Source organism: Gossypium hirsutum, chromosome D01 (genome assembly GCF_007990345.1).
Source record: "Gossypium hirsutum isolate 1008001.06 chromosome D01, Gossypium_hirsutum_v2.1, whole genome shotgun sequence".
NCBI classification, from domain to species: Eukaryota; Viridiplantae; Streptophyta; class Magnoliopsida; order Malvales; family Malvaceae; genus Gossypium; species Gossypium hirsutum.
The window spans coordinates 54640860-54712948 of NC_053437.1; the positions used below are offsets into that span (position 1 = coordinate 54640860).

General features: G+C 33.3%; 3 protein-coding genes across 5 annotated transcripts in view; 2 read left to right on the forward strand and 1 right to left on the reverse strand.

Moving 5' to 3' along the window:
- Positions 1-1525, reverse strand: part of LOC107920883 (auxin transporter-like protein 2) — a 4075-nt gene extending 2550 nt beyond the window's left edge. Inside the window, exons 1-4 of the mRNA XM_016850704.2 lie at positions 1106-1525; positions 826-1011; positions 632-744; positions 319-502 (exon numbers count right to left, since the gene is read on the reverse strand). Coding sequence (XP_016706193.2) covers positions 319-502; positions 632-744; positions 826-1011; positions 1106-1264 — 642 coding nt within the window. The 5' untranslated portion in view covers positions 1265-1525. The remainder of the gene's footprint in view (positions 1-318; positions 503-631; positions 745-825; positions 1012-1105) is intronic.
- Positions 1526-28103: 26578 nt separating this feature from the next.
- Positions 28104-30105, forward strand: LOC107921222 (uncharacterized protein At2g29880). The gene is made up of 3 exons (XM_016851102.2): positions 28104-28238; positions 28890-29295; positions 29373-30105. The coding sequence occupies exons 2-3, from the start codon at positions 28890-28892 to the stop codon at positions 29876-29878; spliced, it is 912 nt and encodes a 303-aa protein (XP_016706591.1). The 5' UTR covers positions 28104-28238; the 3' UTR covers positions 29879-30105.
- Positions 30106-30213: 108 nt separating this feature from the next.
- LOC107921221 (thaumatin-like protein 1b) lies at positions 30214-32861 on the forward strand. 3 transcript variants are annotated; one of them, XM_041087431.1, is made up of 4 exons: positions 30214-30688; positions 30768-31461; positions 31944-32047; positions 32168-32861. In XM_041087431.1, exons 1-4 carry the CDS (start codon positions 30628-30630, stop codon positions 32383-32385), a joined length of 1077 nt encoding a protein of 358 aa, XP_040943365.1. In that variant the 5' UTR covers positions 30214-30627; the 3' UTR covers positions 32386-32861. The 3 variants fall into 3 exon arrangements, with proteins under 3 accessions (XP_040943365.1, XP_016706590.2, XP_016706589.2); XM_016851101.2 differs by having other exon boundaries at positions 32160-32380; XM_016851100.2 differs by having other exon boundaries at positions 31944-32380.
- Positions 32862-72089: the final 39228 nt, after the last annotated feature.

A 72089-nucleotide genomic window follows, 5' to 3' on the forward strand; every position in this document is an offset into this window, starting at 1 on the left:
TTTCATTCATCACACAATTATAATAATATGCTTAGTTAAATAAGTTATTAATTTGCAGTTTTCTTTCTTTTCAAGAAATGGGACAGGACAACCAGATTTCCTTTTTGACTAACCCAACATGTTCAACCATTTTAATCTAAACAAATTATATATTCAGGCATGAAGCATCATCTTAATGTCAACAAGCTGAGTTGATTTTGACACATCCTTAAGTACCTACAATTTTCATAGGTTTAGTGAATTCTATAATAGACTAAACAGTGGAAAATGTTAAAACTGAAGCAAATTAAGGGCTAAGTGGTAAGTGAGAGTTTATACCTGGCCATGGAGGAGGGAAGCAATGGTGAGATACCATGCAGTGTAGGTGGTCATTATAAGGCCAAGAAAAGACCAGATTCTGTAATTATGAAATGAAGGAATAAAGACAGTAGTTGCGCAACAAGCCCCAAAGATGTATGTCCAAGTCCTCTTGTCCAGATTATCATTTATGTAATATATGTTACTGCAATAACAAAACAAAAGATACCCAACATTAGGGAATTGATTTGTCAGGGTGCATCACCATGATGATTCCTCTATTATTTTATTATGGACCTAAGAAATTTATATTTGGATACAAAGGAGTAGGTACCTTGCACAAGCAATGAGTTGAATGACAGATCCAAACAGAAGAAAAGTGCAGTTAAATGCCAAACCCACGTTCCTCCAGTGTTTCCCAAGGAGCCCATCAAGAACCTCAAACCACTGCACAATTTAAAACACATATGAGCATTGAAAGATAATAAGTTTTCGATGCCATTTCATCATACACTTGGAGTTAAAAACCTGAATGACATGGTTCCTGAAATCAACTTTCTCTCTTTCTTTCCTTGTTCTATATTCTACATAGAGTATGCTGATCAGATAAGCTGTCCAGCTACCCATCAAACCATAGAACAGCTGAAAGAGAATTCCAGAAAGCATCCCCAGTTGAGAAAATGAGTACGGCAATGTAAGCAACACTTGAGCTACCTGAAAAAAAAAACACTAATTTTAATCTCCATCATCACACAACAAGTGCAGTTACTGAGTGGGAAAAAAGAAGAAGCAAAGATATGGGTGAAACCTGATTAGAAGCACAGCTAAACCAAGCATCATAAACAGACCCACCATGCCAAAAGAGATTAGGAATCTTGCTTTTCATGCCTTTAGGCTTTCCTTCAGTTTCCATCTCCACATAATTCCCAACAATCACAGTCTCCACCACCTTATCACTACTTGCCATTATCTCTCTCCCTTCCTCACACTCTTCCACTTCTGTTTTATTTCCCCTACAGCTTTTCCTCTAATGATAATATGGGTAGTGTTGTTTCAATGCAAGAAAAGGATCGATAGATAACTCAAGCGAAGGTGGTGAAGAAAATAGTATAGATATAGTGGGTATATATATACATACACTTCAAGACATTAAGCGGGGAGGGCTTCTCGAAGGATGAAAAAAAAAACAGCTTTGCTTGAAAGGTATTTTACAGAGGGGGGTTCGAGTTTTGGGTTCGGGAAGTGGGTAAAATCCACTTTTTCGAGCTTAAATTAAAGGGATTTTTTTTAAAAAAATTTTGAGTTTTTTTTGGTTGTTGATTTTAACGAAACCCTCTGGTTTATGATTTTTTTTAATTAAAAATCTGTTTTTTAGTTTGTTATTCAATTAGTCTAATCATAGTTTTGAATTAATTAGAAAGCGTGAGTGTCTTGTCAGCACGAGTGGGTCAGTGGGTAAATTACCACTATAAATATTATAATAATTAGGTTTAATTGTGCTCTCAGTCCCTGTACTCATCCCACATTTGCCATTTTTAATTACCTAACTTTTAATTCTAAGAATTTAGTTCTCGTACTCTTTTGATTTAATAATTAAAATCCAATTGATAACATAATTGAAAAACTTCTAATAAATTGGATCATGTGAAACAATTGCTCATATGATAAATTTAAAGTTACGTGATAGCCATATGAGAAAAAAAAACACTTTCACTTTGCTTACTGAAAAATTCTCAAGAGCCTTACAATCCCAAATTAACATTTTTATTTGCTTGATTGACCTTCCACATATGTAATATTGACTACTTGGAAATTTTTTAAATGCCACATAAGCTAATGTAACAAAAATATTTTGATGGTACTAGTAATTGAACTTCAATTGTTAAATCAAAAGAATAGGAAGACTAAATTCGTTAGATTAAAAGGAAAGGGACTGAATTCTAAATGTGTAAAAAATATAGAGACCAAGAACATAAATAGACCTATTAAATAATCTTAAAAATTACTCAATTAAATGCGTCAATTATGACGACTAAAAACACACACCACAAGAGTAAGTTGATAAAATAATTTGGAGAGGGTTTATTAATGATGGGTTAAAAAAGTAGAAAAACAAGGCACATAGGGAGGGAGACAAAATGAAGTTAAAAAATAAGAAAAGAATGAGGAAAAATTATAACAAAGTAGACCGCATGATTGCACCCAGACGGGCGTGGTCGCTTTACATTACGATGAAAGTCGCTTTTATCACATGGCCTATGGCTCCAATTCCCCGCCCCCCTATACCCCAAACCCCTAAACACATGCACTTCCATTCCTTCTTATTTTTAATATCATTCCTTATGATATTATAAATTTCCCCAATTTCCATATCTGATGATCACATTCGGTTACCATTCAATTTAAATTCGAGCTAATTAGAATTTTTTAATAAGTAGGAATGGCAAAACTCAAACAATCTCATGAACTCTGAATTAATTTGTTTCGAGTTAAATGATTTTTTTTCTTTTAAAAAGTGAATGTGGGGCGAGGCAGAGTGATTTTTTTTTTTTGACAATGGATATGGAGCAATCATGATTATTGCTTGCTCCGTCCCGTCTCGCTCCACTGATGAAATTACTATTTATCACTATTTATATTTACTGAAAAGGTAAAAATGTTATAATGTGTTATAAAAAAAACCATAAGTTTTATACTTAAATATTTTTTTAGTAAATATGTTCAAATATTTACTTGCATTTAAAAAGGTTAAAAATATTAAAGAGAAGTAGCAAAAATTAAATTGAAGTAGAGCGAGATGGGACGAGGATGAATATATTCATATCCATATTGGAACGGAGAGAGCCGGCTGTGGAGCGGTAGTGGGTTTAGTAGCATTCGCCCCCGCTCCACTCCTTTGTCATCCCTATCAATAAGAAAGTAAAACTCTCTTAACATTGTTTTCTTTACATACAAAATTGAAATTCAAAACCTTATTTGAGGACTATCAAATTTCGTATCACTTGATATATGTAAAAATTAAATTTTATTAATCACCGCCTTAAAAAATAATTTTAAAGAAAATTAACATACTCAAATGTTTGATTCTATTATTAATGTTTAATATACGCTCATTGCACTATTGTTGATACACAGTATCAACAGAGATAGAGAAAGATGAGAGAGAGTAGTGTCGAAGAAGACTAATTTACTCATTTTAGGATCAAGAGTTGAAAATGCGACGTAAATGGTTAATGTATCAAAATTTTGAATGAAATTATATTAATCATTGGATTATTCATAGGTAAGCGGAGGGTCTTATCTTACCCAATCATACCACTCATAGAGTGGTATGTAACTTAATCGAGGGTTGAACTGAGTTTAAATTGAAGCAGGAATATATGCAATGTGCGTATAAATGGAGAATACTAGAAAAGATTTCCACTAAATACTTATTAGATCATGTTTCATATGCTATCGAAAATAGCATACTATTTTTTAAATTAATTTCGGTTACTCTTTCTTCGATGCACTTGTATTTTTAATTAAGGTAAATATAACACTTATTTTTCTCATGTTCAACGTAAAATTCACCTTCAATGCTTTCAAGAATGATTATTTAATTAGAAAAGAAATTCATAAACTTTTTTGAGATATATTTACTAAACAAATATGTTTGATTTAAATTAAAATAAATATTTTGAATTTATATTTAGTTTAGTTATATATATTATCTTTAAGATGAATTCATTAAATTATTTTATGTAAAATTAATTAGTTAACTTTATTAAAAAATTTCGATAAAAACACTTATTAAATATAAAAGAAAAACAAATCATTTTGTAATTAACATTACAATTAAATATTTAACTTTACATAAAAGTAAAGTGAATCGAAAACAAAATAATAGACTTACGAATCTTAAATCCAGCAGCAATTTCCACACATACCTTGGCAAAAGCAAGACGTTGCTCAGATGTAGTGATTCCATCCATGTAAGGAGGTTTGCAAAGCGCACTCACAACATAACTAATACCCTTTCGAGTGAAAAGCTCTAATGGAACTCGAGAAAGTTGAATCCAAACAGGCATCCGATCCATATAAAACTCAAGTTTTTTCAAATTAGTCTCCCATCAATGCAAAACAATCGGCTTATTCTGAATGTCCCAAGGGCCATACACTAAGACCTAGTCCCTTGCAACAATTGTAGCAAATTGAAATATTTACAGGTTCTCACCAGCTGCTTGATTGGTGTGTTTTCCCAATTCGAAGGTAGAGTTCATTGCCCTAGGTGTTTCTAACTATTGTCCCTCTCTTGTCTGGTTAGATAATGCTTGCTTTTCTCCTCCAAAGCCTTCTAAGTTTTTTTTAATTTTTGGTGTAGGCACAAGGATTTTTTGTCCACTGTTGAGCAGTTTTGGTAACAGGAGGTTGCTGGTGATCCCATAGTGAGGTTGTTCCTCAAATTGAAGTGGTTGAAACAACTATTAAAAGCCCTCAATTCTGAGCCTTTTAGTTGTAAAACTCAGATTTCTAATAACCCGAAAATTTGGAACAAATGAAGGACTAAATTGAAAGAGATCGCAAGTTGATGGCCTCTATTGAAAGAAACAGGAAAGTTAGAAATTGAATTGGATATATTTGAGGACCAATTTTGGTTCAGTTAAAATGGAACCCGTCGGTTCCTTAGCGGGAGACATAATAATTAGTGATGCACAGTTCTCATAAGGTTGGAAGCAGTGCAAGAATGGCTATAAATAGTTGAAAATGGTTTCCCATGGATGATTTTCTTCCCGACTTTGCTTCATTTACTCTTGTTCATCATATTCTTCAATAACTCAAAGAATGAGGCCATGGAAGGTTCTACATGAAGCAGACTTCATGAGGATTAAGATGGAAAACTAGGGAAACCAGCAAACGGGTAAGGTTCTTAACCCTTCTATGTACGTAAAGGTTAAGAAATGAGGTTATGGATATTCAAAACTGTTCTAAGGGTTCTACGTGTTATGAAAGTTTAAGCTTTTAAAATGAAGTGTAAGTTTAACCAATTGATTTTTTGTTAAATGTTTGGCTTCCAAGAGAATGGAAGCTCTTGCATTTGAGGAAACTAAGTTGTGGAAATGATAAAGTTTCAAATGAGTTTCAAAATCCAAACTTGTTGTTAAGGTCTACTTCATCTATGTATGTCATGTTTCCGTAAGCATAAAATACGATGATATGAGCACACATTGCATGATTGTGGGAAAACCTCAAGGGGTTATATGAAGTTAAGATAAGAATGAGGAGAGAACTCACTAGTTACCGCCTTAGGCGAAGCTCTAGGCCTTGCAGAGGGAACACTGTGGTATTTGAGCATCAAGGTTAGGTGGTGTAAATGAGGTAATAAGAAGAGGATTCGAGTAGTATGAATCATGGAATGATATTTACCGCGACGGCTGTAACGACTGGTCCTTCGGGGCAACACCGTGACGATGGTATATGGCATAAAACCATAAATGAAAGACGCTATGGTAGTCTGGTATAAGGTACGTAGCGTAAGACCATGGATGAAAGACATCGTGGAAGCATGGTACACGGTAAAAGGTATACATTGCAAGACCATAGATGATAGATGCTATGGAAACCAGGTATAATGAGTAAAACCATGGATGAAAAACTACATGGCATTAATTGATAGTACGCCAGGATGGCAGATAGGTGTAAGACCATGGATGAAAGAATTCATGACATTCGCAGATATAGTCTGCTGAGAAAGTAAACACAGAATAGAGATAGTCCGTTGGGACAGTAAACACAGAACAGAGTAAGTTCGTCGGGAGAGTAAACATGAGGTGAGCCTGCAAAGACGTGAAGAATGAGGTAAGAAGGGTATAAAACCATAACTCGGCTACAACATTCCATAAAGCCCGTTAGGGAATAAATGATAAAAGTATTCCAGAACCTCAAGTGTGGAGTATAGGCCTGTACACCAAGTATGAGAACCCTCACAGGGGAAGAAGAGGCAAAGGAAGAAGAGGCCTGTACGCCCTTCACCCAACCTGATCGACTGCATCCGAGTGTTGGGTGTTACGCCTAAGGACAGACATACTTAGACTCTTTCTTTACTTTCCTATGTAACTACATGAGATAAAATTTTCTTTTCTCTTAGACTAAATAATCTCAAGTATCTCATTAAAAATATCTTTACGTACAATGCATGTTTCTCTTTTACATAATAAAACTATGAAGTTCAACGGATACATCATGTTTTTACTAATTACAAAATCAGAGTACTATAACTCATGCGCAGACTTAACTTCGCCATATAACTTTCTGTATGAATTGTACTTTTATAGCCCTTTTTAGCGTAGACTATGGCTTTTTATCCCATTCTTTGGGGAGACTTTCCCCTCTATATGCATATCAGCACGAACCGCCGCTCTACTAGCATAGCCTTGGAATCATCCCTCCGCACAAGATTTTTTACAACTTGAAACAAAAACAACTTATATAAGTTCTTGAGAACTTAGTAAATCTCTATTACTTGTTTCATTACGTTGTAATGTACTCAACACTTTGTGTATTCTTTAGCCTATGTCTTTCCCCGACAGGTACTTTACCCTACCACTTCTTATGGTGTTGTTCGAACATATTTGACTAAGACTTCCTTAAAGTGTACCACGTACATCATTCATTTATTTTTCATTCTCTTATCCATATTGGATCCTTACTCTTTTCGTGTCTATCACATATTTCATTTTGACCCCTTTTCACCCTACTGACCATTTTCCTCTTTTGTTTACATAGAGTTCATCTCATCTTTAACATTCAGAACCTTTCTGTCGTATTTCAATAGATACCATACTTTTAGCTTTCCTTTAAAGAGTCATTTATCCAGATTTCACCATGTTGATATTTCGTTAACAGAGTTCGCCATTTTGGCATTGCTCTTAAATCTTTGTTCCGAGATCACTTTCACAGACTACGCCACTAAGGCGTATTCCTGACTTTAATATCTTCCCTTATTTTTGGGAGCTTCAAACACTCATTTGATCAACAGATAGCCACGAAGGCGTCCACTTGACTTAGATAGCCACAAGGGTATCCACACAACTTTTGATAGCCACAAAGGCACCTACTCATATTAGATAGTCGCAATGGCATCTAGATACATACACAAGATAACCATAGAAGTGATCATACAGATAGATAGTCATAAGGGCTCTCATAATACATTAGATAGCCATAAAGGTGTCAACATATAACAAACTTCGCCACGAAGGCACATTTAACAGATACAACCACAAAAGCTCTTATACAACAGAATTAGCCAATAAGGTTTTACTTTATCAGAATCAACCACGAAGGCTCTTTTCATAACAAAACAACCACAAGGGCTTCCGCATATAACATATTCAACCACAAAGGCTCACATATAATAGATTCTGCCACTATGGCTCACATATAATTGATTTCGCCACTAGGGCCTACATATAACTCAATGTCTTGAGGTTTGCCCTTTATCGTATGGTACTCATCGAACTAGCCTTTATCTTTTTCCCCACATAACGTCATAGTCGCAGACTTGGTCTTACACTATGTGGTCTTCACTTGCCATATGATGTCATAGCAAACGACTAGGCCTTACACAATATGATATTCACTTTTCATTCCATAATTCGTTTTTATTGTCCATACAGACTCACATGCAAGTAGACTCATACATGACAGACGTACTCTTTCAGACATGCAACTTATGCAAAGACTCGTTCACAACAGAATCATACTTCCAGACATATTCATGCGTATGCATGTTTTCCTTAGAACATAAACATATCATCAAGCTCATGATTTCTTTACATTTTCATCATACTTGTCATTCTTTTCATAATAGAGGCATATCTTCATTCAAGAATCACATGCAACTTATCAAGAATACATCTTTCACAGACTAGTTGTTTGGAACGGAGTGGAATAACACGCAAACATACCACAAGATTCAGTTTAGAGACTCACTTGTTAGCCTTAAATGTAGCTTAAACTTCAGACTTGGCTTCCATCAACTAGATCATCAGCCCCTAAATGTTAAACCACAAGAAACTCATTAAGATCTTTCCTTTCTCACTTGAACACCAGGATCGTACAACAAGGCTTTACCATTTTCATTACTAAGCTTAAACATACCTTCTCTCATGGCAACTTAGCATGTAAGGTCGAGAAACTTACCTTATAAAAGGGATATCTCAAAATTGATCCTTTCATTCTCGGCTCATCCTAAAGGATGAGAGGATTTTTCCCCATCAGCTTATCCTTATATAGATAGAGGATACTTCTTGAGGAAGTAATAAACAATGCCTGTCATTAACCCTATTAGATAGATATTTTCCTTTGTCTCTTTAGACGTTTGACACATGTATTAATCCATGTAATTCACCCAGTAGATGCATGACAGTTGTAAAAAGATACATGTATAGGTACACTTACCTTGACCTAACATACTTTTGGGTCTTAGCCCATCCTTTGTTAAAGTGTAGCTAATAGCTTAACCGGTCATGCTTCGGCACATCGCGCCTCTTTGGCGGTGAATCTATTACGGGAGTCCACTTAATACTTTCATTACAAACTAAGCTCCCACATATACGTCAAAAGCCCTAATAGGGTGGACAATGTTTTATTTACTCATAGACTTCATAGTTCGTCATTCGTCAGGCCTTATACTTAACCTAAATGAGCTTTTCCATCTTTTCTTGGTTCTGTTCTCCCGATGAGAGAGATATATTTCTTGTCTTAAACATTTTGACTTGTCCATTGACTTTATTAGGACTCAACAAATGTCATATCAATCATTTTGATAGTCTTATCCAAATCTTACGAATTACAAGAACTAAAGTGTTTTTCCTATGGTTCTTAACTTTTTTAGTTCTCATTTGGTTACCTCCTAACTAGCTTTTCCTTATATCTTATTCAACTCAAGGTCATTGTTACTAGTTACCCTTATTATTGACATAAGCTGTTCGTCACATGGTCTTATTTCTCCTTATGGATTTCGCCCCAAACTATGCACGCCAACCAGAGGCTCCTAGGGCGAATCCTTCTTTATCAGGCTAACTATGTGCTCACCCCAGTGTTTGCCAACATTTATGTGTCATAGGCGCACTCACGATGGTTCTTGTCTTTATACTAGTTTAAGTACTATTCCCTTATAACTCATCTTATCTGACACATTCTCTGAACAGTACACGGATACTAAGATTCCGCTAAAAGTGATGAAAGCTAATAAGGTATGGACAAAGACCTAACGAGATTTAGAGGAAGATAGAAAATGCGAGAACTGTCCTGTTCATGAAAATGGAAGAAGGAAATATCCAAAGATCTCATGTAAGGATCCAAAATGAAGAGCTACCAAAGGGCGCTCAATGAAGTTGTACACGAGAGACAAACCTTGTGGAAAGGATGGGAGTCTCACTCTCATGATAAATATACTATCCAAAGTACAATATGTCTATTAAGACTATTCCTTTTTGAGAAAAAATTAGTGTGGGTACACCGCAGAAAGGATAGTTTCGAAGAGAGGAAATGAGGGAGATCGTTTCCTTCACGTATGAGACGAGTGAAGTCATATGTAACGCCCTCAACCCAACCCAATTCACTAGATCTGGGTATTGGGTGTTATATTACTATTACAAACTTATACATGTTTAAAACACACAAATTTTTAAAGAAACGCATCTTATTAGTAATAGCGCCCAACAGTGTTGCATCTGGGTGGACAATGTATAAAAAACTTACAAGAGTAATTATGTATTACATTTGCTTATATTGTCCAATTTAGTTAGTCTCTAAGTAATGTTTCTATCAGACTCGAACACGACCATGCAACCTCCACTCTCTATGCATAAATGCCCAACTTGCCAGTCATTTAGTGCAACCCTGGCGTCGTCTCCTACTGGCGCTTTCTTTACTTGAAACATAAAACACAGAGGGGTAAGTTTGATGGTACTTAGTGAGAAAACCCTCTTTTATCTAATCCCTTATCCATGGATTTCATCATTTGTTTCTCGTTCATAACTTTGACCCTATCGAATGTACAATCTTTTCCATAACCTTCCATACTGACTTTCTTTTATAGCTAACCCGCACTTGCCAATTCTCATAATAACATGCTTACCATTCATTCCAAGTCCGATCATAGGCGTTGTCTTCAAATGGTCATCATGAGGTTCGTTCTTCAGCTTATGCCACGAAGGCGTTCCTTTCTAAAAATAGCCACATAGGTTTTCCTTTCAAAGTCTCGCCACATAGACATCCTTTTAACAGAATTTGCCACAAAACATTCATTTAGCTGAGATCGCCACAGACTTACTTTTACCGAAATTAGTGTTTTTGACGACAGAGATTTATCTAAACTCATCGTCGTGAGGTTTGCCCCTCATCGTTGGTACTTACCCAATCATCCTTTATATATTCCATATGATGCCATGACCCAGCCATGGTCTTTAGAGTGTCATGGCCATGGACTTGCCTTTATCAGAGAATCGTGTTTTTAGTCCCAACGGACCCCTTTAGCTTGAGTTTCGTGTTTTTAGTCCCAATTAACCCCTTTAGATAACTCTAGAGACAAACACATGCTTATCATGCTGACTCATGCTTGACAGGCTTATTCCTTTCAAACTTCTTCATAATAGATGCATTTGTGCTTCCAAACATGTAACACATTCCTCTTAAACTTCATACAATGACTTGCTCATGACAGACAATTTCACAACAAACTTGTTCAAACAATGGCTAACACATGACATACATATTCATGCTTTCATGCACACATATCGCTCCTTTCTTTTTTAGAGTCATAGAGTCATGCTTTACTAGTTCCAATTTCACAATTTAGTCAATTGGCCCAAAATATCTAGACTACAACATACATGTAAGAGCCAGTCTAAAGACTCACCTGGTGGTTATGAGTAGCAGCTTAAACTCCAGTTCCATCAACCGACTTGGTACTTGTAACGCAGGGTTTGTGCAAGTTTACTCAGTAATTATCAAGTAATAAGTAAGCATAAGAGTTATCATCTCCATAGGGACTGTATATGTTAATCAATATTTTGCAAAATTAATATTAACAATTTGGTAAGGAAAACACAATAATTTTGAGGTGATTTATGATTAAATTAAATTAAATTAAATTATCTAAATTTAGTTTAACCTAAATACAATGTATGCAATAAAATGTTTGAGATGGATTTAGTAGCAAATTCACAAGCTTCAACAACAATAAAATGAATAGGCTAGAATAATCACATCAATTGACTTAATTCATTTTCATCATGTTTAATAATGCTCCGAAAAATATTTCATGGAAACTCGATCTTTCATGAGCTTGAAACCAATATTAAGTCCTTTCGGAATCTTTTACTTAGAAAAACATGCATACTACCATGATCACATTTAATTAAGGGTTTCTTAGAATTCATGTGAAGTAATAGGGACTGGGTCAGTTTGAAACAATTTAATCAAATAAACCTAAAAGTTATGCAATGTAATAGAGCTCATCAAGTTGAGATTGCCCCTTTCAATTATTGTGTCCATTAATCACCATCTGGTTCAGATTAAGCAACTAATTCGAATGTATTCAATCACATTTTAATAAATGAAATACATGCACGATTTTAATTGAAAAAGCATGAACAATTAAGGCATAGAACACCATGAACATGAATCAAAAGAACTTTATCAAATTGATGTAATCATTCTAGCTAAACAAAATTAACCTACCATTGTTGATGAAAAAACAAAAAAACAAATTGCAAACATGGTTAATATCAAAAGTAAAATAAAGATAAGGAAGAATAAACTCTGATTGCTTTGGCAGTCCTCCAAAAATCGATCGTAGTGGTTTCCTCCAATCCTTGTGTTTGCTCCTTTACAAAGTGCTTCTCAATGTAGTTGGCTAATAGAGTATTTTTTTTCAAGGAATTGCTAGCTAAGGTGTAGTGAAAATGGAGATTGTTATACGTGAAAGGAGAGGAAAATGAAATGAGAGAAGAGAATGTGAAGTGAAGAATGAGGGATGTAAAGGGTAGTATTTATAGTGGATGGGCAACTAAGAAGTTTACTAAAAATAGCTTTGAAATCCCTTAGGTTTCTCTTTCCCATGGCTGGCCATGAATTGTGGAGATGGGATGTTGTTGGTTGCTTGATTCATGCATGAAATCATGCTTGAATCAAGCAATGTGGTGAATAGTTTTAAGGGTGAAAGTAGTGTGTTGATTTTTGATTAATTTCCAAGTGTAGGGACCTCCGAATAAATCTCCCAAAAACTTATTTTGGGATGCTCATATGCCCTTGTCAAATTGGGCTTCTCTCCCCCTTGTTTGGACGGTCTTATATCCCAATTAGTTGTCAAACTTGTCCTTCATTTAAACCATTTTTAATGAGATCAATGTAACATCTTCATGACCCAAATTGCATGTTTTTGTCGTCTAACTAGGGTAGGAATAGTCTCACATCCATGCAAAATTAAAATGAGCTTCATACTTTATTAACTTCATGGTCCCACTGTATATTTCAATAGAGGAAATTAATATATAGTATGAATTAATTAAATTACGCACAAAATTAATACATAAAAGCATAAAATTGCATACTTTTGTAAATCATGCCCATTATCGTAATATGAACAAAATTCACCCAACTAACTATCATATTCTCGGGATTACATAATTTTTTAAGTAAAAAGATGCCAAAAATAATTATATAAACTCTATATAATTTAGAGTTTACTATACTGAAGCAATCACTGCTTAATAGAATAGAGGAATGTTATTAAGACTTATCTATTAACCCTTAACCTTTCTTTGACTCATAAACCCGTATTGGTCCTATCTCCTCCAAGTACTCTTACAGATCTATGTTTTTTTAACATGGAGGTTTATAAACCTTACCTTGTTATGAAGAAATCGTTGGTGATGTCTAGGATCTCAGTCCTAGCATGAAGAAATCTTCTTTCCTACTCCTCCAAACAGTAATGTTAGAAGAGTGAAGAAGGGCCTCCTTATCCTATCTAGCATATCTATTCATATAACCTATGGCCTTATTGAAACATAACAAGTGTCACCTTTTCACTTAATTATCTTATCAAGGTCTTTAACTCTCGAGAAACTTAATCAAGTGCTTTCCCTTTATTTATAACTAAGCTGATTTACGTCTAGTTAATACCTAACCATCTTACCTTATAGTTTAACCAACACAGAGCCATAGTTATAGGGTACACTGTACCGCTGTTGTGAGCTCGTAGCTTAGACGTCATTTCACTTAACCACAAGTCCTACTCATTCTATCCTAGAAACATGATATATAACCCTTATCATTTTATGTCCATATTAGAGTTTACTCGTTCTATACGCCAAGAGAGCTTTAGGCGAATACTACTTCGTCAAACATTTTTATATCTATGTACCAGTCCTTATGTTCTACAACGCCGAGACGTTATAGGTGTGCTCAAGAAATTATAATTCTACGTAAACTCCTAATACCATACAATATCAGAACTTATCTTATCTGTCGTATTTCCTTAATTAATATTTAGTCACTAAGGCTTCGCTGGGCAGGGTGTTACATCACAAGTAAAGGCTGGTGTAAGGGGTGGATTACTGGAAGTAATCCCACCACTGCGAACAAGGTGGAATGAGGATGAGCTCGTAGAGTGGTGACGTTTGATGATGGTCAACACAAAACAAAAGTGTCAACGACTCCTTCGGGACTAAGGTTTGGATAGAAAGAGTCTGCCAAGGACTAGTACGATCAAGCTCGCCAAGGAAGGTATGCATTCAAAATCATTGGGCTAAAGTTGAAAAGCTACCATAAGGGTTCATGATAGGAAGTCGACGAACAACTAGATTAGTTTAAGGTCAACGAATACCCCGAGCGAAGGGAAGGTGAAATGAATAAAAGATAGGAATCGCTAGAGTGGCGAAATAGTTGGGATATAGTAAATGGAGAGTGTAACAACTCTAACTCGTCTCCGTCACCAGAACAGGGTTACGAAGTATTACTGTAACACCCCTAACCCATATTCATCGCCAGAACAGGGTTACAAAGCATTATCAGAGTTTATAGAATAAATAGAAAAAAATTTCAAACATATCACATCATATAATATTCATGTTAGAAACCAATCGAAATTAAACATATTGTCCCTTATATGAGCCCTCGAGACCTAAAATACACATTAAAAACAAGTCGGAACTATATCAAATACTCAAAGAATTTTTCAGAAATCATTGAAATTTTTCAAAGCTACAAGGGTCACACGGCCGTGTGGCCAGGCCATGTGACTCACACGGCCAAAAGACACACCGTGTCTTAGACCATGAGGACATTCGAAATAGAGACACACGACCATGTCCCAACCTGTGTCCCTGCCTGTGAAACTCCCTGACTTGGGTCACACGGCCAAGCCATATGCCCGTGTGCTAGGCCATGTGAGCATACTGACTTGCGCAATTTCAAAAATACAGGGGACACACGACCGTGTCACCTAGCCATGTGTCACACACGGCTGAGACACACTCCTGTGTCTATGCCCGTGTGGACGAAAATAGGTCAATTTTCAAGCCACATTTCTCACCCAATTTGACATCAACCTAACCCAACATTTGTGCACATCAACAAGCCATAACAAGGCATTCAAAACAAACCAAAATCAAGTCTTAAACATGAAATATCATGATATACAACCAATATGCCCTTAGGCACCTCAAATGACAACTTAAGGGCATGTAAACCAAGTATCTCAACTTACCTAAATGACCAAATTTATATATGCATATTCAAGCCACATTTTACTTTCTTTCATTATACCATTTCAATCACACATCAAACATGATAAGGTCACTTATGTACACATCAAAATATGCCAAAAACAAGTCATATACATGGTTAATCTCAACAAAAAATTTATATGCCATCATTGGCCAAAATAACCTATACATGCCATTATAACTGGCATTAGTTTATTGAAAGTACCAAAAGGCTCGATGGATAGTGTGAAATAGCTCCGACTAGCTTCCAACCCAACCGAGCTTCCGAATTACTATAAAATATGGAAAATAACACAAAGTAAGCATTTAAGCTTAGTAAGTTCGTATAACACAGAATTTAACTTACCATATATCCATAAAATAGGTAAGTAAACAAATCATATCTCAACCAATTTGGCCAAAGCCTAAACACATGATCACCAACATATTAGCCATGAAAATCACATATAAGATCCAACACACATGGTTGAATTCATCAAATAATCATATTTCAAGTATTTCATGTAAATACCAGTAATAGTTTATATCGAACTCATATAATCTCGTAATAGAATTATGGCCGCTGAACCATTTAAAATATTGTTGGATACCCAGGTAGTACACATGAGGTGTACTAAACTGTAATCCGTCCTTTCATATTCATGTATGCTCATACGAGCTATGAATCAGTATGCTCTCACGAGTTATGAATCAGGAAGCTCATACGAGCTGTAAATCGGGAAGCTCATACGAGCTATAAATTGGAAAGCTCATACAAGCTGTGGTGTGTCTGCCACACATGCAAGACCCAAACCAAATCGGTAACCCTAATGGCATGTCATTTGTATCGTACAAATTTCTAAGGTTCAAACGGGACTCAGTAATCGTCGGTTATGCGATCAGTATTTATACATAGAAAATATACAAATCACATACATACGATTCAATTAAAACATATAAATACTCAATTTAATTACACTAACTTACCTCGACAAGTGTACGTAGATATGAAGGCGACTAATCAAATATTTTCTCTTTGCCTCGATCTAACTCTGTACAAGGTCTGACAGGATCTATACGAATGAATTTAACTCATTTCAATATAATTCTCATTCAATTTAGTCCAACATGGAATTTTGGAAAAAATTACCATTTTGCCCTACACTTTTAATTCCTTTGTAATTTAGTCTCTAGGCTCGAAAAATAAAATTCATACAATTTAATCCTTACTCAAGCCTAGTCAGTTTTATACATATTAATAGCAGCCCATATATTTCACAAAATTCACAAATTTTACCATAATTTATCATTTTTTTCAATTTAATCCCTAATTGATAATTCCATCAAAATTCTCTTTACAAAAGTTGTTTATCTAACAACAACCATTCATTTTCTATCATCAAACTTCAAAATTTAAGCATATTCATCAATGGAAAAACCCTAATACTTTAACAGTTTTTTAAATTAATCCCCGGGCTGATCTCAAAAACATAAAAATCATTAAAAATGGGACAAAGATTCATATCTAATTGAGCAAAATAAGCTTGCCCAAATTCAAGCTTCCATGGCTAGGTTTCTTTCTTTCTTTTTTTTTTCTTTTTGGTGGATGATGATGAGAATAGATTATTTTATTTTATTTATTATAACTTAAATCACTAATTTCCAAAATTACCCTTAATAATTTATTCAATTTCCAATGATGACTACTCATGCTTAACCACTAAGCACTTTAATAGCCTATTTACTATAAAAGGGCCTCCAATTTAAAATTCTATAGCTATTTAATACCTTTTGCTATTAGAACACAACCTTTTGCACTTTATAAAATTTAGTCATTTTTATCAAATTAGGCATGTAAACAGTAAAATTTATTAAAGAAATTTTTATACGATATTTGTATCATACTATAGACCATAAACTAATATGAAACTAAATTTTCTAACTTCAGATTTGTGTTCCCGAAGCCACTGTTCCAATTTCACTGAAAATGGGTTGTTACAATTATAATATAAATCAACTCAAGAAACATGATTAGACCATCTAAATATTAAATTAAAATAATATTATTCAATCCACATATTAAACATAACATAAATACACTTACAGGACATAAATCAAGCTTACGAGACCCTAAAAATAGTTTAGGAACAATCAGGGACTAATTTGAAACAAAACAGAAAAATATGAAAAATTTTGAAAAAAATGGTCACACGCCGTGTGACAAAGCCCAGACTGTGTAGCTCAGAAACATAGTCATGTGGCCAAACTATGTACAATTCAAAGTAATGGTCCTACAGCCGTGTCGCAGCCCGTGTACTCGCATATGTACAAATCGAAATAGGGTCACATAGTCATGTTTCTAGGCCATGTAACAGACTGTTGCCATGTGGAAAATCTTTCACTTAAAATCAAGATGACACACGACCATGTGGAGTGACCGTGCGTAGCAACAACCGTGGGACAGCCCATTTCCCAGGCTGTGTGCACCTTAAATAGCTTTCAAAACAAGGCAAAACTTCACCAAAACTTAGGCACCAAGCCAAACCCGAAAACAACCATTTCCATACCTTCAAAACACCTTGAAACATGCTTAAAACATATCAAAACATTCAACCTAAGTGCCTAACCAATGTTCCCTTATTGATACCATAATTCAATAATCAAACCAAAACCACATTTCGTACCAAAATAATTTGCATTCAAAGTTCACAAGTTCATACATTAACACATGCCAAACTTACCATTTCATCCAATCCATTCATATCTACTTCTACCATAACCTATTCATTCACAAATAGCATAAACCAAAATGACCAAACTTATATATATGGACCTTTACAAACCAAAAGCTAAAAACATAAACAAGTAAACCAAAAACCAAGTTAAAACAACATCATCCAAGTACTAAATGCATCATAAGGGATAAGTATTCAAAACACGTACAAGATACCTATTACATGCCATATAACCTAAAGATAAACTTGTCAAAATCTACCGATAGACCTCTGGATAGTGTGATCTTCAGGTTGATCCGAACTCCCGATTTCAAAAAATATTATCTACAAGGAAATAGGAAAAAATGACACAAGTAAGCTTCTATAGAGCTTAGTAAGTTCAACGATTAAAACGATATAACTTACCATATAAACATAGCAATTACATTAACAAGATTAGCAAACAATAAATCCTACCAACCACAGTCATTTAACAAGTGAGTTTATACATATACGAGTTGCATAATATATTCAATCACATGAGATAATTCAATACCAAGTCACAATAATATTGAAAAATCATGCAATCCATTATACAATTTAGTAACAAGTCATATCTAATTGGAAATTTTCTCGATAAACGATATAATAGATACGAGTATGTAATTATCCACTTGAAACATGCCAAAAAGCTCAAACGAGCCAATCCAACTGAAAACATGCCTTGACACCAAGTGTCTAGCCTGTAGGCTACCATCCCTCCGAAAACATGCCTAGGCACCAAGTGCCAAGCCCGAAGGCTTTACATCTGCCCCCGATAACCGAATGAACCAATTTAATCAACCAATTTCACAATCAATATAACATTTCAAATTATACTAAACTAAACTGAATGAAGTTACCAAGGCTAAACTGTAGATATAGCAAAAGTTCAAGGACTAGTCAACAATTTTCCATTTTCCTCGATTATTTACTAGTTATTGATCTATAAAGTAATTTATTTCAATTTATTAGCCTCAATTTCATATAATATTCACTTTAATACATATGACTTCCTATTTATAATTTTTCACATTTACCCCAAACTTTTACATTTTATACAATTTAGTTCCTAAACCTAAAACATTCAAATTTATCACAAATTCATAAATTTTTATGCTAGCTGAATTTCCAATCATATTAGTAAAACCCATAATTATTCAAAATTTATAATAATTTCATGTCAAATTTAATATTTTATCAATCCAGTCCTTTAACTAAAAACTAATTAAAATCACTTTACAAAATAGTCTTAATCAACAACCAAGATTAATATTCTACCATTAAACTTCAAAAATACATCAAAATCATCAATGAAATCTTCCAAAATATTTAAAAAGTTTACAAATTAACCCTAGGTTAGCTAGATAGAGCTAAAACGACCCCAAAAACATAAAATTCATGAAAAACAAGTGAAAAATACATACCATGCATGTGAAATGAGTCTTGGCTGAAAGCTTGGCTTAATCTCCCATGGAGTTTCAATTTTCAAGCCAAAAAGATGAAGAAATTGGCTTTATTCATCTTTTTTTTCTGTTTAATTTAATTTATTTATATAATTACGAGTTTACCATTAACTATTACTTAAAAAAATTCATTAAAACAATACCACTACCATCCATTAAAAGTAATTTGGTATATTTACCATTTAAATCCATTAAATCATAATTCCTTAGCCATTTAGTACAATTAAACTAATAATGATTGACTTTTACAACTTTTACAATTTAGTCCGTTTTACTTAATTAACTATCTAAACGTTAAAATTACCTAACCAAATTTTAATACAACATTAATGACCTCATAAATATTAATGGACCTACACATCAAAATTGTGGTCCCGAAACCACTAGAAAATTGGCTGTTACAGAAAGTTGAGCCAGAGGAAGGTTTTATAGTGAGCCAGATAGCTCGAAAGACTGAGTGGAGTCCTCTACCTTGATAAATAACACTCGCCTTGAGCGAGCAGGGGGTATTTTTATTTAATTTATTTTATGTTGTTTACCCTTGTGTGATAGGGTTATTTATAGTTAGTATAGGAACTTACTAAGTTCATTCGAACTTATGGAGTTGACTAACGTTCATAGGACTTGTGAGGATGATCAAGGACTTCGAGGAGGGACTAAACCAGACGGAGTGGAGATCGAGGATTGCTGATAGATCAAGTTATACATATAGGTAAGGGGTATCATTTGAGGCTTTGCCTCAAGATTAGTGACTAAAAAGCTAGATAGCCTCCCTAGGATCGAGACTTAGATAATCCTTAGCTTAGTTGTAAGAGTTTCATTGTAAATAAATAGTTGGATTAGATATAGGAATGAATTGAAGGATTAAATATTCTGTGGCCTAAGGACTTTAGTTGTAAGAATTATTATTTTTAAAATTTATTATTATATAGTTTCATTTTCAGATTGTTTATCAACAATTTAGTTAGCAAAATTAAACATAGATCCAACTGTGACGCTCCATACCCGGACCCAGTGGATGGGTCGAGAGTGTATGGAGCGTGGGGTGTTACATTAGTGATATTACTAATCGAGTTGCCAGTAAAATAGTTGAGGTGGGATCTACTCATTAGCAGGTTTAAATTCTAGTTTAGATTATACCGGGCAGAAGTATATTGATGAGTTGCAAATAGAGCTTCATGAATTGTAGTTGGCTAAGGAGAGTTTCTACATGTAGAAATCAAGGGTGAGCTGACTAAGAGAAGGGGATCAGGGTACTCGATATTTCCACAATGCTACTGTAGTGAAGAGACATAAGCACACCATTAAGGTGCTGATAAATGATCAGGGTCAATTGATTGATTATTTTGAGCAGATTTATGCTGAAGTTCTTCAGTTTTTTAACGGATTTCTTGGTTCCTCTGAAAATAATGTTGCTGGTTGCTCTAGGAAATTCTTGGCAGAGTTGTTGCCATCTCTGTCTTCTAAGGCTCAGGAAAATTTGGTCAGGCCTATTATTGTTGATGAAATTGAACAAGTCTTTTTTTAAAAAAAGGGAGTGATAAGGTGTTCGATCCAGATGGTTTCAGTGCTGGTTTCTTTAAAGTTGCATGGAGGATTTTAGGTGAGGACTTTGTTTTTGCTGTTCAGTTCTTCCTTGCTTCTTCATCTTTGCTACCAGCTTTTAATGCTGCTATTTTAGCTCTGGTGCCTAAGTGTGAACATCCTATGCATGTAAAAGATTTTAGACCCATTGCTTGTTGTAATAATGTCTACAAATGTATTGCTAAAAGATTTTTTAGTATGCTTTTGGAAAAAGTGATATATAATTTTGGAGTAGTTTGCAATTTTTTAAATGGTATTTTGCCCATTATTCTTGCTCGGTGTCGGTAAAAAAGTACAAACATTCTCTCTTTTGGTTAAACTCGATATTTTGAATGTGCGCTTTCCATTTTTCAATCTCTCTCTCTATATATATATTTAAATAATTTGGATTATAGTTGATATAAACATTAATGTTGCTTGAATATTCACTTGTGCTGCTTAGAGCAAAAATTAAGGTAGTTATATATATTTCTATAATTATTTCTATAATTAATATTTTTATGATTTAATGGTTGAATTTATTAATATAATTGTATTTGTGTATATATTTTTCTTAATCAATCCGATATCTGTGTCATATCTATTTAAAATACTTTATATTTTAATATATATTCAATAGTTGAAATTTTGTTACATTAAACAAATGGTTAGAAGTTTTAAATTTACATCAAATTTGACATGCATGATCTATATGAATAGAATATAAAATATACCAGTTGGATCGTTAAAATATTAACCATATAAATAGTTACGGAAATGTGTAAAACTACTTTAATTTTTTTATTTTTTTTGTAAGGAATTTAAAGAATTTGTTATATGATGCTTTTAATATACAATTTATAATAATAATAACTAATAGTATTGTAAATAATTGCGATAACTTCTTTATAGGTAAAAGTATTACAGAGGTCTCTGTATTAGGAGATAGATTGCATTTTCTCCCTTCTACTAAAAAATAGATAAATTAGCTCATATGCATTAAAAAATGTGCAAATTGGTCATTCGGTTAAAAAGTTCATCCATATGTGTTGTTAAGTAATGATTTGATTTTTTTTTCAATTTTTTACATAAGTGACATGGAATTAAAAGATGAGTAGGCTTAGATAAAAGTATGGTTTGGATTATAATTAATAGGAGTATTAAAAATTATAAGAAATTAATAAAATAGGACTTGATTAACTAAAAATACCAGCTTAATTACGAAGATACATATATGTGTACATGTGTATATTTAAATTCTTTAAACATACTATTTTTTAAATTTTAATCATTATTTATAGTTTCTTATAATTCTTAATCATTTTTAAATAATGCTCTATAATTTTGTATAATTTTTAATAATTATATAAGAAACCACTCCATAATGAATCTTAACAACAATTTGTCTATGTTGATTTTGGATTTTTAAAACTAAATTTTATTAGTTTTTAATAATTTTAAATTCTTTTATATTCTTTTATAAATTTTAAATTATTTTCTTTATTTTTATAATTATTTAAAAAATTATTTTGCCCATATATATATGTATCTTGGATGTGCTTTTCTTTTTAATAATTATAAGAAATGTTTGTTTTTTATTTTTTAAAAATATTGTCATATCAGAATAAGGTACACGTGAGATGCTCTACCAACTGAGCTATAGCCCTTGTGTTTGTGATAAATATTTTATCATATTATGTAGAGAATTTATTGTCAAGATGAATATTACATGATCCAACATCATAATCATACCCTTTTGGTCGGTTTGATTGGTATTGCTTAGAAGTAATATTGGATTTATAATCCATCGATGTCATAGGTCCCTTTTCTTTCTCTTTATGATTCCTTATGATAATAAATGACCTACTTAACTCAGCGGTTAGAGTATTACTTTCATACAGCGAGAGTCATTGGTTCAAATCCAATAGTAGGTAGAACTTATTAGATACCATCGATCCCGGTGTCTAATAAGTTTTTCTACCCACCTTCTTTTATTGATTTTCTATCTTTTTCGTCCTATTCTATTTCCGTTATTGTTGCTGGGTTGGCTGCTGGGTTTGCTTCTATTGGACCTGGAATTGGTCAAGGTACTATTGTGGGCCAAGTTGTAGAAGGTATTGCGAGACAACCTGAGGTGGAGGGAAAAATACGAGGTACTTTATTGCTTAGTTTGACTTTTATGGAAGCTTTAACAATTTATGGGCTGGTTGTAGCATTGACACTCTTATTTACGAATCCCTTTTTGCCATTGACATGAAACATTCCCCTTAGGTTTCAATTTTTTCAAATGAACGATTTGAAGACCTATTGATTCTAAAAACTGATTGCAAAGTTGATCATTCGGACCTTTCAATTCATAGATGTGGATCTCAAAACTATGAATGGGGATATTCCCAAAACTCACAAAGAAAAAAGGAAGTGAGTTAGACAAAAAGAGAAGAAACTTGGACAAAAAGAAACAAAGTGACTTAGACAAATCTTTTTTGTCGATAACCTCATACCAATCAATTGAATATCGATTAATACGTAATCAATAAAACACTACTTGAAAACGGCTCTTCTGCTCAAAAACGAAATGTTCCAAATGCTCCTGTAAATTCTCGCTCCCATTGGACTATTTGTATCTATATGCATTAGGATCCCGATTCATGGATCTCTCAGTCTGAGAAATCAAAATAAAAGGATCGAACCATTTCTTCCGACTCTTTTTCAAATTCGATAAATGTTGGTTGATCGGATATTTCATTATAGTTCTATGGTTCAGAGTATTATTTCCTATTTGATCCCTTTGAATTCCATATCCGAAGTTGCGATCGGATCGATTCTTTTTAATGAATCGATTCAATACATTTCTTATGTACCCATAGGTGTTATATTGGATTTGAATCAAATTTCGGATCAATCTATCTTGATTGATTGCCTCCATTATGTTGTTGCTAGCAAATACCAATATTTTTGGTTTTGGATCTTACAAATCATTCCCGCACGAGATCCGGACCCATTTTTTTTATCCTTCGATAAAAAGATTCATTTTCTTTATAAAAAATAGGAGGTAGAGCCGATAAATATTTCTTTTTTGATTCATCCCTGGAGTTGACAGATCACATGTTAGTGTACGGTTGCTTCATTAAATACATTAGCATTTAATAGTAAAAATAGATGAAATCTTTAATAAAAAAATTAATTTACTCTTTAATCTAACATATAGAGATTAATTTATCCATTTTTTAGTAAAGATGATAAAATACAATTCGTCATTTAATAGGTCAGTTATATAAAAGAAATTAAAAAAAGACAAACATATAAAAAGAAATTTTAACGAAGGGTGAATTTGCATTTTTTTTTAAACCTACAGAGCTAATCTATTTTTTTTAATAAAGAAATCTCTTAATACTTGACAAAAATAAAACCAACAGAGTGTGTGAATTAATGCCATTACCTATCAAACTTGAAGGTGTCAGAAAAACAGACCCCATTAACAACTCAGTGATTTCTTCTCATATTCTTTTATGCTTTAACATTAATCTTTGAACTTGTTTTGAATTTAAACAAATAACCCAGAGAGATTATTCTCTCAAGCTATGATGGTAAAATATAATGAGTTTGTTTCTCTAATAAATTTGAAAAAAGGAAAAAAATTAAAACCATCAACCTTATGTTGAATGTTGATATCATCCATGACTTTGCAGGGACAAAAAATAGGAACTTTTTTGTTTGGAAGCAGTGCAACATATTCATGGGGCCTGTTGAGCAACTCAGCCATTCCCTCATGAATCTTATATGCTTTTTTTTTTGACAGCCACTGGGACCTCAAACGTTCTTTGTCTCTTTGACCATTTATCCCACCATTTCTGCCCTTTCCTTAAATTCTTTCTATCAGATGTTAATGTATTTGTCGTATCTGTAATAATCAGACAATCGAAATTTAAGTGAAGATAGGGGGTATTGCTTAATTGTTTTGTGATAATATGGGGACTCGACAGTGCATGCTATTAGTTCTGAATTTTGTCTTGTGGGTGGTATATGGAGTCATTAGGGTTTGGGGCCATAACACCAAAGCTAAAATCATTTGTGATTATTATTTTGATTAACAAAAAGGGAAGAAAATGTTGATTCCATGTCATCCTAATAATGAACACAAATACAAACAAATTGATAATGCAGGTAGCATGAAATTTAAGCTCAGCACGCCAGCCCAGGGCTACTACATCAATGGAGATCCAAATTGAAATGCCAAAAGAAAATGAAAAACCTCACTTTAATATAAGATCATAAGTCAAACCTATGATGAACAATCATTTTTGCCTCAAACCATTGTTAGAAGAACAAGCAAACGGCTTTGTTTTCTCTTTACAACACAGGAATGAAATTAAACCATCATTGCTTTTTGCTAGCTGCCAACATCCTTTATAAACTTTTTTTTCATGATTTGAGTCCACACAAAAGACAACCCTTATTCTTGCTTTCTAACAGCAACCTTCAAACCAGTTTTATGACTAATTTAGTAAAAGATTTGTTTTCATAAATAATAATAATAATAATAATAATAATAATAATAATAATAATAATAATCTACCGGTACTAGTTTAGTTTATATTTAATATGGAAAGAAAAATGTTAATAGAGGTAAAAGTATTATAGAGAATATTAAATTAGGAGTCAAATTACATTTTGCTCTCTTTATTAAAAAAATGAGTAAATTAGTCTTTGTATGTTAAATCAAAGAGCAAATCGTTCATTTTTGTAAAAATTTCATCTACTTTTATTGTTAAAAACAGTTGTAACTAACAGAACAACCAAATAGTGACACATTAAGTACCATGTGTATCTCATGTTGATGTATAGGGACCCGTTTTGAACAATAAAAATGCATGAAATTTTTAACAGAATGACCAATTTGCTATTTGATCTAACGTATAGGGACTAATTTACCCATTTTTTGAGTAGAGAAGGATGCTTAGAGCCCGTAAACATTGATTAATACAACCCTTAAACCAAACACAGAAATAAGTAAGTGCTCAGATTTTTATTAAGCCTTTTTTGATACTCGATAATCACATTGAGTTTTACTAATTAAATTTAAAGTTGAATCGGATTAGATTCTTAAACGACGAATAATATTTTTTGATTTATGTTTTTGTCATCTACAAAATTTAACTCTCAAATTTTATTTGAAAAATATCAAATATTTTACCTGAAAAGAGAGTGTGAAGTCACATATCTTGTTTTTCTTTTTCCCATATTATGTTGGTGTTGAAGCTTTTGGTACATAATTATAAAGAGTGGAAACCAGCATTGACTTGGTGATAATGCAAAGGAAAGAGAATGAAATTGTGGTCAACCCCAAAGATAGAAATGGTTATGAAGCCATTTCATCAACAACGAAACAATATGATGGGTGGCTTTTCCTTTTTGGCTTCCATTTGTGGGACTAAAAGAATCCTTTACTAAGAGAACATTTGACATTCCACTTTCCTTTTGTTCTTTGTGTTACAACTTACAATAATACAAATTAAAGCTGCATTTCAAAGCAAAAGAAAAGTATTTCAATTTGTTCTTTCTTGTGTTCTATGAATTGACTCTATGTCTTGCTTGACTAGTGCTTAGCAGGAGGAATGGTGTTCCAATCTGCAAACTTGAATTTAGAAATTTAGATTTGGGTTTACATCTCTAAGATCCCAACAATTATTAAAACCACTAAAAATCCTACTTAATTTTAATTTTTTTTTTAAATTCTCACGCTCCTTTTCTTGAACCAAAATACTTTCTCACAAAAAAAAAATTTTAAGGCACCAATGTTCTTTATTTAAAGTGAGGCCCAAGTGTTTTCCCGGTTGGATTTATGGTGGCCCAAATCTGATCGTCCAACGAGACTAGGGTTTATAATTTGCTTAATTTCTATAGTATATATTAACACCTGACAAATTTTTTTTGTTTTATTGAAAAATTATATTTTGATTAGTTTTTTAATGATAAATGCGTAATTTTTTTTTAAAATGAAAAATAATAATATAACTTTATTAAGCTATTAATTTTATTTTCAAAATATTATGTGACTTAATTCATAGCATCAACTTATTCAAGAGTTTTATAAATGGTATATATATTTTTGTCAAATATGCTATAAATTTTAGGGTAAACTACATCAGTAGTCATTAAATTTTGGGTAAATTTTCGTTTTGATCACTTAACTAAAAAACATTACAATTTGGTCTTTGAACTATTTGAAAGCTCTCGTTTAAATCATTAAACTATTCAAAAAATTTTATTTAAGTTATTGGCGGTTAAGTGTTTTTTTTTAATTCTACCAACAAGCTACAAGCAACGATTCGACGATCGGTATGATGGATTAGTACCCATCGACGAGGGAAAAAACATACCTTAAATCCAAGTCGATCTGACAATCAGTGTTGGAGATCAAAGAAAAAGTTGTTCGAATTTTTGTTCACGGATTTGTGATGCCCAAAGTTGTTTCATGGAAAAAAATTGAATTGTAGAAGAGAACAAGAAAGACAGTTTTCGATTGGTGCAAGCAGTGCTAAGAGAAAAAAATCATATAACATGATTTTAATAGCCCGATGACTTAAATAAAAACTTTTAAATAGTTCAAGACCAAATTGTAACTTTTTTGGTTAAGTAACTAAAACAAAAACTAATAATGTAGTTTTCTCAAAGTTTTATATAAAAATTAATATATTAATCATTTTTATATATTTTAATGTAAAAAATACTATTTGATTTTTTTAAAGTTGATATAACATGGTAATCGGTATAATATTGATACTGATTGTACTATTTAATGCATACTATTTCGATTTTAAATTAATATTAAGTTCGTTTGTGGTTAAAATTTTGTAGTATTTCACTCATTTTGATGTGTATTGGTTTGTTTCAGTTAATATTGGTTTGTATCAATATATATCTGTCAATATTTATAGGTATAAAATTTTAATATTTTAAAATATTTTTAATGAAATAATTTTTTTATCTTACAACTATTTGTACTTTTTTATAATTACATTTAAAAATAAAATATATTATATGGGTATAATTTAGATATATTCGTCTAGACAAATTTAAAATGTATTTTAAAAAATATCAATAAATTGAAACCGTAGACAAAATATCATAGGAACAAAATGAGTCAAACATTTAAACGGCTAAGATCAGGTGATTAACACGATAGAATAAACCGCAAAGTCTGACGTGGCGACAAGTGATTAAATCAGGAAGGTAGTTCAGCATTTATAAGCATAGTCCGGCGCCACATTTTGTTGTGCAACAACTCGTTTGGCTTCTTCTTTCTCTTTTTCCCACTTCCCATTTCACCGCTTCTTTCGTCGTTCTTAAACTTCCTTATTATGCCAACTTCCAGTTCTTGTCCCTGACTGCTTTCATCAAAGGTACTGTCAAAAGAAACCTACCATTATTCTCTGTTTGTTTCCTCAGAAAATGTGCCAAGAAAACCAAAGAGCCAATATGCTTCTTTTCTTTTTGCATTTTAAACATTTCTGAATTCCTTTTTCTGATATCCAACTGACTGATAGAAAGCTTTCTGTGTATATTCATTAGCAATTTGGTTTCTACTTCAATTCTATTGCTTGCTGTTTGTTGAAGGGAAACAGAGCGCTGTCAGTCTCTCACAAAGTTCTTTGTTTTCTTTTAAAGAGTTGTCACTCTTTTGAACAATTGGTGGTTGTGATTAAGCTATTGGTCGTATATGAAAAATTTAATCAAGGGTTGTAATCTGTGGTTTTCACTGCATTGATACACACAAAGTATCAAACCAGGGTTTAGTTTTGATGAGCTTGATGCTGGAACATTGTTTTCAGTTTTGTTACTAATCTTTGTCTATACGGATTTTAGCCCTTGAATATTCATATAACAGATATTGTAATCATGTGCTTGGTAAAATACACAAATTTTTTAGATGAGGTCATTTGAAATCCTAATGAACTATTTCCAAATCAGACTTGATTCAAAGCATGCCTCAGTAATCAGTATACAGCTCAATTCTTTGAGTCAATGGTTTATATTACTATTTCTTCATACAGATGTCAGCAACACAGGAAGGAGTTGTATGTAGGGCCAAAGCAGAATGGACTCCGTCTCGGGATGCATTTCTGGTTGAGCTTTTCATCGAGCAGCACAATTGTGGACGAACTGCATATAATGAATTCAAGAACGATGTTATTCGGTCTGTTACGCGTGATTTTAACAACAAGTTCGGCATGAATTTGGAAGAAAACCAAATAAAAAACCGTTACAATGTGATGAAAAAAGATTATGGCGTTGTTAAAACCCTACTCGGACATAATGGATTTGGTTGGGATGAAACTCGACAAATGGTGGTTGCTGATGACAAAGTTTGGGACAACTATATCGCGGTACGAAGTGAAGCAAGACCCTTCCGACGCAAGAGCTTTCCTCTCTATAAACAAATGTCTATCATATTTGAAGGTAATATTACTTTATTAGATTATGACTATTTGCCCATAGTTGCTTTCTAAAACAATCTTCTTTAACTTGCGGAGCAGGCGAAAGAACTACCGGCAAATCCATGCCGAACACGGCTCCAATTATAACTGAAGAGGGGAATAGCAACACAGAGACAGTTCGATCTTCAGAGCCAACTAATGTACCGACACAAGTGGTTGAGGGTACCCTTGATTCTGATTCGATAATTCGAATAAGTGACAAACAACCTAAGAAACGAAAGTCTGTGGCTCCAAGAGCTTCAGCTCATAAGAAAAAGGTCTGCTATGATGCTGGTGAGCCGATAGAGAACGCCATATACGAGATGTTTTCAGCTGTCAAGATGAGAGCTTTACAAAGAGATGCATCAAACGAGAGAACATTGTATCATAAGTGCCTGGAAGAGTTGCAGCATTTAGAAGAACTGGATGATGCTGAAGAACTGGATGATGCTGAGTTTACAAAGTCTGTCAATGTTCTCAAAGACGATAAAAACGCAATTGCATTCATGACAATTAAAGGGCCTCGGCGGTTGATTTGGTTGAGGTCTATATGGCAAGCATCGTGACCTGAGAATCGAAATAGATTAGAAACAATTGGCTCACTTCCACTCGCGAGTGTTATACCTCTTTTGTTGCAGATCCACTTCTGCTTGTGAGTACTGATACTCATATGCAACACCTGTTACCTTGTGGGTTAAGAAACTCGTTTCCTTCTTTATTTGGTCCATTTCGACACATAAATATCATCATTTCCGGTTGAAATTTTGAAACATTTTTACCTTGTAACTCTCCATTTTGAGCTTTCACTTTAGGAATCTCCACTATATTTGTATGCTTAAGCTTGAGTTTACGATAAGTTTACATCAAGCATTCGTTGCCAAAACAGGGCACTGAACTCTTCACCAGCCAATTGAACATTCCAAACAAGAACAGGGTTTGCTTGCTTGTTTATTTGGTCAAAGGCAGGCATTTCAAGTGTTAAACCATCACAAACCAGATTATATCAATGCTTCAGCGAAAAAAAGTTAGCATAAAGAAGGCCAATAAAATACAGTTTTCTGTACATATATACCTTTGCTTGAAAAGAAAGGAACGTGAAAATGCCCGGAACAACAAAGACAAAAACTTCGAGATTTGAGTATTTAACAAAATAACCCTAAACCAAAACCAAAAGCCTAAAGGCAAAAACCCCACAAACACATTCTGGAAGTCCCACTCTCCCTGCTATGTCCTCCAAGAAAAAGTAAAGTTCTCTAGTGTTTTTTGGCAATTGTTTAACTTCAAACTCCATTTTTTAATCTTTAAGTCATCAACAATGGATCGTCGTCATCTCTCTTCCACCTTTGTTTTGCTCCTCTTCATCTCCTTCTTCTCAGGTAAATAAAACCTTCAAAGACTCCATTTTTTTTTCTTTGCTCTGCAATCACTGACACAGACCCTTGTTTTCAATCGCAGAAGTGAATCCAGCTTCTTTCAAGATCGTCAACAAGTGCCGCCACACGATATGGCCGGGTTTTTTATCTGGCGCCAACACTGCTCATCTTACAACAACCGGCTTCGTTCTAAAACCCGGCAAATCAAGAACAGTGACAATACCAAAGTCTTGGTCCGGTCGACTCTGGGGTCGAACCCTTTGCGGCGTCGATTCCTCCCGTAAATTCGTTTGTCAAAGCGGCGATTGCGGCTCCGGCCAAATTGAATGTTCCGGAAATGGCGCCAAGCCGCCAGCCACTCTCGCGGAATTTACGTTAAATGGTGCCGGAGGATTAGACTTTTACGACGTCAGCTTAGTGGACGGCTACAATTTGCCGATGTTGATAGTGGTCAAGGGAGGTAAAGGCGGGAATTGTAGCGCCACAGGTTGCTTATTGGACCTCAACGGTGCTTGTCCATCTGAGTTACGCGTTGCGCGTCAAAATGGTGGTGGAGGCGTGGGGTGTAGGAGCGCGTGTGAAGCGTTCGGAGATCCCGAATACTGTTGCAGCGGGCCGTTCGGAACGCCTAACGTTTGTCGGCCATCCAGATACTCGTTGTTTTTCAAGCATGCTTGCCCACGCGCGTATAGCTATGCGTACGACGATACCACGAGTACGTACACGTGTGCCGGCGCTGATTACGTCATCATGTTCTGCCCTCCTCCTTATACCAGGTGAATTTCACCAACCAATCAACATTCCCCATCTTTAATGTTTTAGTTAAGTTTGCTTGCTTTGTAATTGTTACTTGTCGACTTCATGAGTGCCACGCTGTCATGTTCCAGAAAATTCGGCGTATTTTGTGGATGAAGTGCAGAGCGGTGACTTTGCGATGCTTCTTAAACATAATGGGTTTTAAAAAGTTGTTTCTTTTTCCAGATTATTAAATTCAATGCCATTATACATCGGAGATTCAATGATTGTCTGGTTAAAATTTATGAAAAAAACAGAACGAAAAGAAAAATAAAAGAGTAGTGCATAGTGTTTGTATTTGGGAAAAAGGAACCTTGATACAGCTGGATCTTGGAGGCCTTCTAGTTGTTGTTCATGTGCTATAACTGGATCTTACATGGATGGTTTGTCTTTTTTCATATGTCGTATGGCAGCCATTTTGTAGACCAAGTATTGATTAGTGTTTGATGGATAATTTTTGCAGTCAGAAAGTGTTTGGTGCAAGGAAGGATGGAGCGCTGCTACCGCTTGTAAATAAGAGTATGATATACATATCCAGCCTACATGCAAATGGGGCATCACTATCAGGTCTGCTCCAACTGCAATCTACTGTCCCTGCAGCCTCTTTTACAATGGCTATTTTCCTCTTTTGGCAACTTATTTTAACTTTGTGACTAACATTTGGCCTGGACACTTCCAGGCAAGTAGTAGCAAGGACTAGCTCAACTGAAGGGAGACATTCTATACGCTGGATTAAAATGAGCGGCAACATAAATTTGCATATTGCCTACAGATATTGGGATTTCACGTTTGCCACACAAATATTGTACACATTTTGTTTTTATACTGATACACAAAAGGTTTCCAAGTTTTTACTGTCAAATGAATATCAAGGTTTAAATTCAACATATCCTTTGACCATCTGATGTTATATCTATGAATTTTAGATGGGTTATGTAAAGGAATGGGTATCTCTCACTAAGCTGAGAGTTCATTTACTAATAGAAAGAGAGCTCCAACCAAATCTTACGTAAAAACGTCAAATCTCCTTTACGCTTTCTGAGTGTGAGGGGAAATCTGGCTTCACCTAACATGCAATTTGCTCTCGCATTAGCTGTAAGCAAGCCATGTCGATACTGGACTGGACCAGTCCATTGTTGGATGTTTGCAACTCTCATCTTCAACACCACCACATGTATTCCAGGGGGTACAACGTTGTCTGTGCTTCATCTAACGCCTGTGCGGTCAACTTTCAAGTTTTAATTTATGCAGAGTCACTCATGAAAATGTCTGATTTGGAGGCTGCTATTAACAGGTATAACGTGTACTGTAATAGTGAGTCATAACAAAGTAGTCGAACATGTAAGAATAGTTAAACGTAAATAAAGAAGAGACCAAAGTTATAGTAGTTTGGTTAATAAATCTATATACTGTTGAGAAAATCTAGGTATTTTAAAACAACCAAATTATATCATTGAGAGCTAAATTTCTTTTGCTTGTGATGATGTTGCAGAATTTGATACTTTTATTTTTATTAAAGAGATTCCACAAATTATATAGTCAAATTAAAAATACAACTGTTAAAGAGTTTTTTTTTAACCAAGACTTAATTATCTTTCGCTAAGTCAAACCTACTTTACTTTTCTCTACTCACTACTGGTGATAACGGTTTGGGCAAGTCGAGTTTTTTAAATTTTCTAAATTGTTCATTATAATTCAATTTGACTCTATTTAATTCTCATTTTTTTCCATTTAATTTTTGGTCTTCAATTTTTAGACTTATTTTTTACGAAATTAGCTTTGTTTTATGACTTGTGAATATTATTTGATAAAATTTCAAAGTTTTTCATAAATGTTTCTAAAAAACAAGAATTGTCAAGAATTTTTAAATTATTTTCACTATTTTAAATATGAAATATTTATTTTTATATTATAAAAAATTATATATTAAATAAAAAATAGAGTTCGGTTCGGTTTCGGGTAATTACAGTTTTTAAACTTGCATTTCATAAATCATCCAAAAACTGTCGATTTTCGATTTTTTCTTACTTAGCCCTAATGCTCACCTATCCTATTTTTAGTCGGTAATTACCCTATGAATATCGGGCTTTATTTTCTTTATAGATAAAAAAAATGTATTTTTTTTCTCACTTGTTCTCTCCATCCTCTTGAATTAAAAAGTATTTTCACCTTATAGTTTATTTGTTGTTCTTGTCTCTATTCTTCCAAACAAAAGAGCTTGTTGAATTGTGAAAGATACATTATATGATGAAATATCTTTAAAATAAATATCCAATATGCCTCAAACTATCACCTTAGTTATGTGATTTGCTCGATTTCACTCAAATTTTTCGATAGATATTTGTGGCCTCATCCTTATAGAATTCATATGTACTCATTTTTCACTTCACACTCTTCCTAATGAAGGCTAAATTAATTGTATACACTCGCACTCCACTTCACACCCTTCCTATTGAAAGATAAATTCAACATTTTAGAAAGTGAAAAAGAAAAGAATAAACATGCAATCAAATGCCCTTTAATACGATTCAATTGTGCTTCCTTTGTATATCGTCAACATGGGAAATATAACTTTGTTTTATAATTGTTAAGGGACAAAGAAAGTAGAAAGAGGAGATGAAGGTTCACTTGGTATAATGTGTTTAGAACCACGGAGCATAAGATCAAGGGTTAAAGGGAGTCAAAGTTATTGCGTGTGTGCCTCGCATGGTCTAATTCGATGAGGCGCTCTTGTTCTATTGTTTCTATTGCCTCTTTAGACAACTTCAGACTCTCCACAGATTTGGGAGACAAACCCCAACTGTAGACAATATCAATCCATTGAGGGGCACTTTGAAGCATCCTCTTAAAAGAGTTAGCTTCCCCTAAACAATAATCATATACAAGATTCGATTAATATCGAAATCACTTAATCACCTCCTTATCCACTAGAATATGTGATCATGGTTATCTTAACTAAGGAAAGTGATAATTTCACGAGACATGGTTTCTAATAATATGGATAAAGCAACATTGAATTCTTGTACTTGGTAATTTCTCCGAACTTGGTCCTTATATTCCTTTTTGTCCATGTTAGTCTTGAACTTGGATTTAGTCAAACAATTTAGGCTTAATTTGGATGGGTGGTGCCTCCGGTGAGGTTAAAAACAATAGTGGCAGTAAGATCGAATACTGTAGCAATGAAATTAGAAACAGTGGTGGGGTGTGTGTTTAGGTTCAAACGTAGTTGTAGAGGTGAGGTGAAAATAAAAAAATTACTATTAATGATATTAGATTAGAAATGATATATAATAGAAGTTTTGTTAAACTAAACCTTATTGGATAATATGTTTTGATATAACAAATCAAAGTGTTTTTGCATAAAAGTAAAGTTAAGCAATTTGATAAAATCAAGTTGAAATGGTTTCAATTGACTCAAACATTTTCAAATATGTTTTAACCATTTTCAAAAAAGTTAGAATTGCTCCAGGACAAAAAGTATCAATACTTTTTGTCTAAGTATCGATATTTTACAAGATATCGATACCCCTCTAATAATCGATACCAAATTGACATTTTGTTTCTTTCAAACCCTAGTAGGTATCGATTCGCTATCAATACTTTTCTTAAGATAGCAATATATTTCCTAAAGCATCGACATTCCTGCTCCAACGGTCATTAAAATCTGCATTAATTACAAAAATTATCGATACCCTTTTAGTAGGTATCGATACTCATTGTTGCAGGTGCAGTTAATAACCTAGTATTTCATCCCCAACAGCTACATTCACTTATACAACAACCATAACGGTTGGAAATCAATTAGAGGGTAAAAATACCATCTTCAAAAAGTTTAACAAAAACAAGAGCAATGTGTAAAGCTTACAGATAAATCAAAACAACCTCTTTCATACATTTTTTTGTAGACACTTGTGAGCTTTTATTGTATTCATTTAGCTCAAGTGTTCTTCTTTGTATTTGTACTTAATTGGCAAACATCCTGTAAAAAATAAAATGTTGGTAATGAAAATATATCGCAAAGAAAAGAGAAATAAAAATAAAGAACACACAGATTTTTACGTGGAAACCCTTTTGTGAAAAAACCACGACAGAGGAGAAGAAAATTCACTATGTCGAATTCGAATAATTGCAAGAGAAGTAGACTATGTCTATTTATAGGCTTGTAAAACCATATTCTAACAAGAGTGTAGTAAGATTGAAACACCTTATTCTAATCAATATCAAACAAATGGAGTTTAATAAGCTCTAAAAAATCTTATTCTAAAATAAAATAAAAGAAGTGTAGTTCTATATTGATTTTACTTTTATTTTATTTTACCACTATATTTTATTTAAATAAGGATTCGGGTGACTTAATTCTAACAATCTCCACCTTGACATGAATTCTCAATGAACAAGTTCTTCATTGTGAACTATCAACAAACAAGTTCTCCACCTCTTCCATAAAACCCGTTAAGGGTTTAACTTCAACAATGAGCACCAACCAAGTCTAAGCAATGCTCAAACTTGGTTATAGGAAATGACTTAGTCATCATATCTGTAGGATTTTCATGAGTACTAATTTTGCTCACAACAATATCACCACGAGCAATAATATCACGAACAAAATGATACCGAACATTAATGTGTTTTGTTCTCTCATGAAACATTTGATCTTTCGTAAAGAAGATGTCACTTTAACTGTCACAAAATACTATACTGATTTGAAGGTCTTCATTGAGTTCACTAAACTAAAGAGTCCCTTCAACCAAATAGCTTCTTAACAAGCCTCAGTAATCGTCATGTACTCAGCTTCAGTGGTAGACAAAGCGACTTTAGTTTGCAAAGTGGCTTTCCAACTGATTGCACAACCTCCGATTGTAAAGACATAACCTGTGAGAGATCTTCTTCTATCAAGGTATCCAGCAAAATCAGCACCAACATACCCAATGACTCCATCTCTAATTCTTCCAAACTGTAAGCAAACATCAGTAGTACCTCGTAAGTATCTTAAAATCCACTGTACTGCTTTCTAATGTTCTTTACCAGGATTCGCCATGTATCTGCTAACTGCACTGACTGCATATGATAAATCTAGACGTGAACAAATCATAGCATACATGAGAGATCCTACTGCACTAGAGTATAGAACATGTGACATGTGCTCAATATCATCATCTGATTGTGGACATAAAGCTGATAAAATTCCGAAATAGGCTGCTAAAGGAGTACTAATAGGCTTAGCACTCTGCATATTGAACCTACAAAAAACTTTCTCGATGTACCCCTTCTAACTTAAGTACAATTTACTTGCTTTTCTATCTCTGAGAATCTCCATACCAAGTATCTTCTTTGATGGTCCCAAATCTTTCATATTAAATTCTTCACTTAGTTGGGCTTTGACCTTTCTTATCTCTCATTTATCTTTCGCTGCTATCAACATGTCATCAACATAAAGGAGTAGATACACAAAAGAACCATCACTATTTTTCTTAAAGTAAACACAACTGTCAAAGCTACTTCTTTTGAAATCATGAGAAGTCATAAAGGAATCAAACATCTTGTACCACTGTTTTGGTGACTGTTTCAAACCGTAAAGGGACTTTTTCAGCAAGCAAACATAATCCTCTTTTTTTGAAACTGTAAAACCCTCTAGTTGTTGCATGTAAATATTCTCCTCAAGTTCTCCATGTAAAAATGTAGTTTTTACATCTAACTACTTAAGCTCCAAATCATGCATGGCCACAATACCAAGCAAAGCTCGAATTGAACTATGCTTTACAACTGGGGAGAACACATTTGTGAAGTTCACTATTGGAATTTGGCTACAACCCTTTGCAACAAGTCTTGCTTTATATCTGGGTTCTTCAACTCCTAGAGTCTCTTCTTTCCTTTTAAACACCCATTTATAACGAGCAACCTTTTTACAGCTAACCGCCTCAGAATAATTAGATGGTTCTTGGTTTGCATCTATATCTTCAGCCACATTTAAAGCATAAGCAACTAAATCAGTCTCGGCATACTTCTTTGAAGGTTTAATTTATGTTCTAATAATGTTTTTGGCAATAAAGTATTGTGGTAAAGAAGCAACTCTATTATGAATTTTTGTATTTACTTGAGGAGTCGACTCTATTGTAGATTCTGGATTAATTTGATGTTCGAGCTGCTTTTGATTTTCTTTATTAGAAGATTCTTTAAGAGATAAGTTATGTAGCATAGCAGTTTCATCAAAAACAACATCTCTGCTAATCACAACTTTTCTATTTTCAGGACACCATAACTTATACCATTTTACACCAACTTTATAACCAAGAAAAACACATTTAATGGATCTCGGTTCCAATTTTCCATTATCAACATGAGCATACACAGGACACCCAAAGATCTTTAAATCAGATACTCAGGAGGATTACAAGACCATACCTTTTGTGGAGTCTTTTTGTCAATGGCAACGGATGGAGATCGGTTGATAAAAAAACATGTAGTAGAGGCTGCTTCGGCCCAAAATGACTTCGGTAAGTTAGCATTCGACAACATACATCGAACTTTCTCCATGATTATTCTGTTCATTTTTTCTTCAATGTCGTTTTGTTGTAGAGTATGACGAACTGTCAAGTGTCTCACAATCCATTCTGACTTGCATAGTTCATTAAACTCATCAAAGCCATTGTCTGTGCGGAGGTGTTTTATTTTTTTTCCCGTCTATTTTTCAATCATAGTTTTCCAAGACTTAAATGCAGAAAACACATCTCTTTTCTGCTTCAAGAAGAACTCTCACACTTTTTTGGAAAAATCATCAATAAAAGTTAGCATACAATTAGCTCCACCTCTCGAAGGCACTCTAGATGCCCCCCACAGATCAGAATGAATATACTCCAATGTTCCCTTCGTGTTATGGATTCCTTTGGTGAATCGAACTCTCTTTTGCTTCCCAAAAATGTAGTGCTCACAGAACTTTAGTTTGCAAATTCCTTGCCTATCAAGAAGTCCTCTTTTGCTCAATTCTACCATGTCATTCTCACTCATATGCCCTAGGTACATATACCAAATTTTAGTAATATAATCATCTAACAAGAAAGAAGAAGCGACAGTTGCATCACTAGTAACAGTAGAACCCTGCAAAATATATAACTTGACATTATTTCTCTGCCCTTTCATCACAACGAGAGAACCTTTGGATATCTTTAAAACCCTACTTTCAGTTGTGTATTTGTATCCTTTTGAATCAAGAGTACTCAATGAAATTATATTTCTCTTAAATTCTGGAACGTGTCACACGTCACTAAGTGTTCTGACAACTCCGTCAAACACCTTAACTTTAATCGCTCCAAAACTTGCAATTTTACACGAAGCATTATTTCCCATCAAAACAACACTTTCAGACAGTATTTCATAAGTTGTAAACCAATCCCGATTGGGACTCATGTGGAAAGTGCAGCTTGAATCAATGATCCACTCCTCGCTCACTTTAGAATTGTTAATAGAAGCGACTAAAAGTTCACCATCGCTGTAGTCTTCTACAACATTAGCTTCACCAAATTTTTCTAGTTATTTTCCCTTTTGATTCGTAGCCTCCCTTTTGATCTTGTTCTGCAACTTATAGCACTCAGATTTAATGTGCCCTTTTTTCTTGTAGAAGTTACAAGTTTTACCTCTGTTTGAAGACTTTGATCTACCTTTTATATTTATCGCAAGGATTTCATTCTTGTGTCCTTCCACGATCATCATCAGCATTTCAATCTTGTCTCCCACGAACAATGAGACTCACTCCCTGAGATTCAAGTTTAACCACAAGTGTACCAGTCTATTTTCAGTGAAATCAGAATAGTAGTTTCAAGACCACAAATTTGAGTCTGAAAGAAAATTTATTTTAATATTATTTTATGGTTTACATTATGATAGAAATATCGTATGAAAATTTCATAAAGAAATTTTACAAATTTCATGTTTAATTTGATGAAAATGATCAAATTATATAAAATGCAAAAGTTGAATTCTAGTAGCTATAGGGATCAAATAGCTATGGAATTCAAAATTTAAGGTTCTTATGTGACAAATAGACCATTTAGAGGAGTTAGTTGATAAGTATGATGATTCATCATTGGAAAATTCAATAAAGAAAATGATTAAATTGGAAAGTGAATAAAATAAAAGATGATAAATAAAATAAAAATCTAATATCATCATTTTTCATCATCTTTCCTAAAATAAAGACATGGAAATCCTAGTTGTGGGTGATGAGCTCAAGCAATCTATTTTGGCTTAATTAGGTATGAATTCTTGTCCCATTGTTAATAATTTTTATGTTTCTGAGATCGTAATAACTTAATTTAGCTATCTTGAGGACTAATTTGCAAAACTATCAAAGTACTAGGATTTTTTCATGGATGAGTATAGTTGAATTATAAAATTTTATGGTAGAAAATGAAAGGTTGTTGATAGATAAACAACTTTTATAAAGTGGATTTTGATGAAATCATGATTTATGGACTAAATTAAAAAGATGTAAAATTTATGAAAAAAATCTAAATTTTGTGAAATACATGGGCTACTATTGTTATATATGAAATTCTTCTAGGCTTGGAATAAGGATTAAATTGCATGAATTTCATTTTCCAAGCCTAGGGATGAAATCGTAATTAATTAAAAGTATAGGGGCAAAATGGTAATTTTGCCAAAGATGTGAATTGGATTGAATTGAATACAAATTGATGTTAAATTCATTTGTATAGATCCGGATAGATCAAATACAAAGTTAGATCGAGGAAAAAAGTATCAGATTAGTAGACGATAAATCAACGTACAATTGTCGAGGAAAGTTCATGTAACTAAATTGAGAATTTATATGTGTTAATTGAATTGTATGTGTGTGTTTGTATTATTTCTATGTATATGAAATTAATCACATATCCGAAAATGACCGACAAGTATTAAATTCCGTTTGAATAAATGAAATTCGATGGATACAGGGTTCCCGAATTGGTTGTGGTCTTGCATGTGTTGCGGACACACCACAGCTCACAAGAGCATTCCATTATTAGCTCTCATAAGCATCCCGATAGTTGCTCTCTTGAGCTTCTTGATATATGGCTCTCATGAGCTTTCCGTTAATAGCTCTTTAGAGCATCCAGATTGGTTGTGATCCTGTATGTATTGTGGACACACCGCAGCTCTTATGAGTGTCTCGATATATGGCTCTCCGGAGCTTTTCGATATATGGCTTGCATGAGCTTCCAGATTAATGGCTCTCCAGAGCTTTTCGATATTTGCTCACATGAGCTTCTCGATTATGGCTCTTATGAGCTTCCCGTATATGTGCTCGAACAAGCATTCCTGAATATGAATTGATGGATAATACATGAATTGATGGATTACAGTTTTGTACGCTTTGTGTGTACTACTTGTGTATCCATCGATATTTTAAATGATTTAACGGGCAATGTTCTGATATAAGAGAATGTGAATCCGATACGAATTGTTACCTGTATGTACATGAAATTACTTGTAAATGATAGTATATGATATATGGAAATTATGAAATGAATGATACATGCATAGAACTTATTTGGTGAACTTATTCACCCATGATTATGGATTATTATATGTGATTACTTGGCTAACATGTTAAGGATATGTGATTACTTAGTATTAAATGCTTACTCTATTTTATTTCCCCTATTTTATAGTACTCGGAAACTCATTAAGGTTGGAAGCTAGTCAGAGCTACATCACACTATCGATAGGATCATTCTGGTATATATATAGTAAATTCATTTGGTTATAATGGCATGTATAGGTTAATTTAGCCAAATGATTGTGTTTAAATGTTTGTTGCAATTAGTCATTTGACCGGCTAATGTTTGGTATATTTTGTTATACATATATATATGTGGCTTCATCAAATTGATATGTGTGTGGGTAAATGGATGAAAATGAATTGGGAATTAAATATGCATATGAGTATTTGTAAGTTAGGTAAATTTGTATACTTGGTTATGTGAGGTATTATATCATGTTTAAGTCTTGGTTTTAGCTTGATTTGAATGTCTTGTAATGGCTTATGAATGTGTTAAAGTGTTAATGTAGGTGGATACCAAATTTGAGTGAGAAATATGGCTTGGAAATGGTCTATTTTCGTCCACATGAGAAGAGACACAGGCGTGTGTCTCAACCGTGTGTGACACACAGCCTAGCACATGGGCGTGTGGTTTGGCCGTGTGTCTCTTGCATCTTTAAAATTTCAAAACAGAATGTTAAAAATATCCATACGGCCTACAACACAGGCATGTGGCTTGGTCGTGTGACCCTTGCACCTATTAAATACAACTCAGTTAGCTGACATAGCCTAGCACACAGGCGAGTGGCTTGGCCGTGAGACCCAAGTCAGAGAGCACCCTAATTTGGACACGGGCTGGGACACGGCTGTGTGCCCCTATTTTGAATGTCCACATGGCCTGAGACACGGGTGTGTCTCTTGACCGTGTGAGACACACGGCCTAGCCACACGGGCCTGTGTCCCCTGCACCTTCGAAAAATTTTGATATTTTGCACAAAATTCTCTGAGTATCTGGTTTAGTCCCAACTTGTTTTTAATTTATATTTTGGTCCTCGAGGGCTCTTGTAAGGGACAATATGATTGATTATGAGTAGTTTCTGATATAAATTTTGAATGATATTAAATGTCTATATTTGATCTGTAAATTTTAGAAATGCTCCGTAACTTTGTTCCGGCGATGGATATGGGTTAGGGGTGTTATAGCAAGATGTTTCATCTTATCATACGAGGTCAAAGAATCATAAACCTCATCAACTGTGAGAGACTCGCGGCTATATAAAATAGTGTCTCTAAAGGTTGAATAAGACGGGGGCAACGAACAAAGTAGAATCAACCCTAGATCTGTCTTATCATATTGAACCTCCATAGCCTTTAAGTTTGAGAGAATTTCTTTAGACTTTGTTAAGTATTCGTGCACAGACGAACCTTCCTCCAAATGATGAGCATAAATACGCTGCTTCATATTCAACTTGCTGGTTAGAGTTTTCGACATACATATTTGTTCTAGCCTCTTCCATAATGCAACTGCGGTCTTCTCCTTCATTACATCCTGCAAAATTTCGTTAGAAAAATGCAGCTGTAATTTTGTTAATGCATTTTAATCCTTACGCTTCTTCTCTTCATCCGTTAATGTCGAAGACATCTTATCTATCCCTAATAGGGCATCCTTCAGATCCATCTGCGTAAGAACTGCGTGCATCTTAATCTGCCACAACGGTCACTGAAATCTACATTAATTACAAATATTATCGATATCCTTTTAGTAGGTATCAATATTCGTTGCTGCAGGTGTAGTTAAGTACCTGGTATTTCATCCCTAACAGCTACATTCACTTATACAACAACCACAACGGTTGGAAATCAATTAGAGGGTATAAATACCATCTTTTAAAGGTTTAGCGACAACAAGAGCAACGTATAAAGCTTAAAGATAAATCAAATCAACCTACAGCTTAATTCTTTCATACCTTGTTTTGTAGACACTTGTGAGCTTTTATTGTATTCATTTAGTTCAAGTGTTCTTCTTTGTATTTGTGCTTAATTGAAAAACATCCTGTAGAAAATAGAATGTTGGTAATGACAATATATCACAAAGAAAAGAGAAATAAAAATAAAGAACACACATATTTTTATGTGAAAACCCTTTCGTGAAAAAACCACAGGCAGAGGAGAAGAAAATTCACTATGTCGAATTCGAATAATTACAAGAGGAGTAGACTATGTCTATTTATAGGCTTGTAAAACCATATTCTAATAGGAGTGTAGTAAGATTGAAACACCTTATTATAATCAATATCAAATAAATGGAGTTTAATAAGGTTTAAAAAACCATATTCTGAAATAAAATAAAAGAAGTGTAGTTCTATATTGATTTTACTTTTATTTTATTTTACCACTGTATTTTATTTAAATAAGGATTCGGGTCACTTGATTGTAACACATCCTGAACTTGTGAGGATTGTTTTCTTTGTTTGCTTATTTGTACCTCTTTTAAGAGAGAGTTTATTCTTAAGGTTTGGGTAGAAACCTTAAGGGAGTTGTATCTTAAGGTTCGGGGGTATAAGTCTTAAGAGAGATTGTAAGGTTAAACATTGCTTTCAAAGGTTGCCAAATTAGTGAATTCGGAAAAATCCTTATGTAACAGCTCGATTTTAGGCCTAGTTGGAACAGTGGTTTCGGGACCACAAATTCGACAAGAAAAAATTTATTTTTTATTATATTTTTATGGTCTACAATTTCACAGAATGACTTCGTAAAAATTTCGTTCAAAAATTTTGACGTTTGGGCACTCAATTTAGCCAAAAGGACTAAATTGTAAAAAGTATAAAAGTTGAGTTCTACATGTTAGAAGTGTCCAATTGTTATGAAATTTTAAATTTTAGGTCCTTAAATGGTAATTAGACCATTGGTTAACTTGTTGGACAAAAATGGATAAGAGATAAGTGAAATAGGATATTTTTAAGTTGGGGGCATTTTGGTCATTTAGTAATTAAAAGAATTAAAAAGGCCAAAATAGCCAAAAATTTGTCCATCTTCTCCATGATGAACAAAAATAGCAAGGGGGAAGCCATGGTTAGGGTTTTCAAGCTTCCAAGCTCCATAGTAAGTGATTCCAAGCCCCATTTTTAATGTTCTTTACTTTTTTTAAGTCCCGATAGCTTAATTTAGCTTATTCTAGCAATAATTTAACCTAGGGTTTATATTTGAAAAAATACCCATAGGTGAAATGTGTTTTTTTTTATGTTTTATGGTAGAATATGAATCTTGAAATTGTGTTAAACAATTTTTGCTAAGCGATTTTCAGTGAAAACAAGTGAAACGACATAATCGGTAAAAATTATTATTGTTCATAAGTGCATGTTAGTGCAAGAATTTGATGTTGCTATAAAAGGGAAAAATGTTCAGTGTGTTATAAAACATAAGAAAAAGGAATAAAGTTTAATTTTCGAGCCTAGGGGCAAAATCATAATTTTTGTGAAACTTTAGGGGCAAAAATGTAATTTTTCCAAAATGTGATTTTTGGACTGGATTGAATAATGTGAATGTTATATAAGCTAAATAAATTATTATAAATCACGAAAGACGAGAAATTGAGATTGATTGGTAAAAAAAGTGAGAAAAAGTGAATATTCCCTATTGAATTAAAGAGATACGAGTGAAGTTGATAGGTCACGTGTGTAGTACTATGTGCAGGCTACTACGTGTACCGGAATGATAGGTCGCATGTGTAGTACTGTGTGCAGGCTACTATGCGTACCGGATAGCTTCGATCACGTGTGTAGTACTATGTGCAGGCTACTATGTGAATCGAGTATCATTTATTATAAGGTGGTTGCTATGTGTTGATTCCACCGTGTATCTGTTATTATTCTGAAGTGTTCATCGGGAAATTGACTAAGTGTAATTGAGTGATGAATATATATGTGGAATTGAGTTGAAGATTGACTTGAAATTGGAAATGATAAATTGGATTGCTTTTAATATAGTGATAAATTGAATGAATTGTATATGAATTGAAATGAACTATTGGAATTGAAATAGTGAAAAAGTGAAATTATGAAAGAATACATTTTACAACAAAACAGTTTAGACAGCAACAGTTGTTTGACTTTGAAAAATCACTAAAAATGGTGAAAATTGAATTGGAGAGTGAATAAGATATGAAATGAAATCTTAATGAGTATATTTTTACATAAAAGAAACAGAGCAAGTAAAAGAATTATATATTTTGAGATATTTGAATTTTAGTGAGGCAGAGTTGGATTGATTTTGGAATCCCCTGTTCTGACTTTGGAAAATAATTAAAAATTTTAAAAAAATAATTATGAGTTATAATTTATATTCTTAGAATCCTTAATGAGTCTATTTTCAAAGGAAACAAACGGAAATATCATCCGAATTCTGTACAATGAGATAATTCATTTTTAGTGAAGAGAGGTCAGAGATGTTGAGCAGTGAAACAGGGGTGAATTTAAAGAATAAACTGTACTAATTGGCCAAGTAAAAAATTCTGAAAATTTTATGGTAAGAAGATATGTGAGTCTAGTTTCGGGTAAAATTAACAGATCTTAATTTGGAGTTCTGTAGCTCCGGATAAAAATGATTTAGTGACTCTGACTCAAATAGACAGCTTTGCATTTAAATATAAGTGAATATTGAAATTATGTATAATGCTGTTTGAGCATGTTATATACATAAAGGATGTGGGATGAAGAGGAGGAGGAGGAGGACAATAAAGTATATGAATGAATTGTGTATAATTGGTTATATGCCTGCTTATAATTGATAAACGTTGAAATATGAGTGATGTTTATATTGGTGCATTACTGGTCATGGTAAGCTCATGAGAGAAAATAAAGTTTCATAGCATATGTGTGTGGTATATTTGGCATGAAGTGATGTCATAAGTGACTCATGAATTAACTCATGTTGGTAAGTTGATGCATAATTATAGTATTCAAATATATACATATTTGTAATATTTTGCTATGTGATTCGAAAAAGGGTAATAAATAGCATAATGAAAATTCGACCATGGTGCTAGTTTATGTTAAAAGAGTGTTTTATGGCATATATTAAGTAATGGAATGTTATAAATTTTGAGGTTAATTTGCTAGTCAAATAAATGACAAATGAATTGATTGTGTATTCGTAATTTTGACATATGCTTGGTATATGAAACGTAATAATATATGCTTGAATAAACTTTAAGTATTCGAATGACATGGATTTGATGGTGATAAGAATCGAATATTGAATTCATAAAGCACAGGTGATGTATTATTGTTGTGTGATAGCTTGGTTCGAGAAATTGATTAGGTAAATGGACTATCAACTGTTTTGAAAATTAAAAAAATAAAAATATTTATTATTGTTATTAATATTGATTCTGACATAAAGGTGATGTATTATGGATGACCTATATGTATTGGGCCTCGTATACCCTAATTAGCGACTCGAAGATAATAATTTGAAAGTATTTAATTTAGATGAAATTTTATAACTCGGTTTAATATGTCTATAAGTTTATTTATTCTGGTAATGCCTCGTACCCTATTCCAGCGTTGAATACGGGTAAGAGGTGTTACAATGTGACATCACCAGATTCGGCCCTAATTTTAGGCCGGGTTTGGGGTGTTACACCTTAGTTATGGAAAGCTAAGGTAGTGGAGTAGGCAGTTGGGGCCGAACCTTTATAAATCCTTATGTTTTTTGTTGCACAATTTTTGTTGCCTCCACCACTTCTCAAAGGCCGATTCAACCTCCCTATCGTTGATCTCGAGTTGATCCTTCCGAGCTACCAAGTTTTTTTAAAAAATTATTTTACTTTTACGAATTATTAAAAATATTTGAATTTATAAATTAATTTAATAAAATATTAAAATGTATCTTCCAATATTTTATTATAATTATTTTAATTAATTATATTATCCATTTAAATTATTTATTAGATGTTTACTATTTAATTATTAAATTTATATTTATATTTATATTCTATTATATATTTAATAATGATATTATTCCTTACATATTAAACAGTAAATAAATTTTAATAAAATTTTTAATAGTTATTTGAAACAAATGAAAATACTATAAAGGGGTATTATATATACACACGTTATTTGAAATAGAAATGAATAAAAAAAGAGAGGATATATTTGTAAAATGAGGGTCCAGTGAAGTAACTGAGCTCATTTACCTTCACTGGGAAATTCAACTCCCAATATCTAAAACGCACTAGAATGGCACTAAATAGGCATCCAAAGGGGTCGCATCATCACCTCATCTTTTTAATATATATCTTAAAAAATAAAAATATATAAAAAAATTCTAAACTTTGTAAAATATTTAGAATTTACTAAAAAAACAACAACATCCATAACCAACGTCCAAATTCATCTAAATATGGACTATCATTTGTCCAACATAATTTTAAATGTAATTTTTAAAATATTTTTATTTTTTAATTTTCAAAAAGTTATAAATTCAAAATAATTTTTCAATTTTCAGGTTTTTTGAATTTTGCTGGATTAATACATGTATTTGTCTAGGTTCATTGTAAACATGCATTTTTAATATTTTTTATATTTTTATTTCAAAAAAATAATTTATAAATTATCATTTTTTTATAATTTTAAAATTTGTTATAACATTTATATTTTTATGATTTTTAAATTTTTTAATTAGTTTTATAATTTTAGATTTTTTTGAATTTTTATAATTATAAATTTCCTATAGTTTTTTTCTATGTATCTTTTTATATTATATATTTTATTTTTTAAATTTTAGAATTTATATTTTTGTATATTATTTCTACATCTCATAATTATAAGTTGATCTCGAAATTAAAAATTGTTAATGTTGTCGACCATTATTGTAAATAGCAACCCGAGCAGAATGAGGCACCCACTGAAACCCTTTCCTGATTTTAAATTTGACCAGTTAATGTGGGTGGGTTAAGACCATAAAACATGGTCCATTTAGCCCCACCCATTTCCCCTTTTACGCAATAATAAATGGAACTATCAGCATTTCGGAGCCACCAAAATTAAAAAAATAAACCTAAATGTGTTAAATGTATAAATTTAAATTCTCTTAGAAGAGTACGAAATTCTCTCTTTATTTCCCACCAAAAACTCTTACCAAAACTCATCTGCGACTACATTTTATCTAATCGACATGCTAAATTGAAAATTTTTAACAAAAACATATTTACAATTTTAATGATTGAACTAAAATTCTTAAATCAAAATAGTTGAACTTAAATTCTAACATTTTAGGTACAAAAACTAAATATCAAATTTGTCAAATTACAAAGTCTAATAACATATTTTAACATAAAAAAATGATATCTATTGCAACTTTACCATGGCATTGGTAGAATATTTATTTATTAGGGTAAACTACAGGTCATCCAACTATATTTAAATTATTTTTTGTCATCAAACTATAAAAAGTTATAAAATGCTCACTAATTTATTTGTTTGTCCAATTCATTAACTTTCGTTAATTGGGTAACAATCAACGAACAATCGAAGAAGGGCCAAAATAGGCCCAACGTTGTGACGAGCAAGTAGGGCTCGTCGGGACGACACGATGTAAATCGCAAGCAAATGCGACGTCGACGTCGTGACGAGGAGAGCCGACAAGTCATGACGTGTTCTCCTATTTGGCAGCCGCTTTTTAGACTTCAAATTAGGGGTGAGCAAAACTCGATTCGACTCGAAAAAATCGAAAAAAAATTTGAATTTCGAGTTAAACGAATTGAGTTATTCGAGTTAATCGAGTTATTCGAATCAACTCGAATTTTTTTTTCGAATTTCGAGTTCGAATCGAGTTGAGTTTTCGAATTCGAATAACTCGAATAATTCGAATAATTCGAATATCAAACTACAATATTTTACATTTTTACCCTAAACTCCCAAACCTTTTTACTTTTCCCTCAAATCTTTTACTCTTTCCCACCTTTCCCCCAAAACTTTTACTCCCCTCCCCTCCCCTCCCAACCCCCCAATCTACCCAAAATCCATTTCCCACCAAAATTTTACTCTCCCGTTTACTTTTTTCTCAAAATTTTACTCCCCAAAACCCTCAAAACCTTTTATTTTCCCCCAAAATTTTTACTCCCTCCCACTTTTCCCCCAAAACTTTTATTCCCTTCCCATCCCACCTCCCATCTACCCCAAACCCTCCCCCCTCCAATTTTTTTTAATATTTTCCCTCCAAAATTTTACTCCCCCTATTTACTTTCTCTCAAACTTTTATTCCCCAAAACTTTTTATTTTCTCCCTAAACTTTTACTTCTCACCCTTTACTCTCAAATAAAAAATCAAAATTATCCAAAAAAATCACTAAACATAAATAGTAATAATTTTATTTATATCTACTATTTATATTATTAAATTAAATTTCACATTTTATACTATTTATATTATTGAATTGTTTAGTCATATTGAATATTTATATTAAAATTGAATTATTAATTATGCCATAAAATATTCGTGTTAAAATTTTATATTGGTATTAATTTCACATTTTATTTTTAAAATAACTTTTATTAAAAAAATCATATTTTTACATTTAATATATTATTTAATTCCAAAATACATAGTGACAAGAATCTGAAGATAATTGAAACAACTAACCAAGAAAAGAAACTAACTAGTATATAAAAATTTAATAAATAAATTATGAGGTGATGAAAGTTAATAAAAAATTTGATTAAGGTGGACAAATTTTATTACGATGGGTGACAATGGTTACAAGGACCCAAAATTTTTTTTTAAAATTTAACTCGAACAAATATATTCGATTCGATTCGAATTCCATCTCACTCGACTCGATTCGAGAAAACTTCAAATTAAGTTAGGATGATAAAATGAGATTCGAAAACTCGATTAACTCGAAAATTTTTGATTCGATTCGATCCGATTCGATCAAATGCTCACCCCTACTTCAAATAGGACTGCTTCTCCCAGTTGAACTTTGATTATTCTAAGGATATTTTAGTATGATTATAACTTTAATCTAAGCCTATTTAAAGAGGTCACTGTATGTAACAACTCGATTTTGACCCTAATCGGAACGGTAGTTTCGGGACCATGAATTCGAGTTAGAAAAATATTTTAAAATTATTTTTTGTGTTTATTATCTGTGGATTTACTTGTGTGAAAATTTTGTGCTTTAATTTCATCGTTTGAGTGTCCGATTAAATAAAAGGATTAAATCGCGTAAAATGAAAATTTAATGGTTAAATATGAAAGTGTTTATTTGTTGTTGTCTTTATAATTTGGAGGATTTAAGAAGCAATTAGTCGACTATTAGGTGAGTGGACGGCAATGGTCAAGAATGACCTTATAATATGTGTTATATATATTTTTTAACAAAGGTTAATATATGTTAAATATAACAAATTTAAAACTATGTTCTTCATCTTTTTGACCGAAAATAAGAGAGAAATATAAGGGTTTAAAGCTTTGGAATATTTGGCACTTACAAAGCTTGTTTAAGGTATGGATTTTGTTCGGTTTTTGATAATTTTTATGTTTTTGAGATCGTTGCTTCGAGTACTATTCGACTCATGCTAGAATTTTTTATTTTGATGAATATTTTGAGTTATGGCATTGATGAAAAATTGTGTTTTGTGATGTTTGATGATGAATTATGAAATATATGTTTTGTATTGAAATTTTTGATGATTTTGAGTAATTAGGGCTAAATTGCAAAAATAATAAATTGAGAGACTAAAATGTGAAATAAATGAAATGCATGGACTTGTATGAATACAAGGAAGATTCGGCCTAACTATGTTGTTGTGAGATTTTGCATATTTTGTGTTTGGTGAAATTTGGACTAAAATGTAAAATGCCAGGGGTAAAATGGTAATTTTTCCATTTATGAGTTCTGGGACTAAATTGGATGGAATTATATTTAAATTGGTTTATTTTGAATACATTTAGATCAAGAACCAAAGAGATCAGAGTTGGATCGAGGAAAAACCAAAGTTGTTGATTAATCGTCCTGTTCCAATTTTTATCGTCCGAAGTAAGTCTATAAGTAAATAAACGTCGTTAAATTAGAGTGTATATGAATTATATATGCTGAATTTAATTGTATGAACTTTCATATTAATAGTCGAATGTTTGAAAAGCTTAGTATGAACCTTAAAGAATAATTAGGATATCCTATATATGAATTATGTGTAAGACTGACTTTGTATCAGTGATATTCGGGCTCTGTGCCTAGCAGGCTTTATGCCGGTGAATTATATCAGGCTTTATGCCTAGCAGGCTTCGTGTTGGTGTATCATATCTAGCTTTGTGACTAGAAGGCTTTATGTCGATGTGGTATCGAATGTGATTAATGAGTTAAAATGATCAGGTATGTGATGTTTAATTACCTATTTGATAATTAGGTAAGTAAGTTTGTTTTATATATAACAAAAATGATACATAATGCTATTATAAGTATATGAGTGTATATGAAAGGTATGTTCAGCCTTATGTTAATTATAGGTATATGATTGGAAGCCTGTTTATAAACGATTAGCCATGACAAAAATGATTTGAGACTTGTGAATGTATTAGTAATGTTTATATGTGTATATTCGGCCTTGATAAATTGCTTATGAAATTATATGTTATATATATATATATTTGCTTAAGGCTTACTAAGCTAAATTAGCTTACTTTGTATATTTATTTGTCATTGTTTTTTTAGATTTTGGAGGTCGTTACGTGCTCGGGGATCGTAAGCAAAGTCTATCGCACTATCGACTATTTCTTTCGGTATTTTACTAAGTTGAATTTTTTGGCTTATGGCATGTATAGCATAGATGAAATATTTGATTTTGGGACTTGTATATGTATATAGCCATGCGAAAATGACTTATCTTTGATCATTAGATTTAGGCTAGGTTTTATGAGTTCTTGTTCAAATGTTTTATGTGTTTGGTTTTAGCAAATTGGTTATGACTTATTTATATGTGGAATATGGTTGTTATGTTTCGTTAATGATGTGGTGAATGAATTGATATATATATTATATGTGTGGTATGTATGGATTTGGTAACTAATTGGGTTGGTTGATTATAAGTTTGAATGTATAGGTCATTTTGTTTCGGCTTGTATTGATAATGTATTTGAGTGTATATTGGTTATATACGTTTGATTGTTAAATAATAAGCAGTAAATGTGTTTCATAATTCTTTTTTATATGAATCAAATAGGGTAAATGATGGATATGGTTTAAGTATGTTTTGGCTAGTTATTTTTTTATGGATAGTTAAAAAGGTTAAGTTGGTTAATATATTGGTCCATTATGATAATTATATGATTTGATAATGGGTGACCCAATAAATGATTAGTTAAAAGAATGTGATATGAAGTTCTTGCATACTAATTTACATATGCGAATTAGGTGTACAATGAGATGTTGTTTGTATTTTAATTTTTAAAATATGGCTCTTGATTTTATGATAAAAGTGCGCACCATATATATATTTATATAAGCTTTATTGGTATGTTTGGTCATGTGTATATTATTATGATTTCATATGTAATTGACTATTATTATAAAAATAAGAAAATTTGTTCGGTTGGTTTTGTTATATGCTAGTGTAGAATTAATAATTGATATGTGAATATTCGGCAATAGAAATAGTATGTTTGCTTATGTATTATATATATTTGATATATACTCGATATATAATATGTTTAGGTAGATGCCGGATTATGTTTCAACTATGCAATGCTTTTGAATTTTATGATTATTTTTTATTTAAATTTGACATTTGATTAAGTTTCGAGCTTTGATGTGATTAAATTCTGAGTCGCGACATGAAATGAATATCTGTATGAACTGTGATATGTCTGGTAATGCCTCGTAACCCTGATTCGGCGATGGACTCGGGTTAGGGGTGTTACACTATATCCCTGTTTTGATATGCCAATCAGTAAGGGCTTTTCTTTTGGGGGTGAAAAGATGTAGTCATAGATAAGTTTTGGTGAGAGTTTTTTTTGTGGGAAATAAGGAGACAATTTCGTACCCCTTTTGAGAGAACTCTATGAAAGTTAGGACTTTGTTTTTGGGATTTGAGTTTATACGTTTAGTACATTTAGGTTTATTTTCTCCATATTGTACACTCGTTTGTTTACTCATTTAGTGAAAAAAATGATGCCTCATTTACCCGTGGTTTTGAGGGTCTTCCACGTAAAATATTTGTGTCCATTCATCTCCACTTTTACTATCTCGTTGTTTATACGGGTCGATCCTCAATAGAAACAATGAAATCTTCTTGATAAATCTTCATAACATTCTTGTTCAATTTAAGCTTTTCAACATTTTTTCATTAATTTTAAGATGCTCGTTATATAGTGTCCTCTACATCTTTGATTTATAATTCTTTGTTATGTCTCATCATCTGTACATGAATTCTATTTATAAACCTTCATACATGCATAAAATGGAAGTAAGAATGGTGTGCTTTAATTACTGATTTTATTTTATATAAATTATTATTTAATCATTATTGTTTATTTCCCGTAAATTTTACTTTAATTTCCATAATCAATATTAAGGATTTTTTTTGTTACCTTTTACATTAACATTAAAAAGTATATTTATTTTCTTTGAAAAATTTAATATTTGACTCTTTAAAGACAAAGGTAGCAAAAAATGTTTAATATGAAATGAATTGTTGATATTATAAGTAGTAAATATATTCACTATCTATTGTTACGGAAATCAATCTACTTAGTTATAAATTGTGTTAGTAGTAAATTATTATTTAAAATAGAGTATCAATGATCAATAATGTAAATATAAAAAAGTATATTGAGGAGTTATTTAGAATATTTAATTATTTGAAATTTATAATTAATGTAATAACACATCATTAATAGTAAAAAAATAATATTTAAAACTTAATTTTAAAAGTGGGATAACTTTAAATATAACTAAAAATGAAGTACTTTGGAAATTAAAAAATTAATCTACTCAATGTTTCCAATTCCTTATATATATTACAAAAATAGAGTTGAACAAAAATCAATACATCTATGGAATGTAAGAAAGTTATAATAACTTATGCGACCTTCCAACTTTACAAAAAAGTCATTTTAGTCCTACAATTAACTTTTCGTCTATTTTATCTTTAAACTTACATTGTTTACCAAGTCACCCTAAAATATATGGAAAAGTTAACATCTGTTAACTTTGCTGATCGGCATCTACGTACGTTAGCAATTAATTATTTTATTTAAAATTAAATATTTTTATATTTTTTTGAATTTTTTAAAATTTAAAAAGTTAATTAATTGCTAACGTGGCCGTTAGGCAATACCACGTCGACAAAGTTAACTCTTTTATCCATTTTAAGGTGATTTTTCAAATAATGCAAGTTTAAAAGCTAAAAAAATTACATGAAAAACTAAAATTACTTTTTTTAAAAAAAATGAAAGGTTGAATAAATTATTACGTGTAAGAAAGAAACACCTGTACAAGCCCAAATTTACCCATTACAAACCCATAACCCAGGCCAAATTATACCTACACTAAGCAGACCCAAAATAATCCATGGCCCAATATCTAGCCCAACAACAGCAACCCACAAACTAAAAAAATTAACAGCAAACCCTAATCCCCCCTAACCCTAGGTGCGCCGCACCTAGGGCCTTCTCACCAACTCCTCTGCTCCGCCGTTCACCTACTCTCTGCTCCACTGCTCGCCCTCTTGCCTTGTCTCGTCAAGGTACCTGCAAACAATAAAAGAATAGCAGTACCAACAACAGAAAAGAGGAGAGAAAAACAAACAAAAAGAGAGAGTTGTAAAATGGCTATAAAAGCCATATCAAACATTGTAAAAGGGGTTCAGCCCCCTCTTTCATGGTTTCAAGAAATAGAAAGGCAAAGAAAACAGATTCAAAAACTTTTTTTTGGTATGAACTCTATTTTCCCTTTTATTTTTTTTATTTTTCCCTTCATTTTTTTCTTCCTTTTGAAACCGTTTGTTTTCTCTATTTTTATTTTTCTTTTATTTTTAAAAACTATATATATAACGTATAAACGTAAAAAAAACAAACTTTTACCTTTTTGAATTTTCCGGCCACCGCGCACGGTGGCCGGCGCAACGGCGTCGACGGTGAAGCTTCACCGGACCCAAGGCCGGAGTTCAGAAAGGGGAGAGTAAACTAGAGAGATTTTTTGTTATTTTTTGGAAGAAAGGCTAAAAATAGGGTTCTAAAAAAAGAAATTTGGCTTTTATATTACTATTAAAACGGCGCCGTTTTGAGACCCCTTGACCCACGCGGTAACCCGGCCCAGGAGGAAGGATCCGCGCGTTTTGCCTTAGGGGGATATTTGCGCCATAGGTCCTCCCTCTTTTGCGGCGTATTCAATGCAGTTTTTTTTATATTTGCAATTTTGGCATCAAATTTTTCTTCTGTTTCAGTTTGGTCCTTAAACCATGCACTTTGACTTCGTTGGAACGGCGTCGTTTAATCAACAGGGGTTATTTCCCTATTCGGTCCTCCGCTTTTCATCCGCGCTATAATTTAGTCTTTTTTGTCTCTTTTATCTTTAATTACGGCCCTAAAATTTTGTTTTTTTTCGATTTGATCCTAAATCGACTACTATACTTATTCTCCCCATTAAATCAAATATTTTAGTATTATTATACAGTATTATTATTTCTTGTTGATATTATTGTCTTTATTTCATTTGTGTATTTTTTCTTCTTTTTTCATCTTATTTTTTTTATTTTTTATGTCTAAAAGATTATTATATATGTATATGTATCTACGTATTGAAAAAATATCATAAGTAGGCCTTACTTCCTTTTTTACATTTATGCGTGTATATTATTTCTATATATTATGATTTACTTACATATTTACATATTTATATGCCATTTTTTATTTTCATATACATATATATATATACCTTATTATAAATATCTTTATATCTTATTATGTATATATATCTATATCTCTTTTTAAATATTTTCTAGCTTATATATATACATACGTTTTGCTATATATATGTCTAGCTTCATTAAACATTTATATATATATACGTCTATAAACTTTTATTTTATTTTATTTATTTTCTATATATATATACATACTTACATATATTATTATTTATACTTTATATATACACCCGTATACACATACACACTTGCACATTTATATCTCAAGATTAAATATATATACATATGTTCTTCTTATTTTTATTTTTACGTATATACATATATATATATATCTTTTATATTTTTATAGCCTTGTTCATTTCTTTACTTATTTATTTATTTCATTTTCATCATTGATTTGAAGGAATGCTTTAATTTTATTTGCTTCTATACATTGCTATTTCGTATGTTATTGATTTGTACTTTTTTTTATTTATCTTATCTTTGATGCTATTGCTCGTATTATTACTTTACTTACATCATTATCATCGTTATTCCATTACACCCATTTTCATTTAGATTTCGAAAAAGAAATTTTAGAAATAAGTAATACTCGGTATTTGGGATCTTCGAGAGAATCGAGCCCTAACGTATTGGGTTCCGATTTTCTTCGTTGAATCTAAATAATCGATATTACTCTTTTAAAAATAATAAAAAGCTCATTATCAGGAATTCAATACGTGGTGTCCTAACGCATTGGATATGACGCGTTGTTTTTTCGAGATGGGGATTTTTAAGAAATAATAAATAGCATATCGTGTTTAGATTCGAGAAAGTCATGCCCTAACTTACTGGGTTTCGATTTTCACAATAAATCTAAATACATGAATCTTTTCAAACTCAAGTTTTAAACGATCTCGGGAATTAAAAAAAAAGATTGAGTCCTAACTTACTTGTCGCGATTTTTTTTAAATCCGAGATAAATAAATATCCTTTAAATTTTCAGCATTCATTTGCGCATCGGGAATTTGAGACATTGTGTCCTAACTTACTGGATACGATTCTCTTCCTCGATTAACGTGAAATATGCCACATTTCCTGAAAATTTTCAATGTTTTGATACAAGGATCGTATTTTTAAATTTCTTTAAAGTTTTTAGTTTTTTCGACACTAAGACATTAAGTAATCAACTAGGTACCAATTTTGGGCGTATCGAGGGTGCTAATCCTTCCTCGTGCGTAACCGACTCTCGAACCCATTTTTCTGAATTTCGTGGACCAAACTTGTTGTTTTAATAAAATCAAACTGTTTATTAAAAACAACCACTTTTCGAGGTGATCCAATCACACCTCATAAAAAAAAGGATTGGTGGCGACTCCTATTTCATTTTTCAAAACTCAAGTTGACTCCTTTTTTTTCATCCAAAAAAATGGTGTCAACAGCTTGGCGACTCCACTGGGGACCCAAAATAAGAGAGTCAAGCCACGTGTTGATTAATTTTTGTCTTTTGTCGAAAGTTGAAAATTTGATTTAAATATATGATCCTCTCATTGCATTTTGTTTGTTTTGAGTTATAGTTTTCATCATGTTCTGTATTTTAAATTTTTATATCTCTACACATTGCATTGCATGACCGTTGGTCACACCTTTTTAAGTGGGAGTGAAAAGCTAGTCCTTCGTGAGGTTTTCACCTCCGTGCAGGATAGTGGATCGCTTTCGGGATACATTCGTACCTATGTCTTCGTGAGATTTTCATCTCCGTGCAGCCATAGGGAAATGTATTCCCCTAAACCGAACTCGGTCTATATGAGCATATAATGGGTGAAGATAGAGGAATCTGCTGGTTCAGGTACCCTTACTTTAGAGCCAAACCTCATGTAGTGAACCTTAGGAGCCCACCCTAGATAGAACCACTTTGAACCCCTAGTATGCACCCGAATAGGTATTCTATTTATTCCTGTTTGCTTCTGTTTTGTACTAACCTGTTTTCTTTTATCTTGGTTATGGTTGCATTGCATTTTCATCATAAAGAGGTGTTGATTCAGGTTCGGTTGTTAAATAGAGAGCTTGTAATAAGGAAATGGGTCTTTTGATAAAGTGGAAAATAATATGGTTGCCCGAATATGTTTCGAGAAAACACAACAAGAGAAAGATGATAGAGGACAACACAACTATTGCTCCGTTGCCCGAGGATTCAAGATGACAAAGATTATACGAGAGCCGCTGAACTTTCTTAAAGAGAAGTCAATGAGCATAACGAGGATGAGCGAGCAACGAGTCGCGGCCCAGATCAAGAAAAAAGGAGATAGAAGAGACGTCCCTTTTGAAGAATTCGTGAGATTTATCTTAATGCTCGAATAAAGAAGAGGATCGAATGTCTCTGCCTATGAGGGCAAAAGCCGTATATATATCCACTTTATGTAAAGAGATTTGTTTTCTAGTAAAGTTGTTCTAATAGAATTGAACCAAGAATCAACGTCTCTTTTTGCATTCATTTCATACATTTTCATTGCATTGCATCATATGCATTAAATTTTCACAAAGTTACCCTAATTAGGTAAAATTATTTCAGTTACCCTGGAAATCAACAAAAATCTGCCAATTAGATATCACTACGGTACTCGCCGCAAGACTAAAGAAACGGATTAAAGACTAGAGAGATTGGAGTAATTGCAAGAACAGATGCAAGCTCAAATGCAAGAAAAACTAGCTAAAATGCAGCAAGACATGGAAGAATCCTAGAGAGATTTATTGAATCAATTAAAGCAGTTTATGGTTGGAGGGCATGATAAGGGGAAGAGCCCTGTGGTAAATTCTGGGGATGATCACGAAGACCCTGCCTATCCTCCAGGTTTCGCCCCAACCAATATCCAAGCACAACAAGGTATGTACCCACAAAGGGTACCTGTCATCATTAGATCCCAATACCAAGTCGGTGCCCCAGCATCGATGAACTTCCCAACAGGCTCGAGTTCTAATCCTAGAGATAATCCTATCAATCCCGTGGTTCCTGATCTCGATGATGCAACAGAAATGGAGAAGACAAGAGTGGACTTGCCAAAACAATTAGAAGACCGATGTAGATGGCTAGAGGAGAAGTTTAAAGCCATGGAAAATACTAATTACCACCGAGGAATGAACGCCAAAGATTTGAGCTTGGTACCCGATTTGGTCCTCCCTCCCAAATTTAAAATGCCGGAGTTTGAGAAGTATAACGAGACAAGTTGTCCCGAAGCTCATATCACTATGTGTTGCCGAAGGATGATCAGGTATATCAACAATGATCAACTGTTGATTCACTGCTTCTAGGACAATTTGGTCGGGTCAGCGGCTAGATGGTACAATCAATTGAGTCGGGCCAACATCCACTCGTGGAAAGATTTGGCGCGAGCCTTTATAAAGCAATACAGACATGTGATGGATATAGCACCTGACCAAATTGTATTGCAAAACATGGAAAAGAAACCTAATGAGAGCTTCCGACAGTATGCTCAGAGATGGAGGGAAGTGGCAGCGCAAGTTCAACCACCACTTTTAGAGAAAGAGACAACCATGCTTTTTATCAATACTTTGAAGGCTCCATTTCTAAATCACATGTTGGGTAGCGCCACTAAAAGCTTTTCAGATATAGTGATGTCGGGAGAAATGATAGAGAACGCTATAAGATGCGGCAAGATAGAAGCGGGAGAAAGCGCCAAGAGGTCAGCCCCGATGAAGAAAGAGTACGAGATAAACAATGCAAGCGTGCTTAACAAGGGCTATTTTAAACCAATCACGGTGGGACAAGCAAGAGTAGTAACCACTAACCAACAAGGTTCTTCAAGGCAGGAATCCAGTCCAAGGCCAAATGAAGAAAGACCCCAATTCACACCCATCCCAATGACGTATAGAGAGCTGTGCCGGAACTTATATGACGCACATGTGGTATCTCCCTCCTATCTAAAACCCATGCAACCTCCATATCCTAAATGGTACGACGCGAATGCCCAATGCGAGTATCATGCGGGAATTACGGGGCACTCGATTGAAAATTGTACTACGTTCAAGAAGTTGGTTGAAAGATTTATTAAGATGGGGATCGTAAAATTTGGCGACCCATCAGGACCAAACGTAGCAGGGAATCCGCTACCCAGTCATGATTGATAATGGAGTGAGTGTGAAAAAGTGTTGGGAAACGTTCAATGAAAAAGGACCTTGTTAGATATCTGCCCTTATGAATCTGGAGTGTTCTAAGCAATTAAACTGCAGAAGAAACCCCTGTAGTTTTTAGAGCTTATTTAGAGTAATGTTCAGAACATTTTTGTTGTTTTTAGCCTAAAAATGATGGAAATTCCTTTGTGAAATAGACTAATGTCTGAAAGTCATTATTCTAATAAAATACATCTTTGCATTCCTTTTTGAGCCAATATTCTTTCATTCTTTTTGAATAATTATTTCTGATTATTTCATTCTTTTAGATTTTATTCCACATCATTCATTCATTCATAATCATATTGTATAAATAATTATTCATAAATTTATACATTATTTTGTATATTCTTTGGTACTTATTATGAGTCCTCAGATATCAATGACATGAATGAAACTGCTGCAAACTCAGATTTTCCACTTGAACGAGGCATGTGTTTAGAGGGATCTCATGGCTTTGAAAATGACATGGATTGTAGCCTATCTCCGGACTTGTTGAAGATGGTAGAGCAAGAGGATAAACAGATCCTACCTCTCAAGGAATCATTAGAAATTGTGAGTTTGGTGAATATTAGAATTGACTTGATCGCAAAGACGAAGCAAGACCTTGTTGAGTTACCTCTAGAGTTCAAAGATGTCTTTGTATGATCATACCAGGATATGCCCGAATTAATCGCTAATAATGAAATCTGCACAGCAACACGTTTTCAGAAATTTGCAGTGAACGATGTAATTCTTTGTCAGGGCAAATGCCTCTCTCGTTGACTCAGCATAGCTTTGCCCATTTGAAGTCGAGCTTCCATCTCTTCAGGTTTTGTGGGATTTTATCCTGATTAAAAAGGAAGATTAAAAGTTTTCTGTTATAGTTTCGCCCCAGAAGGCTCTATGAAGGAAATCTGATCAAAGAAGATCTTTTGGAAGGGATAACAATGACTTGCTTAACCCTATGAGTTCAGATTCCATAAAAAAAGAAAAAAAGAGGGAAAAAATGAAAAAGGAAAAATCAAAGTCAAAAGTAAAAAAGAAAAATCAATAAAAGTCAAAAATAAGAGAAAAAAAAAAGAAAGGAGAAAAAGAAAAGAAAAAGGAGAGGTCAAGGCGAAAACCCGCAAAAGGCGCTTTGACCAAAGGTGGATTTGAGTTGAAAACCCGAAAAGGGCGACTCAAATTTTGAGCGAAATGGGGTAGGGACATCACCATTATTGAAGACTTCTAATGGGCATTGCTTCATTTTTTAGAGAGGCTACTTCATGGATCAAGGTCATCCTATACCGATACAGTATTTCAGAGAGGATGGTATTGGAAAATGCATTGAACTTAAATGATAGCATGATAACTAAGGTCTGAAATCAATTCAGAAGCAGACACTACGTTTGTCACCGAATTACCTAGAGGTGAACAAAGACTGGTATAGGAAATTACCATTTGCCCTCATTGCTTGTCGAACATCTATATTGGGGTAACACCTCTCTTTTTGGTTTACAAAATTGAGGTAGTTTTACCTATTAAAATCCCTCATTGCTTGTTGGAGGGATCCAATCGCGATGTGATCAGTTGGCCCTAGGAAAAGGGCTAAAAGCTATTTAGTAGAGTCAGATGTGCCAAAGGCAAATGATACGAGCCCATGACAAACAGGGTCGTCCCAGAGAATTCCACAATAGGGCTGGATGTTGAAAGAATATCCTTCCTCAACGAAAAGATTCTAGAGGGAAATGAATGCCAAATCGAGAATGTCCCTATGATGACCATTTTTAGAGGAGTACTGATCCTGAGTGAGATTGCTAATCCTATAAACTCAGACCCAATCAAGAAACACGTCATTTAAAGTAGAATAAAGGACCAAGGTGAAAACCCGCAAAGGGCACTTTGGATCAAAAAAATGAAAATAAAAAAATGAAAAATAAAAATAGAGAGGCTAAGGGGAAACCCGCAAGGGGCATCTTAGGCCAAAAGGGATTTGAGTTGAAAACTCGAAAAAGGGCAGCTCAAATATTGATCAGAATGGGGCATGAGGTGATTAGAGCAATTCAAATTTTGATCAGATGTGGTGATCTTGTTATACCTGAATCAACAAGGAAGGGTAGGCGACATCTTGGGGCATCGACAAAGCAATGTAGATCTCCTAAACACATGTCAAACTCAAAATGGTCTTCAAAAAGTTTGTACAGAGAAGTTCAAACTGCGATATCTGGGGCACCCAATTCTCATATTATTTATATTGAATTTGTTGTTCTTGAAATACTTTATTCTTTTCCAAGATATGCATTCCTAATCAATTTCTTTATTATCCTACTTTACTATTCTGGAGAATTCATTCATTTTGAGCTATGTTCAGAACCAACTTTATTCTTATCCATTGTTATAACCCTTTTTGCAAGCATGTTGCATTGGAATAATGATTAATGGACTAATAAAACTTTCACAAATGAAGTTTTGCATATTACTCTAAAAAGTTTCTAAATAATACAGGAACCTGAAACAGGACTATTGTTTAGAACACACCAAATTTAAAGGTTTGAAATTTGAGAAGGAAGGGTCTAAATTTTGACTTTCTCTTTGGATTTTGTTGTCAAGTACATTGATTGAACAAAATGACAAGACGTCGTGTCAATGACAAAGCTTAAATAAACAAGCAAGAAATGATTATCAGCCAATAGGAAGAGGTTATCTCGGAGAAGAGATCATTCATTTGCACATGAGTACGACACCTTGGGAATGGTGTAAGGAACTAGAACGATTCAAGTCCTGTATCCTTGAATTGTGGTAGGAAAGGATTGAGGAAATGCCACATATTTCTACCCTTGGATTACAGTGGGAGAATGATGGTACAAATTTTGCGCCCCAATGGATTAAACTTTGAGGTTCACAGTGGGGGGTAACCTAGCTAAATATTTCTTCAGAAAAGCCAGTCAAGCAAGAAGACGTCGTAGCACGTTAGTTACAAAGCCTTAATAAACTTCGAGTAATGACAACCTAAGTGGGATCATTCTCGAAAAAATAAAATTTTGCATTCATGCGAACACCATTCACACATGTCTAGTTAGGAGCATTTGATTCATTTTGGTCATGCCATCATAATCATTAGGCATAATTAGGTTCATTGTACAGGTCATGTTCCCTAGAGAACAGATCAATGAAGACATCAGATCTTGCTTTCCTGTACTGACTACGAATCAAATCAAAGATAGCCGATCTTGCCTTCCTGCATTGACAGCGAAGCAGATCGAAGACAAACCTTGCCTCTCTCGATTGTAGTGGAACTGGTCGAAGACAACAGATTTTGCCTTCCTACCTTGACAGCGAAGCAGATCGAAGACACAAACCTATCACCCTAAACAGTAGTGGAGTAGGTCGAAGATTGCAGATTCTGTTACCCTAAGCAGTAGTGGAGCAGATCGAAGATGGTGAATCTTATCTTCCCAATACAGTGGAGAAGCAGATTTAAGCCATTAGTCCTATCACCCTAAGCAGTAGTGGAGTAGGTTGAAGATTGCATATTCTGTCACCCTAAGTAGTAGTAGAGCAGATCAAAAATGGTGAATCTTATCTTCCCAATATAGTGGACAAGCAGATTTAAGACATTAGTCCTATCACCCTAAGCAGTAGTAGAGTAGGTCGAAGATTGCAGATTCTGTCACCCTAAGCGGTAGTGGAGCAGATCGAAGATGGTGAATCTTATATTCCCAATACAGTGGAGAAGCAGATTTAAGCCATTAGTCCTATCACCCTAAGCAGTAGTGGAGTAGGTCGAAGATTGCAGATTCTGTCACCCTATGCAGTAGTGGAGCAGATCGAAAATGGTGAATCTTATCTTCCCAATACAGTGGAGAAGCAGATTTAAGCCATTAGTCCTATCACCCTAAGCAGTAGTGGAGTAGGTTGAAGATTGCAGATTCTGTCACCCTATGTAGTAGTGGAGCAGATCGAAGATTGTGAATCTTATCTTCCCAATACAGTGGAGAAGCAGATTTAAGCCATTAGTCCTATCACCCTAAGCAGTAGTGGATTAGGTTGAAGATTGCATATTCTATCACCCTATGCAGTAGTGGAGCAGATCGAAGATGGTAAATCTTATCTTCCCAATACAGTGGAGAAGCAGATTTAAGCCATTAGTCCTATCACCCTAAGCAGTAGTGGAGTAGGTTGAAGATTGCAAATTCTGTCACCCTAAGCAGTAGTGGAGCAGATCGAAGATGGTGAATCATATCTTCCCACTACAGTGGAGAAGCAGATTTAAGCCATTAGTCCTATCACCCTAAGCAATAGTGGAGTAGGTCGAAGATTGCAGATTTTGTCACCCTAAGCAGTAGTGGAGCAGATCAAAGATGGTGAATCTTATCTTCCCAATACAGTGGAGAAGCAGATTTAAGCCATTAGTCCTATCACCCTAAGCAGTAGTGGAATAGGTCAAAGATTGTAGATTCTGTATCCCTAAGCAGTAGTGGAGCAGATCAAAGACAGTGAATCTTATCTTCCCAATACAGTGGAGAAGCATATGTAAGCCATTAGCCCTATCACCTTAAGCAGTAGTGGAGCAGATCGAAGATGGTGAATCTTATCTTCCCAATACAGTGGAGAAGCAGATTTAAGCCATTAGTCCTATCACCCTAAGCAGTAGTGGAATAGGTCAAAGATTTTAGATTCTGTATCCCTAAGCAGTAGTGGAGCAGATCAAAGACGGTGAATCTTATCTTCCCAAGATAGTAGGGAAGTAAATTTAAACCACCAACCTCACCCCCTGAAGTTACAACAGAGTGGATTGAAGCTACAAGCCGTATCTCTCTGAAGTTGCAGTGGAATGGATCGAAGCAACAAGGCACAGTGGACTGGAGTGAAGCTAATTGAAGATAAGCGTCAAGAGAAGTCCAGACTCGGCGAGACCGGGCAAATTTGGTCTTTCTTGGTCTTTGCTCTGTTCTCGTTACACGACAATGAGTAAAGAGGGGCAGCTGTACAAGCCCAAATTTACCCATTACAAACCATAACCCAAGCCAAATTATACCTACACTAAGCAGACCCAAAATAATCCATGACCAAATATCTACCCCAACAACAACAGCCCACAAACTAAAAAAATTAACAGCAAACCCTAATCCCCCCTAACCCTAGGTGCGCCGCACCTAGGGCCTTCTCACCAACTCCTCTGCTCTGCCGTTCACCTACTCTCTGCTCCACTGCTCGCCCTCTTGCCTTGTCTCGTCAAGGTACCTGCAAACAATAAAAGAATAGCAGTACCAACAACGAAAAAGAGGAGAGAAAAACAAACAAAAAAATAGAGTTGTAAAATGGCTATAAAAGCCATATCAAACATTGTAAAAGGGGTTCGGCCCCCTCTTTCATGGTTTCAAGAAATAGAAAGGCAAAGAAAACAGATTCAAAAACTTTTTTTTGGTATGAACTCTATTTTCCCTTTTATTTTTTTATTTTTCCCTTCATTTTTTTTCTTCCTTTTGAAACTGTTTGTTTTCTCTATTTTTATTTTTCTTTTATTTTTAAAAACTATATATATAACGTATAAACGTAAAAAAAACAAACTTTTACCTTTTTGAATTTTTCAGCCACCGCGCACGGTGGCCAGCGCGACGGCGTCGACGGTGAAGCTTCACCGGACCCAGGGCTGGAGTTCAGAAAGGGGAGTTCAGAAAGGCTAAAAATAAGGTTTTAAAAAAAAGAAATTTGGCTTTTATAATACTATTAAAACGGCGCCGTTTTGAGACCCCTTGACCCGCGCGATGACCCGGCACAGGGGGAAGGATCTGCGCGTTTTGCCTTAGGGGGATATTTGCGTCATAGGTCCTCCCTCTTTTGCGGCGTATTCAATGCAGTTTTTTTTATATTTGCAATTTTGGCATCGAATTTTGCTTCTGTTTCAGTTTGGTCCTTAGACCATGCGCTTTGACTTCGTTGGAACGGTGTCGTTTAATCAACAGGGGTTATTTCCCTATTCGGTCCTCTACTTTTCATCCGCGTTATAATTTAGTCTTTTTTGTCTCTTTTATCTTTAATTACGGCCCTAAATTTTTTTTTTTCGATTTGATCCTAAATCGACTATTATACTTATTCTCCCCATTAAATCAAATATTTTAGTATTATTATACAGTATTATTATTTCTTGTTCATATTATTGTCTTTATTTCATTTGTGTATTTTTTCTTCTTTTTTCATCTTCTTTTTTTATTTTTTATGTCTAAAAGATTATTATATATGTATATGTATCTACGTATTGAAAAAATATCATAAGTAGGCCTTACTCCTTTTTTACATTTATGCGTGTATATTATTTCTATATATTATGATTTACTTACATATTTACATATTTATATGCCATTTTTTATTTTCATATATATATATATATATACCTTATTATAAATATCTTTATATCTTATTATGTATATATATCTATATCTCTTTTTAAATATTTTCTAGCTTATATATACATACGTTTTGCTATATATATGTCTAGCTTCATTAAACATTTTTATATATATACGTCTATAAACTTTTATTTTATTTTATTTATTTTCTATATATATATACATACTTACATATATTATTATTTATACTTTATATATACACCCGTATACACATACACACTTGCACATTTATATCTCAAGATTAAATATATATATATACATATGTTAATCTTATTTTTATTTTTACGTATATACATATATATATCTTTTATATTTTTATAGCCTTGTTCATTTCTTTACTTATTTATTTATTTCATTTTCATCATTGATTTGAAGGAATGCTTTAATTTTATTTGCTTGTATACATTGCTATTTTGTATGTTATTGATTTGTACTTTTTATTTATTTATCTTATCTTTGATGCTATTGCTCGTATTATTATTTTACTTACATCATTATCATCGTTATTCCATTACACCCATTTTCATTTAGATTTCAAAAAAGAAATTTTAGAAATAAGTAATACTTGGTATTTGGGATCTTCGAGAGAATCGAGCCCTAACGTATTGGGTTCCGATTTTCTTCGTTGAATCTAAATAATCGATATTACTCTTTTAAAAATAATAAAAAGCTCATTATCGGGAATTCAATACGTGGTGTCCTAACGCATTGGATATGACGCGTTGTTTTTTCGAGATGGGGATTTTTAAGAAATAATAAATAGCATCTCGTGTTTAGATTCGAGAAAGTCATGCCCTAACTTACTAGGTTTCGATTTTCACAATAAATCTAAATACGTGAATCTTTTCAAACTCAAGTTTTAAACGATCTCGGGAATTAAAAAAAAAGATTCAGTCCTAACTTACTGGTCGCGATTTTTTTAAATCCGAGATAGATAAATATCCTTTAAATTTTCAGCATTCATTTGCGCATCGGGAATTTGAGACATTGTGTCCTAACTTACTGGATACGATTCTCTTCCTCGATTAACGTGAAATATGCCACATTTCCTGAAAATTTTCAACGTTTTGATACAAGGATCGTATTTTTAAATTTCTTTAAAGTTTTCAGTTTTTTCGACACTAAGACATTAAGTAATCAACTAGGTACCAATTTTGGGCGTATCGAGGGTGCTAATCCTTCCTCATGCGTAACCGACTCCCAAACCCGTTTTTCTGAATTTCGTGGACCAAACTTGTTGTTTTAATAAAATCAAACTGTTTATTAAAAACAACCACTTTTCGAGGTGATCTAATCACACCTCATAAAAAAAGTATTGGTGCGACTCCTATTTCATTTTTCAAAACCCAAGTTGACCCCATTTTTTTCATAAAAAAAATGGTGTCAACAACATGTTTTGCTTAATCAATCAATTATTCCACGATAAAGCTTAAAAAAATATAACATGAACTCAAGAAATTAAACCCTAAATGCACCTTTTAACTCAAACTTGGAAAATGAATATCCAAATCACCTATATAAAACCATTAAACCTCAAATCCATGCCTTAAATCCTATATATATTGCCATCTATATCTACTCCTCTTCTACAACTCTCTACTCCATACTCATCATATCCCCGTTTAACCTAATCCCTTTCATATATCTCATTAACAAAATAATTATAAACCTCACTCTCACTGCACATTCCCTTTTGAAATTCACTTTCATAAAAATCTCCATTGCTTTCTTTTTCTTTGTTGATGTTTTTATTACATTGGGTGATAAGCTATAAAAGTAACATATTTTAATCTCATTCTTAATGCATTTTTGGATGATTAATTCATATTTCATAAATTAGTGCATTTGATGCTCCTAATCCTTTAAATTCATATTTCTATACTTAGGAGAGCATTTGAGAGTGAAAGGAGTGAAAAACGAGCCAAAATTAGTCAAAAAAGCTGTTTTCAGGATCCACACGGGCTGGACACGCTCACACGGGCTGGACACGCTCACACGGGCTGGACACATGCCCATGTGCTAGCTCGTGTCGATTTCACACCCTACTTCCCAAATACGCGGAAAAACTCAATTTTTAGGGTTTTTGGGCATTTTAAAGTCTATAAATACCCATTAGAAGAAGAAATAATAAGGCAATCAAAGTAGATCGAAGAAAACACTCGAAGAACACCATTAGAACCAACTCAGAAGCGAATCTTCATCAATATTGAATATCTCTCTTTAATTTCTTTCGAAGTTTTATTGAGTTTCTTTATGTCTTGTGATTATTCTAACTTTGAGATGTTTTTATTCAGAATTATGAACTAATCCTCTAGATACCTAGGGAAGATGAAACCTATGATGAATCCTATTATTTGATTTCTGTTTTACGCGATAAATACTTGATTCTTGTTCTCAATGATGTATGCTTATTTCTTGTTTTAATATTTTCGGGATATTAATTCATGTTTAATATGCTTAATTCAGTAGAGCAAAAGCCCCTATTTAAGAGTAGATCTAGCATAATTGAGTGAAGTTGCATGCAGTCCTAAAAATAGGATGACATAAATCTACCGGATTAGAGTCAAATATAATAAGAGAATCTATAAATCGAGTTAATGCAAATATAGGGGTTTTAATTAGAAAGAGATTTCAATTAATCAACATAAAGTCAGTTATTCTTACACTCGAAAGAGATATTAACATAATTTAGGGATTTTTACGGATCAAGTCAGAAGTGAATAAATCGTTTAATTTAGATTCATAATAAAATGTGAAGTCTAGGTGGATTCTTTCCTAGGTATTGTCTATCTCATTGGTTATCTTCAATTATTTCCTTGATTCATTCTCTATTGCGTTCTTAATCAAATTAGTTTAGTAATTTTAGATTAAAACGCAACCGTTCCAATTTATTGGCTAAATAATAAGAAAACAGTAATTACTAGTACTTTTAGCCCTCGTGGATACGATATTCCCTACTCACCATAGCTATACTATTATTTGATAGGTGCGCTTGCCTTTGTCGTATTTATAGTTAGTTTAGTAACCATCATTGGGTCTCTCCAATGAACCATTCGCCAAGATGAAATTAGGTTTCAAAAGGTATAATATTACTTTCAAACAAACAAAACCTTGATTGATTAAAGCTTTTTTTTAAAGCTACAAAAAGGGTTATAGCGAAGAAGATTAAGGCTAACAAAAGGTTTCTCGATGTAGGGATTTCTTCTCTTAGAACATAAAAATCGAAGATGAAAGAAACAAAGTGAACAAAGAGATTGAGGCCATAGAGAAAATCTGAGCATTTATTAGGATTTTTTAATAAAGGAGAAAAATGATTTTTTTTAGAATTAGGACCAAATTGAGCTGATGCAAATGTTGAGGGTTAATTTTTTTATAATAACGACCAATTGATACAATGTGTAAATATTGATGGTTAAATTTGTTATTATACCAAATCCAAAACTACCACATCATTTTTCTGTTACCCAGTTAACGAAATGGGACCAGAAAATATAAACTTAATTAGTTAGGTGACCATTTTGTAACTTTTTATAGTTTTGTTGATACAGTCTACAACAAGGGAGGAATATAAAGGAGAGTGGAGTGGTTGCTATAAAGGTCAGTTCACCTAGTCGGGGCAGAGAGCCAGAGGTTATGAAGAGTGGAGGTGAAGAGAATGTAGAGATTGAGAGCTATTTACAGAGTGTAGGCCTAGTATTCTTAAAGAGTCGACCCCTTCCTTTTGTTCCTAGAAGTATTTATAGGCAAAATTTTTATGTAAGGTCACGTTAACGTGTTAGACTTGCCATTAAGCCATCATAACGGAACGCATAGGTAGATGTCTTCAATGGGATGAGGATGTCTGTGATGGTATGGAGCAATTGACCCCACATGATGGTTGGTGACCAACAACTTCATGTTCTCGATGAAGATTAGGCCATCTATTATTCGGATGGTTATCCTAGGAAGGTGAGTTCGTAGGTAACCTTTCGGCTTGCTGGTGGCAGGCTTATTGTTCGAGCGCTTTTCTGGCTTGCCACGTGTCTTGACACAAATGAAGGTTTAACAAGTTTGGTGACTAAAAAAGAAATTTAAGAATAGTTGAGTGACCTGCAATGTCATTTGCCCTCTTTTTAAAAAATTTAAAAAATGTTTATGTTGAGAATCGATCAAACCAACTACATCAATACAACCAAAAATAAATTTAACTAGAATATAATACGCACAAAAAGAATAATTTGCAAAGAGAAATAAATAAAAAGATACAAGGATTTACATTGGTTGGCTTTAAAGCCTACGTCGACAAATAAAGACGACAAAAGATTTCATTGTAACCACAAGACAAAGATTAAAAGTGTTTCGACGCTCAAAACACAATCCAAAAAGCTTACACTCAAAATTCTACCAAATTTCTTGAAATTAGATCGCCTCATCCAAACGCCTCTTTAGGCATTCCCTAATCTCAAATACCAACAAAGTCCAAGAAATGCTTGAACATGAATATGATGATCACCTTTACCAATACATCCGCAGGATTCTCCTGAATGGCAACCTTACTAATTACAATGTTACATTGCATAATATATTCTCAAACAAAATTATATATGATGCTATTGTATTTTCCCCATTCATGAAACATCTGATTTGGATTAGATGGATGGCACATCGAAATATATCGTCGTTTTATGGAGGAAAAATTAACCAATGGTGTCTTAAGTCTATCTTATCTAGCATTCGAAAAATAGTTGCCTAATGTTTTTACTAAATGGCTCAACTATAAGACTTATCATAATCTTCTTTGCAACCATACTTTTCTTCATTACAACCATCTCTGTAGAGGGAATTTATTGAAAATGAAGAGATGACACCTTGCTTTGTTACTCTTCTTAGGGATAATTTAGTTCCAGTAGAGACTTTGGTTCAAAAGAAGACTAGCGGCGGTTGTTGGATATGCCTGATTTAAGGACATACACTAGAAAAGGAAAAAAATAAGATGTCATCATACAATCTACTCTATGCTCTGACTCTTCACAGTCAGGTGAGTCTTTTTTACCTAAATTTGCTACTGATTTAGAATTACCAATAAGCCCAACGAAAAGGTGTTAAAACTTGCATTTTACATCCTATCTCTAAATTTGTCTCTTATAATTCCTTATCCCCATCCTATAGAGCTTTTTCTTTGTCCTTGTTCTCTATGTCTGTTCCACAGGATTGGAGAGAAGCTATCACTGATCCAAGATGGAAGAAGGCTATGATTGAAGAAATGTGGGCTTTAGCAAAAAAATGAGACGTGGGAATTGGTTAATCCTCTTGAGGGGCAAAAAATAGTTAGTTTCAAATGGGTGTTTACTATAAATTATAAGGCTGATGGTTCAATTGGAAGACTCAAAGCCAGATTAGTAGCGCAAGGATTCACTCAGATATATGGGTGAGTATTCGATCGAATCAAGTTGATCGAGTCAAAAAAATTCGAGTTAGTCGAGTTAATGAATCCTATTTTAACAACCGAACTAAATTTGAATTTTTTTGAATCAAATCGAATCGAGTCAAAAAATTTAAATCAAGTCGAGTCGAGTTAACGAATCTACTCAATGTTACATTTATATGAACAAATTATTTAACCAG

Bases quoted from the DNA above. Each gene is read 5' to 3' on its own strand.
- LOC107921222 (XM_016851102.2), top strand. From the start codon at position 28,890: ATGTCAGCAACACAGGAAGGAGTTGTATGTAGGGCCAAAGCAGAATGG. The intron at 29,296-29,372 runs GTAATATTACTT...CTTGCGGAGCAG, and splicing joins AATGTCTATCATATTTGAAG to GCGAAAGAACTACCGGCAAA.
- LOC107921221 (XM_041087431.1), top strand. From the start codon at position 30,628: ATGGATCGTCGTCATCTCTCTTCCACCTTTGTTTTGCTCCTCTTCATC. The intron at 31,462-31,943 runs GTGAATTTCACC...TAATTTTTGCAG, and splicing joins TGCCCTCCTCCTTATACCAG to TCAGAAAGTGTTTGGTGCAA. The intron at 32,048-32,167 runs GTCTGCTCCAAC...CCAGGCAAGTAG, and splicing joins AAATGGGGCATCACTATCAG to TAGCAAGGACTAGCTCAACT.